General features: G+C 48.8%; 1 protein-coding gene and 1 pseudogene across 2 annotated transcripts; one reads left to right on the top strand and one right to left on the bottom strand.

Annotated features, from left to right (window-relative positions):
- Window positions 1-21526: 21526 nt before the first annotated feature.
- Chmp4b (charged multivesicular body protein 4B) lies at window positions 21527-62090 on the bottom strand. Its single transcript, XM_032904507.1, has 5 exons — window positions 61721-62090; window positions 27169-27346; window positions 25088-25202; window positions 23946-24072; window positions 21527-22381 (listed from the first exon to the last, which is right to left on the bottom strand). The coding sequence occupies exons 1-5, from the start codon at window positions 61908-61910 to the stop codon at window positions 22317-22319; spliced, it is 675 nt and encodes a 224-aa protein (XP_032760398.1). The 5' UTR covers window positions 61911-62090; the 3' UTR covers window positions 21527-22316.
- On the top strand, window positions 38575-39066 carry LOC116902166 (annotated as a pseudogene). The gene has a single exon (XR_004388049.1). The product of XR_004388049.1 is annotated as a 60S ribosomal protein L27-like (transcript).
- Window positions 62091-71703: the final 9613 nt, after the last annotated feature.

The following is a 71703-nucleotide window of genomic DNA, read 5'->3' as shown; positions in this document are numbered from 1 at the left end:
AGGAGGAGGAGGAGGAGGAGGAGGAGGAGGAGGAGGAAGAAGAAGAAGAAGAAGAAGAAGAAGAAGAAGAAGAAGAGAGAGAGAGAGAGAGAGAGAGAGAGAGAGAGAGAGAGAGAGAGAGAGAGAGAGAGAATATGGACTTGGTATGGTTGAATGGGTTCAGTGTCCCAGCACCAGCACCCCCCACCTGAGATGGTATATGGCTCCCTGCTCCTTACCAGGTTCCTGGCCTAGAACACTTCCCACACTTCCCACCTAGGAAATGTGACCTGTGGTCATGTAGCCCAGGACAAAGTTCTCCAGGCTAATGAGGTATCTAGAGGCCCTCGGGGTTTAGCCAATAAGCTTCCCTTCCCAGACATTCCTCCCTGTTTAATCTCTGGTCCACCATTTTCCATGATGGACAATCAATAAACAGTTTGGAACATCAAGCACCACCATGGGGAACATGGAGAACTTTGCCTGCAGAGCCGCTGCCTAAGCCTCCCCCAGAAGGCCCCTCTGTGATCCCAGACACCCACCAAGCTAAGGACTTGGCCTTTCGCCAATGAGCTAAGACAACTTTTGCTGATGACCTAGGCCAGAGCGCCCCCCTCCCAACACACACCTCACACCTCCACACTCCCGCCCCACACTCATCCTCAGCCTGCAGGCATCCTCTGTTCTCTATTCCTCCACGACCTCCAGCGGCATCTGGATGTCCAGGAGTCTGAGAACCCCTGGGCCTCAGGCTTCTCCTCATGGGCCCATGGACTCCCAACCCTTCATTCCCAACTCCATGTGGTTTCCAGCCGTGACTGGCTGCCCGGGAGCTTGGGAACTCCAGATTCGGTCTCCCACATCCAAGGCTGCGTTTTCCCTACTCCGAGTGGTGTATCTGTGCTTCCCTTGAGCCCAGCACCTGACAGCAGCAGCCTAAACAAAGTCTAGCATCTCCACTTTCCGTCTGCCTAGTGGTGTTTCCCGCACTCCAGCAGTGGGGTGAAATGTGGAACAGAGAGACGGGGGAGAGGAGCGCAGACAGACAGACAGACAGACAGACAGACAGACACAGGGTCTCAGATAGCCCAGGCTGGCTTTGAGGATGCCCTTGAACTTTGAATCCTCTGCCTCCACCTCCCCAGAGCTGGGATCACAGACAGGGGCAACCACACCCAGCTTATTTGGTGTCAGGGATCAAACGTGTTGGTAATGGGAGCTAGGGGAGAGAATGAGGGATGAGGCTTGCTTCACGGTGTGTGTGCCTGTTGGAGTCTTCGTTGCTGTTTCTGCAGAGCTAGGATAGGACGGGCAGCATGATCTGTCACTCGGCTATGTCTCCAGCTCCTAGGATTTGATTACAGAAACCTGGAATTATATAACTCATCCAAGAGAGGGGACAAAACGCTGGTGGCAGAGCAGAAGACGGTGAGTGAGCTCCGAGGCCGCAGAGCTCGGGTGGCTGTCTCAGAGCGCGGTGGGGTTTGTGTCACAGCTCCGAGGTTAATGACAGCCATAAAGCCCACTCAAGCATCTTGCAGGCTGACACTTTGTGTCACTTCGTGTGCTGCATCCCGACCCTGGGATTTTCAGGAAGCAAGGCCAGGTCAGTACAGATGTGAATTTCATAAACCTTAAAACATGCGAAGTCCAAGCAAGGCCCTGGGTTCGGGTCCCCAGCTCAAAAAAAGAACCAAAAAAAAAAAAAAAAAAAAAAAAAACATGCGAGTCCTGACAAGAAGAGCTCACCCCTTTAATGAACAGGCCCCAGACTGAAGTGGGGGTGGGGCCGGGGGAGGCAGAAGCCTCGGCTGAGAACTGCCTCCAAGTGGACCTTCTTCTGCTCTGTGGGCAAATATTTAAAAATGACCCCAGGCCAATAAGATCTCCACCTGGATGCCATGACTCAAGGGCAAGTAGACAGGGCCAGTTCACTGCACGGAAATGCATCAAGACAAGAGGACACACAGACAGACTGACAGAGTTCCTGCTCTCCCTCCTCCTTCTGCATATGAGTCAGACTCAACAGGAGAAAAGGCTGATCTCCCGGGCAGCGAGAATGTCCACAGTTGTTAACTAACCTCATCGACATCCCCTTCACAGCAACCCCGAACTGGAATTGGTTGGGTCACCAGGCGCTGTGATTGACCAGCATCAGTCTCTGCCCTTCTGTCCACCCCAACCCAGGAGTGAACCACAGGCAGGTGAGCCACAACCAGCCTTCCCATCAGTCAGCTTGTCACCTAGAACCCAGTGCCACCAGCGGGCAATCTGGAAAAGCATGTCACCCCCTTTAAACTAAACTTCATCTTCATTACTCCTGGTGGCTACTGGGGGCCAGGCACCTGACGCCATTCTCCTTCAATCCTTCGACGATTCAATCGATTGATCAACAACCCTGGGAGGGCCAGGGAGCAGAAGAAACTTGTTCAAAGATTTGAGGCTCTGGAGCTGGGGATACGGTTCCGTTGGTAAAATGCTTGCTTGTTCGTTTTGGTTTCTTGATTTTTAGGCTGGGTTTCTCTGTGTAGCCCTGGCTATCCTGGAACTTGCTCTGTACACCAAGTTGGCTTCAAACTCATAGATCTGCCTGTCTCTGCCTCCCAAGTGCTTGAAAATGGTGTGCGCTATCATCCATGCCTGGCAATGACACAAGCCCAGAACCCACTGTAAAAGGTGGCATTCACCTGGTGCTTGCTTTCTTGCTTGTTTTAGATTTATTTAATGCTATTTTATTTTGACAAATTTTAACCTTTATTTTTATTTCATGTGTTTGGGTGTTTTGTCTGCATATATATCTGTGTACTAACTGTGTACAGGGCCTGAAGAGGCCAGAAGAGAGCATTGGATCCCCTGGGACTGGAGCAGCAGATGTCTGTGAACCACTGTGTGGTTGTTGGGAATTGAACCCAGGTCCTCTGGAAGAGCAGTCAGTGATCTTAACCACTGAGCCATCTCCCCAGCTTTCTATAGTTTTTGTTTTATTGTTTTTTGGTTTTTTTTGGAGGGGTGTTGTTTGTTTGTTTGTTTGTTTGTTTTTAAGACAGGGCCTCTCTACATAGCCTAAGCTGTTGTAGAACTCATCACACCCAGCAAACCTATGGTATTTTTTAAAGATTGATGTTTTGTGTGTGTGTGTGTGTGTGTGTGTGTGTGTGTGTGTGTGTGTGTGTGTGAATGCTGGGGTGGGGTACCCAGAGAAACCAGAGAGGGGGTTGGATCCCTTGGATCTGGAGTAACAGCTGTGAACTGTTTGGTGTGGCTCTTGGGAACTAACCAGGGTCCCGGGGAAGAGCAGGCAGCCAGTGCTAGCTGCAGAGCCATCACTCCGGAATGAACTTCTAATCCCAGTTCTTGGACTGCCAAGAGGAAAGATCCCTGGGGCTCTGTGGCCAGTCAGCCTGACCAAATTAATCAATAAGTTGTGGGCCAGCAAGAGACCCAGTCTCAGAAAACAAGGTGAATAGAGTATTATCGAGTTTGAGACCACCGTGGAGAGATAACCAGACTCAATTCAGATTATAATTAGTCAAATTTATTAAAACTGCTAGTAAGGCCACAGTCTCTAACCCAAATCAGAGACTCACCATGCAGAAGCAGATTCGGGAAGGCAAAGCCCCCAAGAACTGCTCTGCTCTGCCAAGATTACAGGGTCAGGGTGACCTCAGAACACTCCTTGAATGACTGCATAAGCAGATTACAGAAGCCAAACGCAGTCAGTCGTATCAACAAGCACAGCTCTACATTCTTGGGGAGGGGTCATGGGGCTAAAGTTGCTGGGAGCTTATCTCCAGGGACTTCGGTTGGAGACAAATATCGATTGGGTACCAGGATGCATGAATAGCACAAAATGGATTTTGTTTTGTTTTCTGGAACAGGGTCTTTCTGAGTAGCCCTCTCTGGTCTAGAACTAGCTCTCTAGACCACATTGGCCTCAAACTTAAAGAGATCCGCCTGCCTCTGCCTCCCACGTGCTGGGATTAAAGGCGTGCACCACCACTGCCCAGCAAAGTTCGTTGGCCGTTACAAATGGTGTCCTGAGAAAGGACACCCATGGGTGACCTCTGACCTCCATAAGCACGCACACACTCGCTCATACTCATACCAATAAATTTAAAGAGTTGAGACACTAATATTTCAGCCCAGGTCTGTGAAGTGGGAACTTCTAGTTCTCTGGAACATTAGTTATGTCAAAGGATGTTTTGCTGGGGCACACAGGTAGAAGGATGCCTTGCTAAAGCAGACATCACGTGATGAGGTCGTGTAACTATGACCCCACAGACAGTGGCAGACAAGCACTGAGCCTTGGTTTGCTCCGCCTCACTATCCCTTGCTAACGGTACGCATGTATTGGTTCATCTGACGTAGTGTCGTTGAGCTCAGCTTGTGGTAAGGCCGCCATTGAGAGGTTCTTTTGGTACCTTGCCATTTCTGTGCCCTCCCCTTAGGCTGGTTGGTGAGCCTGGCGGTTTCCTCAGGATTGAGCTACAGCTGCCTGGTGTCTGCCCGCCTAGAGGACTGGACTGAAGCTGCTGATTTGGTGTTTGCTATGGAACTAAACTGCTACCAAAGAAGATCCAGCTCGCCCCCAAAGAACTGTTGCTACAGAAGTCCCTTCCCCCATATCCTAATAACTTTTCTCTTCCACTACCTCTGCTGGGTAGTGGGCTAGAGGAGAAGTTGAACCCTTATTAAAAATAGGTTGCAAAAAAATGTATGCTTACAGATCTGCTTGAAGTCAGAGACCACACTGCCTCTCACAGGCTTGGAAAATAAGAAGATTCAGGGTTCTTTATGGTTTGGGCCAGACCAGCGATGCTGCCTGCTTCTGAGGGTTGGGGTCTGGCTGTGGAAATGCCGTTGGGAAGGGGAAGTGGCTTTAGTCCTTTCTCTGCTCCTTCCTCAGTCTGTGAGCTGCAGGCCACAGCTCCTGCAGCAGGGCTGCCCAGAACTTCCCACTTAATTAAAAAATAAAATCAAAGAAAGACAACTTTTTATTACACTTCCCTAATAGTGGAAAATAGTTTCGGGCATAAAAAAGGCATTCAGCTGGCTACTTCCCAGGCGTCGAAAATTAACAGCCACTACATTTTATTCTGAGGAATTAATGGAAATTTTTACACGGTGGTGTAAAATGCAGGACGAAATGAAGGGCATGATTCTTCAGTGCAGAGCTCAGCCCCTCGTTTGGGGCTGGATTTGGCTATCTGCCCTGAGCTAGCATCTCGGGCTCCCAGGTAGGCTGTGGGAGCCGGAGGAAAGATCTAAGGGAGGATTCTGGGCAGCTTTGGGATGAGGGGAGCACAGCGTCGGCCCCTCGAGCTAGCATCTTCCGTACGCATCTTTTCTCTGGGTTAATGGCTGACGGTAGCGGCTTCACAAATAACAATTTTCACCAGCTTGTATGTTCTCTAAGGGAAAGAAGCATGTTTTGGGCTGGAGAGATGGCTCAGCAGTTAAGAGCACTGTCTGCTCTTTCAGAGGTCCTGAGTTCAAATCCCAGCAAACACATGGTGGCTCACAGCCATCTGTAATGAGATCTGATGCCCTCTTCTGGCCTGCAGGTGTACATGCAGCAGAGCACTCACACATGAAAGGAAGACAGACTTCATTCTCTGCTCAGGAGGAGTGGATGCTGTACCAAACCCTCTGTGGCCAGGCTAAGGCGAGAGACAGTTTATCACCCCCAGCCAACCATCAGAGCCCACTTTAAAGCCAATGCTACAACCCCCTCTGGAAAATGGGAACTGCAGGGAACAGGAGACTTTGTAACGTACAAGTATTGGGGAGGGCGGTGCCCACTCCACTGTTACATTCTTGTCTATGCTTTTTCCTAAAACATGTTTCTGAACCCAAATTTTAAAAGTTTAATTCTATTCTTAAAAATATATTATTATGGGCTGGAGAGATGGCTCAGTGGTTAAGAGCAGTGACTGTTCTTCCAGAGGTCCTGAGTTCAAATCCCAGCAACCACATGGTGGCTCACAACCATCTGTAATGAGATCTGGTGCCCTCTTCTGGTGTGCATGAAGATAGCTACAGTGTACTCACATACATGAAATAAATAAATAAATATTTAAAAAAAAAAGAAAAAAATTATTATTTGGAGGGGAAGCTGCAACTGTCACAGAATTCGGTGGAGAAAGCAACTTTGTGCTGTCATTTTCTCCTGCTGCCTGTCTGCAGAGAGAATTCAGATCCCCGTGTTGGTACACAGATCCACGGTGCCATGTCTCCAACTCTAAATCTTTTCAAATATGGATAATTTTAATCATGTGACAATGAACTTGTCAGAGGGCCTACGCTGGAGTCCCATTCTCCCAGGACTTCTGTCACTTACAGTTTCAGTGTCCCCCTTGCTCCTCTCTTCCAAGGCTTCTGTCCGCTCAAAACAGCCATGGCGGCTCCTTGCCAGACTGCCCGTGCTATTTCTGCAGCCCAGTCTTTCCCCAGACCACTGAGTCTGCAGCTTCTAGATTGTTCCCTGATGCCTTGCCTCTCACTGGGCCTGACATCAACCATAGCTATTCCCGCCTTTTGCTGCCTCCAGCAACCCAGCGGTCTGTGAATCAGTGCTCCCCCACTCCCACCCTTACCTCCCCCTCCCCCACGTGCCTCTGGCACCTTGCTCAGGTCTGCCCCCTGCTGTCCAAGTCTGTCCTCTCCACCTTAATTCAGCCACTCTGGCCTGGTACTCAACAGGGTGCAGAGGCTGCCTCCCAGGTGCTGAGATCGCTCCTGAGGAAGACACCTGACATTGTCCTTCACGTGCATAAGAGCACCCACACAAACACACGCAAACACACTCACGCAACGCATACACACCAAAAGGTAATGAGACCTAATTTGTGCTGGAGACTCACTGCTAAGTTCCCATAGCCCTCCTGGTTCCCCCTCATGCCTTGTCCCCGAACGTGGCCCCCACCAATCTCCTCCAGGGTCTGACAACGCCTCTCTGCTGCCCACTCATGGCTTCCGGACCAGGAACACAGGGCAGAGGCCAGGCAACTGCCTAAGAATCCCCGACATGGCTCGGGGCCCCGGCCCTTCTAGACATCCCTATCTCTGTAAGTGTTCCCTCTGAAGTCCGTCCCCCTGCCCCCCGCCCCCCCCCCGTAAAGGGTGGGTAGTAAATGCTTCCCTCCCAGACCAACGAGCTATGATTCAATGACCCTCATGGTCTCTGGCTGTTTTATGCTGATGGAGCCGGGAAAGGTCATGCAGCCAGGAGAGTGGCTGGGAACAGAGAGTGTGTCTCTGCCTTTTGTTAGCTTTGCAGGCTATTCCTTGCCACAATTTAACTATGCTCTTTAGAATATATGGTGCAGGGGTTGGGGATTTAGCTCAGTGGTAGAGCGCTTGCCTAGGAAGCGCAAGGCCCTGGGTTCGGGTCCCCAGCTCCGGAAAAAAAAAAGAACCAAAAAAAAAAAAAAAAAAAAAAAAAAAAAAAAGAATATATGGTGCATGTGCCTGGCCACAGTCGCCATTTCTGAGGCATCGTGGCACTTCATACTGCTGGTAAGTATGGGGGGGGGGGAGGCTTGAACCTGAAAAAGAACAGGCACACATCTGTAACCCTAGCACTTGCAGGGGCAGAGGCAGAGGCAGGCAAGTCTCTGGGAGTTCAAGGACAAAGTGGTTTACAAAGTAAGTTCGAGGCCAGCTAGGACCACATAGTGAGATCCTGTCTCCCCCACCCTCCTAAAACAAAGAATCAGCACCACAGCTGACTGTTCAATGTTATACCCCAGCCCCTAAAGTGGTACCTCGCAGACAGCGGGTACTCAGGAAACGTGGGGAAAGGAAGGAGAGAGGAGGAAAGAAAAAACCACTTTGAGTGGTTCTTCCGGAAGAGCAGGAAGCAACCCAGGTTCCATTCAGCAGAGCAGGAGACGATGCATGGGAGGGGTCGGGGAGGCTGCTCATTTCAACACTTCCATCAAGTGACGTCAGAACTCAATTCCATCCTGAGCGGTTTTCTCCTCTCATTTCCATCCCCTGCCATCTTTTTTTTAACGTTCTCCGTTGAATTTCGTGTTGGGAAAGGCTGATTGAATTGTGGCTCCAGGGACTTGCAACAGTCACTTTAGATACTTAAGAGTTCCAATCATGCTGCCGCCACCCAACCTCCCACCACCTGAGTGCCGGAGAAGCCATCTCTTGTGAGAGCTGATTATGTCTTTGCAGCCCGGAACGTCACATTCTAAAATGGGGCAGTAAAAATCAGAATTTGCCATGACTAACACAAGTCATAGAAAAGGCACCAAAATGCCTGTTTGACGAGACATAGGCTGGTGGGGTTTGCAGCTGATATCATGGATGGGGCCAAGGCTAGGGAGGGCTGTGAGGTGGCTCCCGCATGCGTCAAACTGTCCAGTCTCTAGACAAGCGAGTGCCCGAGGTTCTCCCTCCACAGTAACTGAAGGAGCCGTTGGCTCAAGGAGAAAGTATGCAGGCTGATTAAACAGCATCCCTGTGGCAGACGCAATCTTAAAAAAATCCTAAAAGCCGTTTCCACCCCTTTCTGGGTTGGAGGGGCTTCCCACGGGGCTTTGAAGAATGAATGGGAATGATGGGAAATGGAAAGAGAACAGCATATGCACAGTGCAGAGACAATAGGAATGCGTAGCTTGCAATGGCCGCACCTTTCAATGCCAATGGGAATAGGTGAGGATGAGGTTGGAGGTAACAGAGGACAGTCCCAAAGAGTTTTAAAGACCTTGCCACAAGCCAGAAGCCAGGGAGGCAAGAGTAGGCTGTCACTGGGTCCCAGAGACAGACCACAGTGCCTGGAGAGAAATACCCCAAGAGCAGAGGTAACAGGACTGAGTGGCTGGCGAGATGGCGCAGAGGGAGAGAAAGATGGCGTTCCACGTCCGGTCTCCAGGGGCAGTGGGACCCACAGGAGGTCTGCCTGTAAGACCAGCCCGGCAATGGCTCCTAAAGTCACAGGGCTGACAATGTGCCAGGACAGTGGGCGTAGGTGGTGGCAGGTGGGCAGCCTTAGGCCCCTCCCTACGCACAACTCAATTTGGCCTGTACAAAATCTGTGAGCTCCTTTTCTGAAAGGAAACGGAGGAACAGTGGATCTGGAAAGGAAGTGGGGGGACAGGCGGGAGAGGTGGGAGGGGAGGGTGGGGATGTGTTGTATGAGAGAACAAAGAAAGAGAAAAGAAAAACATTATTTGAGCTCTCTAGCTTGTCTTGGGAAACATGAGCTGGGAAACCCCAGAATAGCCTTCTCTGGCTGGTCACCGCTTGGACAGGATCCGCATTCTGCACCTGTCCTCGTCATCCCCGTAGGCAGAGGCTTCGGGTCAGAGGACACGGTGCTTGCAGGATTTCTACAGCTATACCTCTGTCAGCTTCTGGGAAACTCAGAGAGACCCAATTACTTGTTCCAATCAAAACAGGACAGTAGAGCTCTTCACCAAGACAAGTCCTTGTAAGAGCAATACAAGGCCAACATGGGACCCAACATAGGCTGTCATTCCTGAGACCTGCTCCTGGGGACTCCGGGTTTAAACAAAGACAAGATGTCTTGGTTACTTTAGAATTGCTGTGACCAAATGCCATGACCAAGGCAAGTTCTGAAAGAAGGCGTTTGATTTGGGGCTCACAGTTGCAGAGGGCTACAGTCAGACGATCATGGGGTGGGGGTTGTGTCAGCAGGCGGCATAGCGTTGGAGCAGGATGGAGCCGAGGGTTCACAATCACAAGACAGAGAGAGCTAGGGGTTGGGGATTTAGCTCAGTGGTAGAGCAAGCGCAAGGCCCTGGGTTCGGTCCCCAACTCCGAAAAAAAGAAAAAGAAAGAAAGAAAAAAGAAGACAGAGAGAGCTAACTGGAAATGCCATAGCTGCCCCAGTGACACACCTCCTCCAACGAGGCCACACCCCCTAAGCCTTCCCAAACGGTTCTACCAACTGGTGACCAAGCATTCAAATAGATCACCTATGGGGGCCACTCTCATTCCAACTAAGAGAAGGACACACAGAGAAGAGAGATGAGAGGACAGTGACAGGGGAGGTGGCCAGGGAGGGAGCACAGAGTTGTCCACTGCTGCCAAGAAGTTAAAGTGTGTGTGTGTGTGTGTGTGTGTGTGTGTGTGTGTGTGTGTGTGTGTTGGGGGCTGTGACATGTAAGCACCCTCTAGGCCATGGGTGAATCCACACAGAGAAGTGTAGACATGTGTGTACATGTACTAGGCATATATACAAGTCCACATACGGCCCTGTAGACTTATGCCCTGGCATGCACACACACACACACACACACACACACACACACACACACACACACACACACACGTATATATATTTAAGCATATATTTAAGCCAACTTATGGTCCTGTGCACACAAGCTCTTTCATACACAGAGGTATATATGTGCACACTCAGAGAAGACAGAAACACAGGGGTGTGCAAGCATAAGTAGTCACACAAACACACGCACATGGACTCAGACACTAGGTTTGCATGTTTGACAGACACACACACACATGTGCACACAGACGTTAGGTTTGCATGTCTGACAGACTGATACACACATGTGTACACGGCCTGTGGTCCCACCTCTAGGGATCCCCGCTCAGTCCTCATGAAACCCTGCCAGTAACAATCCAAAACCTCGTAACTAAATAAAAATGACAAATAGCCCCTCCAGATGGCTCCACACGCACGCCCACTCCTTGTGCTGGAGGGATGGCACACTCTGTGCCAATAAATCCTCCTGTTTGAAAACATTTGCCTTCTTAATTGGCCTGTTTATGAGTAAAATATGTTTGGGGAGAGTGCTTTGCCAGAGAGGGCCCCTGGGCCCAGGACTGATGCACGGGACAAAAGCCTTCCTTACCCAGGGCCCAGCCTGACCTACGTCCTCAAGTGTCAACAGAGGGGGTGTCACTGCCGCCAGTGTCGTCCTTGAAATGTCCTCTGGACTCACTTCAGTACAGCCTTGGGTAGGTGATCTCTCAGAGCCTGTGTCCCCACCAGACCCTGTGAATGTGACATTCCTGAATAAAGGCTCTTTATAGATGGGCTTGAGTCAGGTTGTAAGGTGACATCATTCAGCATGTCACTCTGATGCCAACGACAAGTGTCTTCATGAAGATGAGAGAAGATAGTGGCGGCTCTGATGTGAGGACATGCCAAAGATGTCATGGGGCCAGAGAGGACCAAGGGCTGCCCAGAGTCCCTAGGAGGGACTCCCCACCACCTCAACTTCAGACAACAAAGGGCCTCTTGAAGACAGTTTGAATTATGAGGCAGTTTGTCTCCTCACGACTGCAGTAAGCCAGTGTCTGGTGATGTTCGGGCGGCCTGGGGGAAACAGACCCACTTGCCTGTTTCCACTTGTCTACACAGAAAGGGACCTGATGGCCCCCAGCCAGCTGGAAATTGCCTTTGCAAGGTACCCTGAAGCCTCAGCCTGGAGAGGACCTGAACCAGCTGACCTTACCTAGTCACTTCCTCAGACGAGCTGAGTGGGGTGGTCTACACAGCTCAGAACAGCCCGGCACATGCACCACAGGAATCCGTTCTGGAATTCACTGGGGCAGGACAGGAAAGAGTCCCCATAGGACTCTGTCTGTTTCACTCTCCAACGGGCCCAGGGTCACCTTCTCCTCACACACCCACCCCACCCAGATATGTGGGTGCTGACACCCCTCCGCCCCACGTGCGCTAGGCTGGATAGTAAGGCTGGGAAGCCATCCTCCTGCGGAGACCGCAGCTCCTGCCTGCCTGTGTCTGACCTGCACAGCCATCCTGCCTCCAGGAGAGACAGGGCTGCTCCCGAGTTGTAAGACACACCAGGCCACAGCATCGGCTCAGGTACTGGTTCTGCTTCTCCTAGTCCTAAGAGCTGGTCTGTGGCCCTGGGCCCCAGGACACTCAGGGCGGGTGAGTGGGAAGTCGGCACCGCACGTTGTTAAGTCTGGTCGTTCCTCAGAGACTCTTGTCTCATCTGAACAGTGACGGGCACCATGATGGTCCCTGAGGGTCACGTGAGAGAGCCCTCCGTATCGTGCTGGGCACCCAGGTATACCTAGTACATGCTGCCTGCTGTTAGAGGGAGTGGAGAGGCCGGAAAAGGGTCGTCCGGGACAATCACAGTGTGACAGCAGACTGTCTGACAGATGGGACTGAGCCCGGCACTGGGCTCTCCACAGGACACCAAATCCTCTACATGACTCAGCCTGGCCACTGTCCTCAAAGGCCAGGGTGACCAAGGATGATCCGCGCACAGGCATGGGTGGAGGGGGAGGGAACAGGAAGGACATATGGATTTACAACCAACGTGATAGCTGAAATGACAATCTGCCTTACAGGAACATAAACCGATCATTAACACAAGCCAGGGGCAGGGGCTAAGGTCAAACGTCTTTGTGACAATGACGTCCCCTTTCACAGTTCTCAGAGTCACTGTATGGGATCCAGAGTCAGAGCTGAGGTTCCTTGCCCCTCCCTTGACCCCGTGGCAGGCTGAACAGATACAGGGTTTTACATCACGAAGATACCATTTATCTAAATGATCCTGTTACCAAAACCTACTGTCACCGGCCAGCTGTCAGTTTTAGTTAGTTCAGTTCAGCAGTACAAAGTGCTCGTAGAAATGCCAAGCACAACAATACGGCTGTTGCTCTCCGTGAATTTACGGTCCAGTAGGAGAGACAGGCATTGAAAAGGGAAGTGTGAAGTTTCCACAGTGCAGTGCTGAGCCGCCAGGCCAGGACGTATGAGCGGAGAGTTAGCCAAATACAGAGCGGGAGGGGCCAGAGCCAGGCTGAAAGGCCTAGTCCCGGCTGGGGTATGTGTGTGTCTGCACACACGTCTGTGTGTCCATGTTCCAGTGTACACATGCATGTGGAGGTCAGACGTCAGCTCCGAGTGTTATTCCTGAGGAGCCTTCCACAGCCATTTTTGATGTAGGGTCTCTCTCTGGAATCTAGTGCTGAGTGAGCGTGGAGTTCCTCCTATCTCAGATGCTTTTGATTGGACGCTGGGGATTAAACTCGGGCCTTCAGGCATGTACGGCAAGCAGTTTACAGACGGAGCCGTCTCCTCAGCTCCGTCTTAGCTTGTAAGGACAAGAGTCAGGTGGAAAAGTGACAAGACCTGCTGGATGCTAAAACGCTTCCCTAACTGCCCGTTGGAGGCTGATGTGCAGGGAGGCGGTAGGCAGATAGCAGGAGGTCATGGCTGGCAAAGATGGCGGTGGGCTGGACTAGGGAGGTTAAGTACCACAGTTGTTCAGTCCTCACAGCTACATAGAGCTCTTACTCTGCGTGATGGTTTGTCTATGCTGGGCCCAGGGAGTGGCACTGTTAGGAGGTGTGTCCCTGTTGGAGTAGCTGTGTCACTGTGGGCTTGAGCCTTAAGACCCTCATCCTAGCTGCCTGGAAGTCAGTCTTCTCCTAGAGGCCTTCAGATGAAGATGTAGAACTCTCAGCTCCTCCTGTACCATGCCCGCCTGGATGCTGCCATGTTCCTGCCTTGATGGTAATGGACTGAACCTCTGAACCTGTGAGCCAGCCCCAATTACATGTTGTCCTTATACGACTTGCCTTGATCGTGGTGTCTGTTCAGGGCGGTAAAACCCTAAGATACTTTGCAGCACCCACTTCTAGTTAGGACTTACTGTCTTGAGAGTCTTGTTTAGGTTTGGTTTTTCTTGTGTTGTATCTTGAGACAAGATGTCCTGTATCCCAGACCTGGAACTCAAACTTGCCATGTTTCTGAAGTTGGCCTTGAACTCCTAATCTTCTTGCCTCTACCTTCCAAGGGCTGGGTTTATAAAAGTGTCCCACCATGCCCAGCTTCATGTACTACCTGTCGGAACTGAATTTGATGCGTTGATGGCTTTGATGCAAGCCTTTTCCCAATCGAGCTACATCCCAGGCCTTCTGTGCTTTTCTGTTTCCTTTGTTTGATTTGCTGAGACAGGGTCTCATGTAGGCCAAGCTGACTCAAACTTTGTATATAACTGAGGATGATGTCGAACTTCTCACCTTCCTGCCAAAGTGTGGGCCACCACCCAGATTGTTTTGTTTCTTTGAAGCAGTCTTACACTGTCTGTAGCCCAAGCAGGCAAAACTTTCTAGGTAATCCCAGCAGCCCCTCCTGGGGAGGAGATTTCCTTTCCCTGTAAAATATGCCGGGGAAAGTAAGTCCTGTGACTGTCTCAATGGCCTGCTGGTCCCTCTGAAATCTTCATATCCATCTGCCTCTGGCAGGAAGAGAACACACACATCCTTCCCTCAACTGATGGCGTCATCTCTCTGACAGCAAGCAAAGGTCAGTGAGTGAGTGTGTAAGGACGATGAGATTCCTCTAGGGGTTCAAAGAGAGGAGACTCTCAGTGACACTCCTTCCAACACCTCCTCACACCCAGAGGTCTGCAGGCAGCGCGGGACCAGTGTTACTTCACTGCCTGGGAGATGGCGCCACCTGCGGGCCTCCCGGAGCACCGCTGCCCTCACGCCCGATGCTCCTCGGAGTAGCCAGGTTCCTTTCCTGTCCACATCCCACGGGGTCCTGGCGATTCCCAAAAGGGCTGCGGATCTAAGAGTTTGGAAATGTTCCTTGTACATTTGCTCAGTGTACATCTGCCCCAAGTCTAAGTCTAACTTAACCCTAAACAAAGGGGTTGGGGTGGGGGGGGAGGAGGAGGAGGAGGAGGAGGAGGAGGAGGAGGAGGAGGAGGAGGAGGAGGAGGAGGAGGAGGAGGAGGAGGAGGAGGAGGAGGAGGAGGAGGAGGAGGAGGAGGAGGAGGAGGAGGAGGATGAAAGAGAGACAGAGACACAAAGAGAGGCGAACTCAGCCTGAAACCTGAAAGCTGACCAGGAAGCTTTTTTTTTTTTTTTTTTTCCTCCCTTAAAAGAGAAGATCTGGGCTGGGGATTTAGCTCAGTGGTAGAGCGCCACCTTGGAAGCGCAAGGCCCTGGGTTCGGTCCTCAGCTCCCAGGGAGAAAAAAAAAAAAAGAGAAGATCTTCTCTGCTTCTCAGGCTTCTGTCTCCAAGTGCTGGGATTACAGGTGAAAGCCACCGAGTCTGAGCATGCTAGGCAAGGTGGGCAGCAGGAAGAGCAGTGAGGCAGCTACAGAAGTTCCCAGGGAGAAAAGAAGTGGGCCAGAAATGACGACAGGGTGAGGGGAGACAGCAGGGTAAGGGGAGACAGCAGAGTTCAGAGGTGAATTCTTCACTCAAGTCTTTAGTATACACATATCTTATGTGTCCGCCTTTAAAAACTTTAAGCAGGGGTTGGGGATTTAGCTCAGCGGTAGAGCGCTTGCCTAGGAAGCGCAAGGCCCTGGGTTCGGTCCCCAGCTCCGAAAAAAAAAAGAACCAAAAAAAAAAACAAAAACAAAAACAAAAAACTTTAAGCAGCTATGTGTATATTGCTATAGAATCTAGCACAGTGGCAAATATAGAGTTTATAAATATAGACTATGTATATATTAAAAAATGACATTTTAATACAGGTTCAGAGACCAGATGATTTGTACCTGGAATATACCAAACACTATGTAAAAAGCCAGGGGTATGGCTCAGTAGTAGAGTATTTAACCCTAGCATAGGCAAGGCAGTGGGCTCTACAACCTAGAGAAAGTGGGTTTTCCTGCCCTCCATGCTCTTTTAAAACTAGCCAGGTCCCTGTCAGAGCTGGTCTCTAAGTCCTTACCTCCTGCACTTGGGTGAGTTTACAAGCCAGTGTTTCTGTGTGTTGTCCAAGGCTGGGTCACAAGTGTGCTGCTTACTCTGCTGGTAGGGACAGTCACTCAGAGCTCTGTGCTCCCACTAACAACCCCAGCGAGTCCCAGTGAGGCACGTGGTAATTCTCAGAGCCTGGGACTGAAGGAGATGCAGGAGCCTGCAGCCCAGCTCGTTACTATGTAGATCAGATAGAACGCCTCTGTCTGGGTCTTCTGAATTCCGACCCTTGGGCTCTGAGTGTAACGACGGCTGCTTTTCACAAGCTTCAGGCTTGGTAGATAATTGTGTGCCACACGAGCATGAAAACCTGGATTTGAATCCCCAGAACCCAGGTAAAAAGTTAGGCATGGGGGTTGGGGATTTAGCTCAGTGGTAGAGCGCTTGCCTAGGAAGCGCAAGGCCCTGGGTTCGGTACCCAGCTCCGAAAAAAAAGAATCAAAAAAAAAAAAAAAAAAAAAAAGTTAGGCATGGCATGAAATGAGAAATTGAGACAGGAGAATCCCCAGAAGCTCACGGGCCAGCTAGCCTAGCATATGTAACAGCAAACGACAAAAAGACTCCTCTCAAACAACATGGAAGGCAGGGATCATCACTCAAAGTCATCTAGACATCCATACATGAATCATGAACCATGGCAAGCGTGCACCATGTGCACATGCACACACACACACATACACACGTGTACATACTTTTCCAGTGGCTTTTTTTTCTTTTTCTTTTTCTTTTTCTTTTTTTTCGCATCAATAGAGAAACAGACCACCTTGGTAGCTTTGTCCACTCTTCCTGTGAAGGAGCTGAGTGTCCCCAGAGAGCCATCCAAGGTGAAGAGTGAGAGGAGGAAACATCGATTTCCCGGGAGAAAAGAGAAAAGGTCTCGGGTTGTGGGAGGCTCCCCAACCTAGGCTCCCCATGTTACCAGTCTCTGTGGAAGGGCACTGGAGCCCAATTACTGCATGACTCTGCCCCTCTGCTTCCTGGCTCTCTAGAGCAGCAGTTCTCAACGTTCCTAATGCTGCCCCCCCCCTTTAATACAATGTCTCATGTGGTGGTGACCCCCAACCACAAAATTATTTCACTGCTACTTCATAATTGTAATTTTGCTGGTATGTAATGTAATTATCTGATATGCAGGATTATCCAATATGGAACTCCTATGAGAGTGTCATTCGACCCATAGGTTGATAACATTTTTGGCTCTCAGCAGCTAGCAGAAATGAAAGGGAGCCTTCTCTCTGGGCCCAGCACTTGGTCACATCAGGGCTGGCACCTTCTGGAACAGAGATGTGCTTCTGTGAATGCGCCTCTGCCTCACCATGGTGACAGGTAAGAGTGTGTGAGGAGAGAGGTTGGTTCTTGTGCCTACTTGCTGGATGCTCGACCTTAGACAAATCTCTTTAACCCTTCTGTGCCTGGGCTCCTCCCACTGTAAAACAAGCCCCAGGTGGTCTGTGTGGGTTGAAGGCAATGATGGCTTTACAGTGCTCTGAGCTCGCTGCTCCTTCAGAGCCGCTGGTCTAACGGAAAGAGTGACTGCCTGTGATGCTCTGGGCCAGAGAAGACACTTCTGGAAAGAGAACAGCAAGGCTAGTATGCAACTTGGCAGGGGAGGGAGGGAGGGGGAGGGGAGGGTGGGAGGAGGGAGGGAGGGGTGGAGGGGGGAGGGAGGGAGGGAGGGGGAGGGAGGAGGGAGGGAGGGGTGGAGGGGGGAGGGAGTGAGGAAGCCATTTTTGTTATGTGGATGCAGGAGGCATACCAAATGAGGCCTGGGTGGGCAGAAGGGCACTTCGACCATGTCTTAGTGCTGGCCAAGGCTTAACACACCCTGCTGCCTCAGTTTTCTTTATCTATAATTCATCTCATAAATATTTAACGCAGGTATATTGGCACTGTCATCGCTCAGAAGCAGGGCAACACCAGACCTCTGCTCAGGCTTCAAGGTGGGCTTGACAGGAGTCTTTGACTTCCCACTTCCCCCAAGTTCTCCTTACCCCTCACTGTGGTTGATGGTGCTTCTTCCCACCAGTGCTCCTGGGGCTGGAGCGGCGAGGGTCTTTCCAGTGTGTTTGACCACACCAGAAGGGAAGTGACAGCAACCGCCTTCCTCAACTTCCTGTCAAACTACAGTTTCATGAGGGATGGCAGAGACAAGCAAAATACTACATTTGTAAGGTTGGGCTTATAGTGGGCCAGGAAGGTGCTAGGCTCTGATCTCAGCAGCAACACACACACACACACACACACACACACACACACACACACACACACACACACACACACACACACTCACACACACACACACACACACACACACACACACACACACACTCACACACTCACACACGCCCTGGAGAGGGACAGGAGAGAGAAGAGGCTGTGTCCAGGAGCGGAAGCCAAGGCCAAGGGGCTACTAGAACTCACGTTCTGAGAATTCTGGGTAACAGTAGCTGAGTGATGAGTGGGACCAGGTAATGGAGCAGCCACATATGCTTTTCTGGGGACATATGTCTCCTGGCTTTAAGGGTAGGCCCCTAGAGTTACCAAGAACTTTGTTAAACTGGATCCTCACATCTCCACCCTATTTTGGGGTTTTTGACAGGGTCTCACTCAGTCCTGGCTGACCTGGAACCCTACAGACAAGGGTGGCCTGGCCTCAAACTGAGATCCCTCCACCTCTATTATCATCAAGGTGGGATCATGGTGGCATCCAGGTAGGCATGGTGCAGGAGGAGCTGAGAGTTCTACATCTTCATCTGAAGGCCACTAGCAGAATACTGGCTTCCAAGTACCTAGGACTAGGGTATTAAAGTCCACACCCATAGCGACACACCTACTCCAACAAGGCCACACCCCCTCCAGCAAGACCACAACCCCTAATAGTGCCCCTTCCTAGCCCAAGCAAATACAAACCATCATATTCCACTCCCTGGCCCCAATAGGCTTATTCAAATGTATGAGTCTATGAGGCCACACCTAAACATAGCATAATGCAAAATATATTTAGTCCAACTTCCAAAGTTCCTCATAGTCTATAGACATCTCAACAATGTTAAAAATCAAAATGGGATTTATCCGATAACTTTACTGTAATCCCCAAAGCAAGACAGGAAACCAGCTGGGCAAACTCCAAACTCTGCATCTTCATGGCTGATGTCAAAGCAGTCTTCAGACCTCCAACTCCTTTTTCATCTTTGTTGACTGCAACAAACTTCTTTCTCTCTCCTGGGCTGGTTCCACTCCCTGTTAGCAGCTTTCCTCAGCAGATAGCCCATGGCTCTGGCAACTCAAACATCTTGGGGTCTCCAAGTCAGCTTCAATATTACGGCTTCTTGTTTCAATGTCTGGGATCCACACATGATCTTCTGGGCTCCTCCAAAGGGCTAGCGTCACTTCTCCATCCCTGCTGAGTTCTGCTGTTCGCTGGCGCTGGAACACGCCCTCCTTGTTCTATTACATTTTTACCAGCTTTCTGTTTTCCAACTCTTTCACTGCCTAGGCTTGGCTGTCCTGGATCTTGCTCTGTAGACTGACCTTGAAATCAGATCTGCATGGGTCTGTCTTCTGTAAGTCACAGCCCATGAGACACAGAGATAATCTGTGTGTAATCTTATGCGATCTGTTAACACAGGCGGAAGTGAAAGCAAGGCCAGATGTTCACCCCACTGCTTGCTCTGGGAGTAGAGTGTGACCCAGGGTAGCTCGTGGAGCAGAGGCAGCAGTGTAAAGAAAAGCCCACGTGCCTAGGCTGAGTGGCAGGCAAAGCAGTTGTTTTGTTTTGAAGCAGGGTCTCTCTGTGCAGCCCTGGCTGGCCTGAAACTCAAGAGATCCTCCTCCTTCTACTTCCTGAGTGCTGGTATTGAAGGCATGTGCCATGCCTGGCTGTTTTCACTGTATTTAAGACAGTCTCACTACCACACACAACTGACTAGCCTTGACTTTGTTGTCATTAGTTATGCACTACCACAGTGGCAAGAGCTTTGTTCTTGAGAACACAGCGGAGATGTGGAACCCTAACACTTCCATCAAGACTTCCTGTCGGGCTGGAGAGATGGCTCAGTGGTTCAGAGCATGGACTGCTCTTCCAGAGGTCCTGAGTTCAAATCCCAGCAACCACATGGTGGCTCACAACCATCTGTAAAGAGATCTGATGCCCTCTTCTGGTGTATCTGAAGACAGCTACAGTGTATAATAAATAAATAAATCTTAAAAAAAGACTTCCTGTCCTGAGATCAACCTGCAAGACACCCCAAGGGCAGGCGCTCTGTTACATGTAAACCCAGTTCCTGCACAGAATAGGTGCTCAAAAAAAAACAAAAACAAAAAAACAACACCTGAATAAGCTTAAAATAAGTGTCATGTCTGTGTGTTGGCTGTCTTCTTCTGTTGCTTGTACCCAAAATATCTGGAATGGCAACATCTCTTCAGGCCTGAGAACTTCCTAAGCACAAAAACCTTTGGGTTGGGGATTTAGCTCAGTGGTAGAGCGCTTGCCTAGGAAGCGCAAGGCCCTGGGTTCGGTCCCCAGCTCCGAAAAAAAGAACCAAAAAAAAAAAAAAAAACAAAAACCTTCTAGACACTGGTGAGCACTATGCCCCCCGACCCAGGCACAAAGTATGTATGTATGTATGTATGTATGTATGTATGTATGTATATATGTATGTATGTAGGTAGAAATAAACACCTTTTTCTTGGAGGGAGCCCAGACACTGCCCCTGGACTAGCCTCTGTGCCTGTCAGAGCTGAGGGGGATCTAGAAGCTCTACTCACACAGACCTAGGGAGAGAAGTCCTAGGCAGCTGGAAAGACTCAGGAAAGGCTGCTCTGGCTTTCCCACATTAAAGGATGCTTGGGAACCACAATCCTGTTGGCAGAGAGACCCTGGCAAGTAGAGCTTGTGACATTAGCCAAACCCAATTCCTCCCAAACCAGGACATTTCAACTCCGCCATGGAGTCTGACCGAGTGTGGCAGCCGGGAAGGGGAGCAGGCTCTGAGCTGCTTCACACACACAGACCTCCAGGCCGGGGGAGCCGTGGGGTTTGGATGGGAATGCCTCCCATCAGCTCATGTCTTTGAATGCCTAGTCCCTCGCTGGAACTGTCTGGGGAGAGATGAGGAGATGCGGCCTCGTTGGAGGAGGTATTCCACTGGGGGCAGGCTCTGAGGTTCCAAAAGGTCACACCGGGCCCAGTCTCTGCCTCTAAATTGTAGATTAAGTTCTCAGCTACTGCTCGAGCACCATGCCTGCCTCCTGCCACGCTCCCTACCATGATGGTCAAGTTCTGAAACTGTAAGCAAGTCCCCAATCAAATGTTTAAGAAGCTGTCATGTGTCTCTTCAAGCGAACAGAACACTGACTAAGACAGGAGAGTGGTAGCTTGATCTGGGCACACTGAGAATAACAATATTCCATTGTGAGCTCAGACCAGTTTTAATCTCTTGAGAAGCTAGGGGAGAGGGGGTGGCTTCTCAATCCTGAACTTGACATCCAGGAGAAGGAACGTGTTAAGATCTACTTGGCTGAAGAAGAGAGTCCCAAGCATCTTGGCACCATGGTTTCCACCAGACAGAGGCTCCCACAGGCATCGCCCTGGGTGCTGGCAGACAAAGAGGGAAGATTCTGGGGCTGTACAAGAACCAACTCTCTGAAAGGGGACCTCGACAGTCCCAGGCTAAGTGGGGCCACAGCTCTGAGGCCTCCAGGATCTTGAGATTTCTGGAAAAGAGATCTGCCGTTTCATAGCCCTTCATGTTTCCCCAGATGACCCTGGACTAGTGCTGGCCTAGGAGTCAGCTCCCAAGGAAGGTGAGAGATTGACTGAACACAACAGCAATATGAAAATTAAATCAAGATATTTAATAGACAGTGCAAACCATAATTTCATCTGAATATAAATGTATGCACATGTTTCCAATGAGTTATGTACCAATTATCACAAACAGCAATGAGGACCTTAGAGCTATGTTAGAAAACTGGATAGCTGGAGCTTAATTCTAACAATCTCATCTGCTCGCAAGAGAGCACACCCACTTCAGATCCGTGTCACAGACTCCAAAAGACTGGGGGGCAGGAGTGACAAGGGCAGGGAGGTACACATGGGGCCAGTACACAGGTGACAGACAGAAACACAGCTCTTGAGGAATCAAACCAGGTATGTTATTACAGCTAAGAACAAGGAAAAGCCTATCTATGGCTTTAAAAATGACTCTCCTGCCAGTACCGTACACGTCCTACAGAGAAATGTGAGACAAGTCAGCTGACTTAAAGGACACGGGCTATATTCTCCGGGTCGTTTCAACTGCAAATGGCCGACCCTCTCCACAGAGGCCTCAGCAGTGGGGTTAGCGTAGTCCAGAAGCTCAGTGTTGGATTTGCAAATACAGTTTATTTTACAGAAATTCAACATTATAAACAGCAGGCACCTCCCACCCGCCCACCCCTCCCCCCACCCGCCCTGGGCACAGGCCGCGCTATGTGAGAGTGAGCAGGGATGCGGCCTACTGCTTTGGGTGAGAGCTGAGCGATGGAGGAGCCTGCACCGCGTCCTGCCTGCCCTGCGCACGCACACACCTGCCCGGTGCACAGGCCACCAGAGTCCGCCTGGGCCCAGCCTCTGCTGGGACAGTTACATGGATCCCGCCCAGTTCTCCAACTCCTTCATGTCGTCGTCCTCCTCCTCCTTCTTCTTGGCTGCGAACACAGAAAAGATGCTTTTTGATGCCTGGCTGGGAACTGAGTCATGCCCCACTATGTACACACACACACACACACACACACACACACACACACACACACCACACCACACACACACCACACATCACACACACACACACCACACACACACACCACACCACCCACTCACACCACACCCCCACACACACCCACACACCCACACCACACACACACATACACACCACACCACACACACACACACACACACACACACACACACCACACACACACACACACACACACACACACACACACACACACACACCACACACACACACACACACACACACACCACACACCACACCACCACACACACACACACACACCACACCACACACACACACACACACCACACACACACATATACACACACACACACACACATCATATACACACCACACACACACACACCACACACACACCACCACACACACACACACACACACACACACCACACCACACCACACACCACACACACACACAAACACCACACACACACAGCCCTGTCCTGTAGCCAGACCTACAAGCTGTATGCAAATTCAGGAAGCCAGCACATCTTCCACAGCAACTCCCTTCAGCCCTCAGCAGGGGGAGCCACACCAGGGTCCCTCAGCTCTGAAGCACCCAGGGTTGAGGAGACAGACAGGAGCGTCCCTGCCGTCTTTGCCAAGCCAACTCCACTCGGACCTGCTGGAGCCGGCTTTGCTAGACTGCCTTGACAGATGAACTGAAGAGCTGGGGCTTCCTCCTTACCACAGCAGGGGTGGGGAGGGGGGAGGGGAAGGGGGAGAGGAAGCCCCCCGCTGACAGCCCCTCCACTCTAGAGTGGTAGTTTTGACTCTGGAGCTTTGTGCGGAGCCTTTCAGTGAGGAGTGAACACGCAGGGAGGGGAGAGGGAGGAAATGATGGTTTTACAGAAGCATAACCAGCTAGAGCTGTTTCCCTCCCTGAGAGCAAACCGCATGGGGTCCTAGCTAGGGCAAGACTCAAGTTCTCAGAGGACTGCACGGTGCCCAGAACATGCCTATATATGGTGGTAAGAAAAGCCATTCTAGAACAGAGGTTCTTTTTTTTTTCTTTTTCAAATTTTTTAAAATTAAAAAACAATTACATCGGTCCCCCCCATCCCTCCTCTCTCTAATCCTTTTAACCTCCCTCACTAGGACGGAGTGTCTTAATTCCCACTCCCAACTCCACAGGGGACATGTAGTGACGCCTGGAGTCACTGTAGCTGTGTCTCTGTGACCTCTGTGTGGCAGTGGCTGCTACTAGCATCTGGTGGGAAGCCAGTGGTTATGCTGCATCGTAGCCCCACTGCTACCCCTAGAATTAGCTGGCTATGTCACCGGTGCTGAGGTCAGGAAATCCTGTTCTGGAGAAAACCAGGGAAAGTCATACAACACTGGCATTGTGGCAATCACAACCATGCTGTTTGGCTCAGACCCCAAACCAAAGTCAACTGACCATGAGATCACCCACTTCCCATGGCGCCAGGGTGTGTCCCGACTCTGGGCATACTCACCGGGTTTGGATGGTAGGGCTACAGAGGGGACATTTGGTAGAGGGACTGTTTCGGGCCCACTGATCTCCAACAAATTCTTGTCTAGCTCCTCTTGTTCGAGTTCCTCCAGCTCTGCCATGAGCTCATCCTGCAAAAGGAAGTGTGCTGAGAGTCTCCCGTAGCCATGCCTCCCCTCGATGCCCACTGAGCCTTCTGAGGGGATCACTGGTGTGCATGTACACCTGGGTTCCCGGTAGGAGCTTCTCAGGAGGACGGACTGCATTTTTTCTTTCATTCCTTTCCAAGAGAAGTCAGTGCTGAACCTGGGACCATGCGTATGTGAGGCAAGTGTTTACCACTGGGCTATGCTCTCAGCCTGTTTGCCTTTTGAACATTTTGAGGGAGGTTCTGTAACCTGCCCAAGCCAGCCTTACACTCACTCGCTCTGTGGTTCAGGCCTGCTGTTCTCCTGCCCCAGGCTCCTGAGTTGCTAGATTAGAAGCCTGGACCTGACCTGATGAAGCATCAGCCTAGCACCATTCTTTCTTTCTTTCTTGTTTGTAAGACTTTTAAGTGTCTGGATGCTTTGCATGCAGTGCCCTCAACAGAAGGCATCAGACCCCATAGGACTGGAGTTACAGAGAGTTCCTGGCCACCAAGTGGGCCTCTTTTAGCCTCCAAGGCATGCAAATTGTGTACAGATATACAGGCAGGCAAAATAGCTATAAACATAAAATTAAAAACACCTGTTTTGTTTCTTTCTTTTTTTAAAGGCAGGGTCTCACTGTCACTCTGAATGCCCTGGAACTCTCTATGAAGACCACTTTGGCCTCTGCCTCCTGAGTGCTAGGATTACATGCATGTGCCAGTATGCCAAGCATAAAATACATTAAAAACTTTTTATGTTAAAGTCCAGAATCTGGCCAGGCGGTGGCGGCATATGCCTTTAGCCCCTAGCACCTGGAAGGCAGAGGCAGGCAGATGTCTGTGAGTGAGAGGCCAGCCTGGTCTACAGAATGAGTTCTAGGACAGCCAGGGCTACACAGAGAAACCTTGGATCAAAAAAACCTAAACAAACAAATCCAAGAACCCGAGATGTGTACACTGTGCCCTGTTGGTGTCTGAGCACCAGAGACTCAGGTGACCTTCCTAGAGCCACTCACCTCGTCAAACTCTTCTCCAAAGCCCACAGGTTTGGAGATAGCTGTGGAAATCTCTTCTGCAAGTTCTTGCTGGTCAGCAATGTCCTGCATTAACTCATCCACTTTATCAATGTCCCTTAAAATCAAACGAACAAGTTATCATATACCTAGGATGGGTCTGAGTCCAGAGCAAACCCCGCTGCGTACCATCTGTCTCTCAGCACATAGTCGCAAGTCTCCTCTAGAAATGGCCTGTTATTACCGCCTTCCTCCTTCCCTTTAAAACTGGGACTCAAGAGCTGGTGAGACAGCTCAGTCAGTTATGTGGTTGCTGTGCAAGCATGGTGACCAGTTCTTACTCCAGGACTCACATAAAGGTGGAAGGAAAGAACTGACCCCACACAGCCGTCCTCTGATCCCCACCCCTACACCCACACAGGTATGGGCGCACACACTCAAAATAAAAGTAAAATTGAGAATCAAAGACTCAAGCAGATGAAGTGTCCTTAAGCCATTACTTAGTCCAACATCCAAGGAAGCCAGGCTTAGCAGCCAGGTGGAGTCACACACACCCCACCCATACCCCCACACACCCACCCACACCCCCACACACCCACCCACACCCCCACACACCCACCCACACCACACACACCACCCACCCCCACACACACCCCCCTCATACACACATACCCCACACCACACCCACCACACACCCACCCCACCCCCACACACCCACACCCACACCCCCCACACACACCCCACACACACACACACACCACCACCCACACACCCACCCACACCCCACCCACACACCCCCCACACACCCCCCCACACCACCACCCCCCCCACCCACACACACCCACCCACACCCCCCACACATCCACGCACACCCCCACACACACCAGGATTTGTAAACACATCAGATAAGACCACAGGATTTTTTTTTTCTGTGTATAAATATCAGAGTTCTCAGTCAGACTTGAAAACACTTTTGAATAAGTCCTTGGCAATCTCTAAATTGTTTTTGGTGACCTTAATAACCCTTTGATCAAAACTGAGGTGAGAGGGACATATAAAAAAGTCACCTTTAAGACCACAGGATTTTTAACTCCTGCACCAAGACCTCTTCTTCAACCCCCAAAGCAACTCTGAACAGGGGGGCAACCAGAAAACACAGCTGAGTCAGCTAACAGCACCTCTATTAGGTCCCAAAGGCAAGGCAACTGTGCGATGTTTATACACTGTGCCGCCCAGTTACTCAGGGTGTCTTATACTTCAGAACACACACTCTCACTAGCCTCTGTGTAAATGTCTGGGAAAACTGAACTAAAGGGATGAGGCCGTGGCCTGAGCAGCACATCCCGCACCTCACTTATGGGGGCAAGCGCATCGGGTTTTCCCAGCCCACTAATGTAAATTAACGGTCCACAGAGGTTGCTAGCAAACACGTGACTCTGCCGTGGAGCAGAGCAGCTCCGGCCAGTCTGTAAACAAAGGCTGTGGGCAGGCCAGGCCGGAGGCTGCACTCTGCAGCTCTCTGTGCAGGACCCCGGCTGAGCAGCCAAAGCAGCAAGCGCCGGCTGCAGCGTCAAAACTAAAGTACAGGTTTCCCATAGAAAGACTCCTGTCATTTACAACCAGAACCAGGCCAGCTGAGTGAGAAGCAACTGTCCACAGGGAAGGAAAGACCATGGAGTACAGGAGCACAGGACAGCCATAGCCCGAGAGTAGGGAGAGGCAAAACGCCATCCTCAGAGTAGACTAAGAACAGATTCAAAGCCCTGGGAGGAAGCGCACATGTCAGAGCCCAGTCCTGTCCACTCTTAGCACACAGCGCAGACAGCTCCCCTCCCTGGGACACAGACCTCCATCTGATGAAGAGGTGGCTGAGAAGACCTAAGGACTTCTCAACTTGAAACTTTGCCTATCACAGTACCTAGAACCAGTGAGACAGCAAACACCTTTCCTTCCTCTCCTAAGCTCTGTGTGGAACTGAAGGTGGCAGACACAGTCCAAAGTTCCAAAGTGGGTGACAACCACAGCCAGGCCATGGCCTAAGCAACATTCCCCTCCAGACACCGCTCCCCAGCAATGGCACATACATGTTGTCGTGGGCAGCCTTCATGGCCTTGGCGGCATAGCCCATGTTCTTGAGCACCTCCGTGTTGGTGTTGGCATTCTCTAGGGCCTCCCGCTGGAACTCGATGGTTGACAGGGTGCCATCAATCTGTGCCAGCTGCTTCTCATACCTCTTCTTGCGCTTCAGAGCCTGCAAGGCCGCTAGAGGGAAGAGAGCAGACTTGAGTGCATGGCATGGCGTGATGTCAGGGAGGACGCAGAGCCCTTCTCCCGAGTGTACTGTAGACACCTCAGCTGTAGTCTCTGTAAGACGGCTGATAACATCTTCTACCCGGGAGTATACAGACCTCACAATACAGACGGGGAAGAAGCATGCCCACAACTTTAAATGCCCTCAGAGTAAGAACATGTTCTGGGGTCAAACTACAGCTCAGACAGAGGTGAGAGGCTTAGTGTCCCTGCTACACTCACTGTGAGGAGTGAATAGGCCTAGCGCATTAGTAGAGCAGGTACGGCATCCCAAGCACCCTGCTAACTCTCACTATGATAAAACACCATCCCATACCCACTAGGGACAAAAATAACAAGCGGCTGTAGCAAATACTGCCTGAGTTTGGGTTACAGTGCTATCTATCCACACAAAAGCCAACGACTCTAAGTAAGATGGCAACAGAGCGCAGCACAAAGCTCAGCACGCTCTGACCAGCAACTGCTGTCTGGAAACTAAGTGACCGAAACCAGAAGGCCACATGCCTAGAGGTGGCCAGTGCACCATCCTCTCTAACAGGAACACACCACAACTGAGGATGGGGCTCTGGGCATGAACAAATCTGGAGTCTGACCACTCGGTCAGATCGATGCTCTCTGCTTTCTTAGCGCCCAGACTGTATAGAAATAGATCATTTGTCTGAGGTCCAGTCAGGACAAGCGATTCAATAAGGCGAATCTCTCTGTGGCAAAGCTAGGGACAAACTGTATCTCCCACCAAACCCAGACTCCTTCCCCTTACAGTCTCAGAAAGGCAGCCCGCCCAGCAGGCTCTAGCAAAAACTGTAGGACTAGGTGGGTCAGGGGAGCTGCATTTATGTGCACTCTTGTAAGCATCTCCCTCATACAGGAGGGGTGCACCAATGCCATCTCCACAGGCTGCAGGTCACAATCACCTGCTCTATCCACAGAAGTGGTTTCTTTGTATGGTACACATATGTTAACACATTCCTTCCACTCAGGTATGAGCCTTACAGCCTGCAGGACACATGCTTCATAGGTAGCTATGAATACCAACACAGAACTATAAAGTCACTTGAAACACTGAAAGGTTATCTATCTATCTATCTATCTATCTATCTATCTATCTATCTATCTATCTATCTATTCATTCTCCACTGAGAGTTTTGTAGATAATAGCGAAGGTTAAAGACACAGACTGTTAGCCTAGGCATCTGTCCTAAGAATCACTTGCTGGGGGCTGGAGAGATGGCTCAGAGGTTAAGAGCACTGAGTTCAATGCCCAGCAACCACATGGTGGCTCACAACCATCTGTAATGGGATCTCATGCCCTCTTCTGGCCTGCAGACATACATGCAGGCAGAACACTATACATAATAAATGAATAAATCTTTAAAAATGTATTAAAAGAGTTAGCATGTGCTTATAAATCTTGAAACATCCCACTTGGGGCACTGGGTACTCAGCACTGTTAAAACCTGTCCAAACTGCTATTAAGTAACAAGTTCTTTAAAGAAAAAAAATCACTTGCCAAGAACAATGGTTTGGCCTCAAAAAAAGAAAAAAACAAAACAAAAACCCACTTGTTTTTTTGTGTTTTGAGACGGTTTTTCATCTGTGCAGCCCTGGCTGCCCTGGAACTCTGCCTTCTGAGTGCTGGGATTGAAGGTGTATGCCATCATGCCCGGCATAATTAGGTCTTTGAAAGAAGAACATCTAAACTGATTAAGACCGAGGGCATAATCCAACGGCAGAGCATGCATGAGGCCCTGGGTTCAACCCTAGCAGAAAAGCCAACTCTCTCAGCCAGAGAGAGGAACAGAAGAGTGAGTGACTCTCAACTTGTCATGATGAGACACCCTGCATCATCAGACATTTACAATTATAACAGTAGCAAAATTTCTTATGAAGCAGCCTCAAAATCATGTTATAGCTGGGTCATCAGGGCATGAGGATCTGCACTAAAGGTCTCAGCATTAGGCAGGTTGAGAGCTTCTGCCCTCAGAGAACTTGAAACAACAAGAAGAGCAACACTCGGCCCTCACTGAAGTTTGGAAAGCTGCTGGATCTGCTCGGAGTAACTGAAAGGGCCGACCCAGCCCTTGTTGAACATTATCATGTGTGTGCTGTCTAAGTGCCTTAGAACTGCAACCTTACAAGGCTTCAGCAGACGAGGAAACAAGTTCAGAGCAGTTCTGCTCCTCAGCCCAGGATCTCCAGGCAGAAATCCCCAGAGAGGAACTTACACGGGGTGTGGGCTCTAAAGCCAATGCTGGGCAGCCTCCTACTTAATTAAAACAGCAGACTCTTGCCCTGGGAGTCATCCAGCCCAGCAAGACCATCCAGGAGAACAAATCCAACCACTTTTGCTTAAAACCTTTCGAAGCTCTCTCTACGCAAACTACAGCTTCTATCTACCCTCAGGGCCCTGCCTAGGAGAGAGATGGACCCTCCTCAAGTCATAGTCCTGGGAACCCTAGTACCTGGCTGGAGCTGCCATCATCAGCAACCATAGCAGCTAGAAGTTACCTTGAGAGAGCCCGCCCTTAAGCATTATGCCTAGGGCTACTTCACTTTGCCAGAAGCCCCCACCCCAGTCATCCAGTGATGCCAAGTCTTCCCTCAGGCCTTCTGAGGCAAGGCCTCACATCCCACAGTGCTCCTTTCTCAGATCCGCCCTCGTAGCTATCCCACCACTCAGATGAGAACAGAACTTATCTACAAAAGGGTCAGGAATGTAGCTCCATGGTTGAGTACCAGTTTAATCTCTAGTACCAAGGGACAGACAGATGAACATAGGGACAGATGGACATGCGTGTGCACTTGCACACAGGGCTACAGAGCATTCTGGTCTCTAAATGACTGTTTGTGTGGCAGTCATTTCCTGTGTCACTCAATCCTCCAGCACCTTGTTGTGGTATAGAAACTCCAGATCTCAGTCTTACAGGAAGAATTGGGGGCCAAAAAGGGGAAATACTCTCCCGGGTCATCTTCTGTTATGAGTGGAGGGGACAGCTCGGCCACTCCCAACTCTTGCCCACTGTTTGCCACAAACTCAAAAGTGACTTCAAGTAACTCCCGGATGGTTCTATCCATCTTTGCAAACCAACAACTAACACAGGACTGGTATGCAGTTATTAATATATGCCAAGTTTAATATTTAATTCCATGTATTTTATTGTGCTTTCATATACAAATGGCCCTATCCTAACACGTAAGGCAGCTGTGTAAGGTATACTAATGTATTTTTTATTTAATACTGTCCACTTACAATGAACTTAGAGTGTAACCAGAGGAACACATATGTTCTATGTAGGCATCTTCAGGTGGGGTAACCTCTCCTCGGTTCATACAAGCAGGATCTCTTGCAAGCCTCTCAATATAAAGTTAAGTATACAAAACTAAGGAAAGGCACCCAGCAAACACCCTCCAGGATCACCCTCCTTCTGCAGGTTTATAAATTTCAGCCCAGAAAGTGGTGGATTCCCTAGGCTGGTATATGGCAGGAGCTGTGGATTTTTTTTCTCCTACCCCATCTAACTTCTGTATTTTTCAATTACCTGACAGCTACCGAAAGAAAGGGTACACTCTTGAGAAACCCCAAATGTTTCACAAATAAAGCAACTCATTTGGTCAGCACTGGCCCTCAAAAACATGTGAGCACAGATGCCACACACTTCACTTCCCATACCTTACAAATGTGGCAAGCTGCAGTGGAGGAGAACCTGCGGGAACCTGATGTTCCTTAAGCCAAAGGACACACTTCTTTCTGAACACTGTCCAAGAAAAACTTCCTTCATTCTGTCTGGGTATCTATTGGAGGGAGGGAATAGGTAGGTGTAGGTCTGAGCCACCATACCCAGCTCTAACCAGATTTCCAACCAGACTTGCTTTTCTAAGTAGTCAAAGTCCATAGAGCCCAAACCCAGTATTTACATAAATAAATGCAAACTGGCTTCTAATGGCTTGCCAACCTCCCCAAATCCTGGATGGTTGGATTAAAGAAACAAGTTGTCGGCTAAGGAACAGCTGTCCATCAAAGCCAAGTCTTCAGAGAGGAAGTATCCACAGAAGTCCCTCTTCTGCTACAGAACTCGGGTCATACACAAACACACTGGCTCTAACGGCTCTAACAGTCTAAACTTAACCCTACAAACAGAAGTTGAAGAAGTTGCTTTTAGATGAGAAAAAAAAGTCTGTGAAATCTCCATATTTAATTATGCCTTTGCCAGTTCCAAGAGAGTAATTACAGCAGCAATTACAGAATCTAATAACTAGCTTTATTGGCTCTGAAAGCTGAGCAAAAGCAACTGCAACCATGTTGAAATAAACACTGGTCTCCAGACGGTTGCTTCATTAGACCCTCCTAACAGCTATTTAGAAGGCAGCATGCAAGAGACACCCTAAGCAGCAGAGCGACTGGTGGAGAAACCTCTTCTACAAGGCGGTGACACCGTGGATGTGTCAGTTCAGTACAACTGGAGAGGACTCCCTTTCTTCTAGGCCAAGGTCAACTACGTTCTCCAGGAAGAAGAGAGGTCTGCCTGGTGATGACTCCACGTTCAATACAGGTGAAACAGCCCACAGCATCTGACAGATGTGGAGAACGAATGCCTACACACTCCCTCCAGGCTGAGTGCCTCAGCATTCAGGGTTCAGAAGCAGCTCTCACAGAATGGACGAAGTGTCTGCGACCTTCCAAAAGTCCTGATCTACACCCAGTGAAGTAAGACGTGGTGCGGAAAGGAGCGATTGCACTTCTTTCCCATCAGCATAAACCACACGGCAAACGCCAGCACACTCCACAGGGGATTTCCCCAGAAACAGTGGGCCAAAAGCAGCAGAGAAGGCTGCTTCATCTACTCTACCCATCTTTCAAGGGTTCTTGCCTCATTATGCTGTGAATGAAGATTTTCAGGGAACCTTGAGCTAGAAGACCACAACTAGGTTTCAAGCCACTGGCCATTTTACTGAAAACAGGGCAGGGGCTCATCTGTCACCTGTCCTATGCATGAGAGCAAGATAAGACACAAAAGTCAAATCAGTTATCCAAAGTCATTCAAAGTCCAACAGCCTCTTCTATTAGCTAAGAGGGTGTGGGATCCCCTGGAGCTAGCGATAAGGTGGTGTGATCTGCCCAGTGTGAGTCAGTACTGGGAACCGAGCTCTAGTCCTCTGCAAGACAGTTCTCTAACCTGTGGGACCAGCCCAGCTCCCTCATCTCATTCCTAAATTTTGCTCCTTGCAAAACTTATTTAAGATTTCTGCTGACCTACAAAGAACTGAAAATGACATGGTTTGCTCCCCTAAGTCCTCCTAAGTTAGAAGAAAAAGAGGCCAGGCATGGTCAAGGAGGCTTACATATGTGATCCCAGGTTAGCCTGGGCAACAGAGTAAGCTCTGTTTTAAGAAAACAAACCAGAAAACACAGAGTCATCACTCGACCAAGGTCAAGGGTGCGCTGTCTGAGTGGATGCTGTAGTCCTGTCAGGCTGGGTCAGATGCACCTCTCATTCTTCTGCCCTGCATGAAGGCAGCAGGGCCAACCTGGGCTTTAGAGTGAACACGAGACTCCTCGGAAGCCAGGTCCAGGGAGAGTGAGATTGGTCAGCAGGCAACAAGCTTGATAAGTCTGAGTGAGACCCCCCAGGATCCACATGGTGGACGGACAGAAATCCTTTCCTACAAGTTACCTCCCTCTCTCTAATAGACGTAATGTGTTTTTCTTTTTTAATTTCAGAAGCCAAGTGTACCTTTAAAGCCTAGGCAGCTGCTTTGTTTCAGACTCACCTGTAGACTGCCAGCTTCACTCTGCAGCAGCCGTGGAATGATATCCTGACATCTCAGTATTTATTCCCACACAGCTGGGAGTTCAGGCCAGAAGCACAGGCACGTTTTCCAAGCAGCCTCATTCTCGTGATGTATCTCCCTGCTCCCCTAATTTGCTCTCCGTGGCCTGGAGCTAATGCACTCCATTTAGAGATGGTAAAGTAAGTACTTGCATAAGATCAGGAAATGGGAGTCCAAAACCCTGCTGACTTCATCAGCAAACACACAGGGAGTACAGTGGTTTCTGCAAAGGAGATTCTAGAGGAAAAAACCACCCATCTGTTTAACACAGACAAAGAGAAAGAAATAGGCCTCACAATTAACAACCTTACAGAGCGCTGAACCGCCCAGACACACTAAACAGCATACGGTGTGTTCTGTGTAAAACTGCATGAGACACTTGCATTGTCTAGCGAACAGGTCTGCTGGGTTACAGCATGTTAAAACAGTGGCTTAGGGAGTCCAGGTGGCCAGCTTCCTAATCCAGCTCCACCATTGTCATACCAAGCCAACTGCTTAACCTCACTAATCCTCACGGTGACAACACCAATCTCAAGAGGTTATTGTGCTGGTCAAAATTAGGTATGTATGTGACATGCTGTACACAGAGTCTGATATGCAGTAAGTGCTCAGAAAATGTCTGTCACTGGTAAATGTAACTGCAGAACATCTGGTCAGAGCCCATTTAACAGGAAAATATAATCATCAGCCCCAAGATTAAAAAAATCAAAACCGTGAACTTGCGCACACCAACCGACACGTCAATACTGGTAAATCACAGCTTGGACCTGAGGAGTTGTGGCGCATGTTTTTAACCCCAACACTTGGGAGGCAGAGGCAGGTGGATCTCTCTGAGTTCAAGGCCAGCCTGGTCTACATAGTGAGTTCCAGGACAGCCAGGGCTACACAGAGAAACCCTGTCTTGAAAAACAAAACACAGATAAACCTTACAGCTTGGGGAAAAAGTGCTTTCTGCATGAGCGCGGCAGTTGGTCTCTGACCCAGCAAGTACATAAGAAGCCAGGTCGGCGCACCAGTAACCCTAGTGCTGGGGCCATGAAGGCAGGGGGACCTTTGGAGATCGTGGCCAGGCAGCGTAGCTGAATCGGTGAGGACCCTGCCTCAAAAATTAAGGCAGAACTTAACTAAGAAAGAAACCTGCCACACCTATACACATATCCACACCCATGCCCACATGTATCACTCTTGCCAGTGCCAGCCTAAGCATTCCTAACCCTTGGCTAAAGCACTAGGAAATAAAGGGATCATGGGGCTTGCAACCGAAAGAATCCTGGCCCTGATGCTGGGCAAGAAGCAGGCTGTTGTTGGACCGCTCTGAGTGTGAGAGTGGTCCTAACACTGCACGGTCGGAGAGGAATACGGGTGGAGGGAGCATTCACTGCAGACTGCTTACTCTTCCTCCTCTCCCTCTTTCCCTGCCTTGCCCAACATCCTCTCCAGGATGACAGGTGCCATAATCGGCACTTTACATGCTTACTGATACTTTTGGGGAGCGAGAGAAGGGGTTGTTGGTCACCTACCATCCTCCCAGTGACCCCATAGGTAGGCATTATTATTGTCTTACATAACAGATTAGGACATTGAGGCACAAAATGTTTATCCCCCATCCAAGGCACACACAGAGGCAGGGATACAGCTCACAGCCTAGTATACACCATGCCCTGGGTTCTATTCCCAGAAGCCCAGAAACCAGGTATGGTGGGACACCCATAATCTGAGCTGGAGTCAGGAGGATTGGAAGTTCGAGGTCATCCTTGGCTACGTTGCTAGTTTGAGGCTTCCTGGGATACCTGACACTTCAATAAAGGTGGGGCAGGGCTGGTGCGATGACTCAGCAGGTGAGGATGCTCACTACCAAGCCTGACTGATGACAGGAGCTGTCTCTGAGACCCAGATGGTAAGAAGACAGCTGTCTCTGACCTCTACCAGCACACACATGCATGGGAGTGCCCATGTGCACAGACACACAAATCAGTGTAATATTTTTAAAAAGTTGCAGGCAGAGGATCAAAATTAGGCTGCCTGTCTCTCTCCATGGAGAGCAGCAGGCAGCTGGCCTGCTTCTGTCTGAGACATCGCTGTGCCTTCTGCACCCAGACTCTGAGAGCTAGTTGTCTAGCACCAAGGCATCAGGGGAGGCTCAGTCTGCCCAAAAACTACCATCTGGCAACCCAAGACAGCAGGCAGTAAAATCCTCTGACTAGACAAAAAAAATTACTTCTCAGTAGATTGGTTAAAAAAAAAATCATATGCTGAAACCCTGCACATTAGCATCTCTCTGTATAGCAGTGATGGATGCCCAACTAAGTTGGGTCTCATCCTTGCCTGTCAATCACTGCCCTCAGTCCTCTCACCCTCCCAAGAGTCTAAACTGACCTCTGCTCTGGGAGGCCAGAGCTCTTGGGAAGAACTCTGTTCTCAAACTGCCACTTGTCCACCCACTTCTCTCCATGTCAGTTCTCACTGGGATTATTCAACTATGACGCCACAAGGCCCAGTGGTTTGTTATTAAGGGACAGTGGGTTTGGCTGTCCTGTGACTATACCTGGAGGGAGGTAGCAAAGACAGTAAAAGGAGACTGCTCTAGATTGTGATAAGCAATGGCCAAAGACACAAGAAAGGAGAGGCAGAGGGAAAGCACCACCAAAGGGAAGGGTTCAGAGGCTAACGTGGCAGGCGCCTCCTCCTCCTGCTAGGGCAGCTAATGTCTTCAATGGCTCTGCTACAACAGGGTATGTCTGGGTAGGAGAAGTAGGGCTTTTTGTTGTTTTGTGTTTGGAGACATGAATGTGCTAGACAAGCATCCTCCACTGAGCCCCATCCTTGACCCAAAGGGGGTTCACCTCCCAAACACAGCAGGTAGGAAGCAGTCTTGGCGATATGATAACTCAGGGCAGGACAGAGAAATGAGATTTTAGGAAAGAAAAGTCGCCTGGCCCCCTTGAGGATCTATCTCAAGCCAGGCTCTCTTCCTAACCAGCCACACTGACTTCCTAGACGGCCCGCAGACATCTAACTGAAACCTAGGGCCCACACTTGGTCTTGGCCATTCCATGTCTTTACTAAAATGTGTCCGAGCCAGATGCAGCGATACGAGACTGCTTTCTCGGCGATCATGAGGCTGAGGGAGGGAGATTTGGACTTGAAGGCCCGTGTGGACTTCAGTCTCAAGAAAGGAAAACAAATTCATAAAAATAAAGAGGCCAGTGCTTGCTATGCAGCACATGCCTGTAATCTCAGCACTTGGAAGGTGGAAGCAGGAAGACCAGACGTTCAAGGTCATCCTCAGCTACACAGTAGGCTCAGCATCAGCTAGGCTTACACAAGACCCTGTCCTAAAAAATAAAATAAAAAACAGTCAAAAGGTCTTAATAAGTAAAGTTACATTTACATATTTTACCCCAAAATGCACGTTTGGGGCTTTCTCTGCAGATGCTAAATATCTGGCAACGTGGAGCCCATCTGCAGCCTGGCATCGATCTGTCAGAGCGAAGTAGCAACCAGCATTTACTTTTCTATCTATCGCTAATTATTTTACAACACGGCCTCACTACACACAAGTTTCTGGCCTTGAATTCTTGACCCCCTTGCCTCGCAGCCTTCTGAACACTGGGATTACAGGTGTGCACTGTCCATGCCCAACTTTAGACGAGGCGCACACTCTCCAGTTCACTACAGCCCATCTCCTGCTGACAGTTCTGAACATGTAGCTCACCTCTGGAGGAAACAGCCTGCCTCCAGGCATTAAGGCTGCCTCCAACTGACAACAAGCTCAGCACCTTGCTAGAGGTCACGGCGCTAAAGGCAACAGACAAGAAGAATCTCGGTACAGTGTTGTGTATGGACAACACTCTCTGATCTCTGATGGACAGCTGGCTCCCAACAGCACCTGCAACACCCACCCTGTGCTCCTGTAAACGGCATCTAGCTCCGACGGTGCCATCACCAAGATGTGTCACAAGTAGGACCCCCTGTCATCTCACGGCCTCGGCCTCCCCAGGAAAGGCACGGGAGTGGAGAGCAGATGTTCTCCCTGAGTCTCCCTCCAACTTAAACAAAATTGGAGCTCACAGAGTTTGAGATTTCCACTAACAGACTAAACAAACACAGAGGCAAATCTCTCCTGATCGACGTGCATCATCCTGAAATGAAATTAACACCCACACACTCCACTTCCTGACTATGTCACATAATCACGTGGGAGCCTCTCGTCTTGACTGGTTTCACAACCTGTGTTGTGATCTGTGGAAAGATCAGAGACTCCAGCTGCCAGAGGAAGTCAGCACACAGATTTAATGCTGGCCACAAGTGACACTCAGGATGGAGTGGCGTGGGATAGGTGACTCCTCACACTTGCAGCGTGGCTGTCCTCTCTAAACCCCTCCCCTGCGCCGGGGTGCTCTAGACACCGCTCTCTTTGCTCCTTTTTCTCCATGTACTGTAACTGCACTCAGTGCCTCATACAGAAACACATGTTCCAGCACCAAGCTATCTCTCTGTATCCCTAGCCATTTCTTTTCAAGTTTAAGGGGTGCTCAGAGAGCCCAGAACAACCTTGAACTCCCCTCTGCTTAACCCCTGAACGCTAGCTTATTGCCATACAAACACCCACGGTGGGGTTTTTACGATAAGTCCTCATCTCAGAGTTCAGGCTGGCCAAACTCACAAGCCGTCCGTCTCAGACTCCTGAGTACTGGCATTACTCATTTGCACAGCCATATCTAACAGACCTTAAAAGGACAGACATGTCCCAAGAAAAGACTTCCATAGGAATACAGAAATACAGTATCCAACAAGGAAAAGGTTACACTTGCGATTCAACCAAAAGTTTCTGATTATGTACAAAAGACTGGGTAATACCCATAATGTACAGAAAGAACAAATTACAAAGTAATGAGCATAAACATAGATGCCAGAATTGGAAGAGATTTTTGTTTTGAGATTGAATATTTTTTTAATTTTTAATTATTTCTTTTATCTTTATGTATTTATGTATGTACTTAAATGCGTGTTTGTTTGTCTGTGTATGTGCACCGTGTGCATGCTGGAGCCTGCGCAGGTCAGAAGAGAGCATCAGGTCCCACAGAATTAGACTACAGACAGGTATGAGTTGCCATATGGGTGCTGAGAATTGAACCTGGGTCCTATGCCAAAGTGTTCTTGACTGCTGAGACATCTCTCCAACCTCTGGGTCTTAGATAGCCCAGGCTACCCTCAAACTCACTGACTAGCTAAGGATAACCTTGAACTTCTGCTCTTCCTGCAGCTACCTCCCGTGTACTAGGATTTCGGGTAGACCTAAGCACTCACATACTCGCACCCCTAGTCTTAAAGCATAAAAAAATAGAAGTGCGCTCTTTCCTTTTTGCTGGGTGCCGGCTGCTCGCTGTCGAAATGGGCAAGTTTATGAAACCCGGGAAAGTGGTGCTGGTCCTGGCTGGACGCTACTCCGGACGCAAAGCCGTCATCATGAAGAACATTATGATGGCACCTCCGACCGCCCTTACAGCCATGCCCTGGTGGCTGGAATTGACCGCTATCCCAGAAAAGTGACAGCTGCCATGGGCAAGAAGAAGATCGCCAAGCGATCCAAGATCAAGTCCTTTGTGAAAGTTTATAACTACAGCCACCTCATGCCCACAAGGTGCTCTGTGGATATCCCCTTGGACAACAGTGTTGTCAACAAGGATGTGTTCAGAGACCCAGCACTGAAACGCAAGGCCAGGCGGGAGGCCAAGGTCAAGTTTGAGGAGCAATACAAGACAGGGAAGAACAAATGGTTTTTCCAGAAGCTTCGCTTTTAGATGTATTTTTGTTTTCGTCATTAAAAAATTAAAAAATAACAAAAAAAAAAAATAGAAGTGCTCAAAACAGAGATAAGAAAACAAAATCTTTAAAGCAGCCAAAGGAAAACAAACATAATTCTGACACAAATTCCTCACAGAAAACAAGTTATAGGTAAGAGGATTTAAAGTAATCAATCTTAGTTCTGACTACAGTGATCAAATACGACGACAACCACAGCAAGGCAAAGCTAAGAAAATGATTTTAAAGAGAGTGTGGTGGCTGGGCCAGGGGGCACACAACTTTAATCCCAGTACTTGGAAGGCAGAGCCAGGTGTAGCTCTCTGAGTTCAAGGCCAGCCTGGTCTACAGAGCAAGTTCTAGGACAGCCAGAGCTACAGGGACTCTCAAAAAAAAAAAAAAAAAAAAAAAAAAAGAAAAGAAAGGAAGAAAAGGAAAGAAGGAAGGCAGCGAGCACGGTGCTCTCCCCTTACGAGCCAGGCCCTGGGCTGGCCGTCCTTAGCCTGGGTGAGACAGAACGAGCTGCCTGCCCGCCGTGGTTCCGTTCCCAGGCTGGGATGTACTGTTTCTCTTCCAACCGGCTTTTCTTCTTCTGCTTCCAGCTGAATCCACGCCAACAGAAGCCCCCTTCTGCCTGAGCAAGCATGAGAGCGCCCTGGAAACCGAGATAACAGAGCGCTGGGGGTTGGGGACGCCTGTGTGGCAGTAGGGAAAGAGGAATGTCAGCAGAAAACGCTGGAATCCAGTCTGTACAACTGTTTAGAAGAGTGGAGTAAGAGACCAAACTAGCCCGTCCTTTCCGAGTCCCCAGTCACCAAGAGAGGGCTACAGAGACGGACTCGTCCTCCTGTCCAAATGGCAGCAGGCGAAGCGGGGGAGGAAAGACTTTCTTCAGGGAAGTCAGCCTGTGCTTGCTTGGTCCATACAAAAATAGGGCAAACCCTCAGAGTCCTGATGCTTGCCTTCCTTTTACTCTGCATGCAGTCTAACTAGAATGTGTACCCTGAGAGGCAGGCAATGTCCCACTCCCTCAGGGTCCTTGGTACACAGCAAGTGCTCAGAGACAAGCACTCGTGCACAGGAAGTTGAAGTCCTGGGCGCAGAGCTCAGCAGATCCTGACTGGTAACCACTGAAGGAGGGGGCCTAGGAGCAGAACCCTGGTCTCCTGCTTCCCCTATAAGCCCTGCTTACAAGGGAGTCAAGAGAATGGTGCTAACTGGCAGAAGAAAGCCCAGCCCCACCCTGCCCTTTCCTGCAGTCACGAGAGTCACTAAACCCTTCTGCTGCGGAGTAACCGATGCCAACACCTGTACCAAGAGCGGCAGTGGCTCTGCTTGTAACCGCAGCACTCAGGGGGTGGAAGCAGAAGCCTCTGACTCAAGGCCACCCTCTGGAAGTTCCAAGTCTGCCTGAGGTAATGAGCCCTATCTCAAGGGAAAACCAAACAACTGCACTTAGCCAGAGGTGGTGCCTGAACTCCACTCAATTCCACTGACTCCAGAACCTTCCACCACTGCATGCCTTTTTGAGAAGCAACTCACCTTAAAAACAGGAAGGACAAACATAAGAACAGTTTTACCTAAGAGTAAACACAGTGGGGTTGGAGAGATGCCTCAACTTGTTAAGATCAATGGCTGCTCTTCCAGCAGACCTGGGTTCAATTCTCAGCACCTACATGGTGGCTGCATCCACCTGTAAGTCCAGTTCCAGAGGACATCCTCTTCTGGCCTGCCTGGCACACATGCATGCATGAAGGCAAAGTATCCACATACATAAAATAAAGTAAAAATTTTCAAAATTTAAAAAAAAAAAGCAAACACAGGGATAGAGAAATGGCTCAGCAGTTAAAAGCACTGACTGGACTCCCAGAGGACCCAAGTCCAATTCCCAGGACCCATACAGCAGTTCACATCTGTTTGGAAGGAAGTTCTAGAGGACCTGACACCCTCACACAAACATACAAGCAGGCAGAATGCCAAAGCACATAAAAAATTTAGAAAATAAAAATAAAGAGTAACCAGAGCAGGTTAAGTGTGAGGGTCACAGAGCTGCACATTTACTACTTGCTAAAATGGTGAGTTTTATCTTCTGTGTTACATACATTTTACCACAGCTACACCACAGAGCCGGTTGGCGGCTGGAGATGTAGTTCAGTTGACAGATTATTCGCCTAGCATTTGCAAAGCTCTGGGTCCCATCCCACCACTTCAAAAATCAGATGTGGTGGCTCATGCTCGTACCCCAAGCCCTTGGGAAAAAGGCAGGAGGATCAGAACCTCACGTTCATGTTAGCTGCATTTCAAGTCTGAGCCTGGAAAGCACTTGATTGGCATGAACAAAGCCCTGGGTTCAATCTCCAGCACTAAAAACAACAGCAGACTAGTCCTGCGCCCACATCCTCGTCACCCCTGGAGACACAGCAGATAAGACATGTCACGTGGGCTGGAGAGATGGCTCAGCGGTTAAGAGCACTGACTGCTCTTCCAGAAGTCCTGAGTTCAATTCCCAGCAACCACATGGTGGCTCACAACCATCTGTAGTGAAATCAGATGCCCTCTTCTGGTGTGTCTGAAGACAGCTACAGTGTACTCATATAATAAATAAATCTCAAAAAAAAGAGTCCAAGTGCCCTTTTTAGGGGAAAAAAAAAATCATGTATGTGACATAACAAAACTGGAGAAAAGAGGTCAAAGTGCACAGAGTTATCAAAACCTGAAATATTAGATGAAAATAGTCTCTGCTCCCTTGAGTAAGTCACAACAGTGTAGGCCACAGTCCAGCAGTGCAGGAAAGAACGCAGGGTAGGAAGTTGATGGAGCACAACACATTGCTCCTACAATCTCAGCTCTTAGGAGGCAAAGACAGGAGTTCACCATGGGCTCTAGGCCAGCTGAGCTAGGCAGGATCATGTCTCAGATACAAACAGGAGTGCTGAAGATGTAGCTGTTAGAGTGCTTGTTTAGACAATCAAATGCTGGGGTCTAGCTCTGGACCACATAAACTGAGCATTGTCTCAAAAACAAGGGGTAGGACATGAGAGGAGATGGCTCTGTGAGTAAAGACTAATGATCTAAGTTCAATTCCCCAGACCTATACAACAGAAGACAGAACTGACCCCAGAGTTGACCTCTGACCTCCACGTATGCAATGTGGTATGTGGCTCTGTACGTATGTACGTACGTACGTACATACATACATACATACATACATACACACACACATGCCAATATAATTGTTAAAAGATTAGGGGACAGAATAAAGATATTTAAAAGGGGGAAAGGTCCTAGGGTGTTGGCTCAGTGGGCAAAGCCCTTGCCAGAAGCATGAAGATGTGAGTTTCAATCCCAGGAATCAATTTTAAAAAGCAGAGGAGGGGGTTGGGGATTTAGCTCAGTGGTAGAGCACTTGCCTAGCAAGAGCAAGGCCCTGGGTTTGGTCCCCAGCGCTGAAAAAAAAAAAAAAAAAAAAAAAAAAAAAAGCAGAGGAGGAGAGGAGGGTGACAACACACCTGTAATCCCAGAGGGAGGTGGAGAAAGGGACTTCCTGGAGTTCCATATATACAAACATTAACACACACATGCCAAAGGAAGGAAGGAAGGAAGGAAGGAGGGAAGGAAGGAAGGAAGGAAGGAGGGAAGGAAGGAAGGAAGGAGGGAAAGAGGGAAAGAGGGAGGGAGGGAAGGAAGGAAGGAAGGAAGGAAGGAAGGAAGGAAGGAAGGACGGAAGGAAGGACAGAGGGGAAGAGGGAGGGAGAGAGGGAGGGAGGGAGGGAGGGAGGGAGGGAAGCAGGTTGCCTGGAGAAAAACATTGCCCCGGACAAAACAAGACCAGAGTAGTTGATCAGAAGTAAAAATGAGTGCTATGGGCCGACCTGCCTCTCCCTGTTTACAAGCTGACGCCCCAATCTCTGGCATGTCAGTATTTGGAGATGGAGCCTTTAAGAGGTCAGCAATTAGGGAAGCTAGAGAGATGGCTAGCAGTCAAGATCCCACCCCAGCACTTCCAATCTCCAGGACTGTGAGAAAGCCACTTTCTGCTAGTACAAGACGAGCCATGGAAATCCTCCAGCCATTGACCATCTTTAATCTCACATGGTATGCCCATGGCTCCCTGGGCCTGCCTCTCAGATAACTGACAGTCCCAGTGTCTTCCTTGCCTGCCCCACCTCTTTAGCACTTGGCTATTCCTGGATTCCAAATTCTAGCAATAGAGGTGTAGTGGTTTGAGTATGTTTGGCCCAGGGAGTGGCACTATTTGGAGGTGTACCTTCAGAGTAGGTGTGTCACTGTGGGCGTGGGCTTTCAGACCCTCTTCCTAGCTGCCCGAAGTTGGTCTTCCTGTTTGCCTTTGAATGAAGATGTAGAACTCTCAGCTGCTGCTGCACCATGCCTACCTGGATGCTGTCACGCTCCTGCCCTGATGATAATGGACTGAACCTCTGAACCTGTAAGCCAGCCCCAGTGAAATGTTGTCCTTATAAAAGTTGCCCTGGTCATGGTGTCTGCTCACAGCAGTAAACCCTAACTAAGACAAGAGGGGAACACCTGCCAAGCTATTCCCCCTCCTCCCAATGCCACTCTCTCCTAACTGGTTCTGGTCACAAGCCTTAGTTCTCTTGTCTGTAAAATGGGACAAGGGATAAACTCAGATAATTGATCCCTGGGCTTTATATTTCCAAGAGCCGGGGACTCATTAGAACCTGAGCAACGCTGCCAGCTGTTTGAGCATCACCCTTCCTCTCTGTCTGCCGCCTACATGTGTGCCTAGATAAGCTCTGGACAGCCCAGGCTGCGGCCTCTCCGCACTGACTCCACCTCAGGAGAAGCCTTTTGAAACATGGTCCCCAGGATTCTAGTTTGGACATATCCTTCTTTACCCCCACCCTGTCAGCAGTTACAACTTCCACTTACTTCAAAAAACTGGATCCGAAAAGCTGCTCTTGGGTCTTTTTTTTTTTTTTAAGGAAAAAGAAAACTTTCTGTTTTAAATTATCCAAAGAAAGGAGAGACATTCAAGCCAAAATTATCTCAGATGTGTGGTCTCACAGTCTGAAGACCCAGAGAGAACAGAAGTCAGCTTGGAAGCCTGGGGCCATAAGAAGAGGGGCAGACTATTGTTGTGCCTACTTGCAGGGGGGAGGTAAGGTGGAGAAGCAATACAGCTCTGAGACAGAGCCAGCGCCTCAGAGAGCAGCACCACAGTGCAAAGAACCAGCCGGCAGGCTGAAGAAACAAATGGCTCAGTGGCTAAGAGCACTGATCCAGGAGACACAAAGCCCTCTTTTGGCCTCCACAGGCACTACATGCACTTGGTGCACAGACGAACATACAGGCAAAATACTCATATCTGTAAAAACAAAAATAAATAAAATAAAATAAAATTATATATACATACATACATACATACATACATACATACATACATACATACATATTTAACGGGAAAAAAGAACCAGCTGGAAGAAGCTGAAATATGAAGGTATCTACAAATAATGAAAGGACGTGTGTGTGTGTGTGTGTTTGTGTAATACCCATGTCTTTGTGTGTGTGTGTGTGTGTGTGTGTGTGTGTGTGTGTGTGTGCTTGGCGTGTGTGTAATACCCATGTCTTAGTAAATTCCTAACTTACTCCTCTCCCAGCAAGAGGTAACCCTTCTTGTAGAATCTCTCAGTCCTTCTGGCTTCCTCCCTTGGACTGTAGTCACAACCCACAGATTAGAAGTCTCAGACATCAGCCATTAATCATTTCTGAGCTCCCTACAAAACCTAGCACAGCCAGCACTGTACAAGTCTGAGAAACACCCAAGTCCCAAGTGGCTGGCTAGGAGGTCAAGACAGTTTTTAGGGGGAAGGAAGTTTACTCTTTGTACTCATCTGCCTTACTGTAAGTAATATACATTTCAATTATAACACACACACACACACACACACACACACACACACACACACACACACACACACACGGTTGGAGAGATAGCTCATAAAGGGCCTGGGTTCAAATTCACAGCACCCACATGGCAGCTCAGAACTGTCTGGTAACTCCTCCTGTTCCAGAGGATCCACGATGCTCATACATACTGGCAAAATATCAACGCACATGAAACTTAAAAAAATTGATCATTTTTAAAATTTAAAAAAGAAAACTGCCATGCCAACTTTTTTTTTTTTTTTTTTTTTTTTTTCTTTTTTTTTGGAGTTGGGGATCGAACCCAGGGCCTTGCGCTTCCTAGGCAAGTGCTCTACCACTGAGCTAAATCCCCAACCCCGCCAACTTTTTTCTTAGGTCTCTAAATCCTCCCAGATCCTACATGAGTTAAAGGGGAGAATTAGTCTGATCCTTTGCATGGGAGGGAGTTGTGACAGGGAAAATCAGAGCCTTCTCAGCCTTGTCACAGAATAGAATGAAGCGGCAGCAGCCCCTGGGTTTGTGGTCCTCTACCCAGGCTGTGCCAGTCCTCCAAACCACCCACAGTCACTTACAACTCCAAAGAAAACAACCCCCAAATAGCAACTGTTCATTTCATCTCTTCTGTCGGCTGACTTTCTGCAGCAACTTTATTTTGAAAACTATCCTGGCAGGGTAGGGAACACAGTGCCACAGTGCTAGTCTGTCTGTCAGAAAACATCAAGGCAGGAGGACTCACTGGGACAAAAAGAGGCACCGAGGGCTCCATTCCTAGTATGCTTGCAGCGAGCTGCCACTGTTAGCAAGTCTGAGCCTCTAGGCCTGGGCTATCCTTGGGTATGATAAGAAGAGTTCAATTCTCTGACTTTCCAAAGCTTCCTAGAAGACAAGAGTGTACTGTTCAAGCTACTAGAGAGCTTCTACAACAGGCACTGTCTGGGACTTGAGGTTTTAGGCTCCCGATTTATAAGGGAAATGTTTTCCATATTAAGAGGCTTAGCTTAACTGCTCACGGTAGGGTCAGGACTTACACTGAACACTGAGGCCTCTGGAGAAGTCTGCATCTCTTCCTGACACTCCCAGCATCCCCAGTAGAGATGGTGGCGTCTCAATCGCCACTCTATAGTAGAGTACATGCAATTAAATACACTCCAGGTAGGCCAACCTTTAACAACTGTACACAGGAGACAAATCCTCCATACCCGATGACCCCACAGATGGATCAGTGAGGAAGTAAAATCCTGTCAAAGACATAAACCTACCGCTTAACTCGTCACTACTGGCTTTCTGTTCAGTAAGACCTGAGGCTGCTCAGACCAAAAGGAAATCTGTGTTTGAATCACCAAATGGCTAGCCTGTTACGGAGCCAGGGGAAATGCCCTACACATCTGTGCGGTTGCCTGGATCCAGGCTCACTCAGGGAGCAGCCGGAAGCCATTATGCGGTCCTGGCCTCTGAAGGAGGGAATGGAATGGAAGGGGCTTCGCACCTGCTATGAGACAGCCTGTGGCTGCACTCACTCTGCAGTGACCCAACCGTCCGCCAACACAACAGCAAAGCTGCTACTCCATCTCTTCACAAGGCCGAAGCTTGGAGCAAACCCTGGCTCTGGATTGCTAATGTGGCTCTTGTCAGTCTGAGAATGGCAGAGCATGGGAGCCTTAGCACCCATCCGTCTCTCTTCCTTTATTGCTGAGTAAAGGCCGGAAGGTGAGAAGACAGCTCACAGACCACACGGAGTCAGGGCCAGAACCTGAGTGCAGTTTCTCGAGGCTCCAAGGCTCTGCCGTCTGTGAGCAGGACAGGGGGCACTCAGGGGCTGGAAACATGGAGGCTAGGATCCCAGACTGTTTGTGAATGAGGTAAAAGTCTGGACTGAGTTGGAAATGTATAGTTTCAGAAATAGGTTATTTCATTCAGAAGAAACCACCTCTGTCTTGGAAAAAAAAAAAAAAAAAAAAAAAAAAACAAGAAAAACTAAGTAATTTTTAAAGGGTGAGAGATGGCTCAATGGCTAGCAGTGCTTGCTGCTCCTGCAGAGGACCCAGACTCAGTTCCCAGCGCCTACGACACAGCTCACACCCACCTGTAACACCAACTCCAGAGGATCCAACACCCCGTTGGCCTCCATGACCACCAAGCACACACGCTCTCCACACAGTTACATTTATATATGTAGACAAGAACACACATGCAAAATAAGATGTATACTTTTTTCCATTTCTTTGAGACAGGGTTTCTCTGTGTAGTCCTGGCTGTCCTGTCCTCGCTCTATAGGCCAGGCTAGCCTCAAGCTCAGAGATCCACCTACTTCTGTCTCCCTGTTGGAATTAAAGGCTTCAACGGCCACTATGCTAGGTCCATTTTTTTGTTTTTATTTACTTACTTATTTAGAGAAAGGATTTCTCCATGTACCCTGGCTGCCCTAGAACTTTCTATGTAAATCAGGCTGGACTCAAAATCACAGATCTGGGGTTGGGGATTTAGCTCAGTGGTAGAGCGCTTGCCTAGGAAGCGCAAGGCCCTGGGTTCGGTCCCCAGCTCCGAAAAAAAGAAAAAGGAAAAAAAAAATCACAGATCTGCCACCAGAACACCTGGCACCTGGCTTTTTTTTATTGTGTGTGTGTGTGTGTGTGTGTGTGTGTGTGTGTGTGTGTGTGTGTGTGTGTTGATGCAGGTGAAAGAGACATTGGAGTCCCCTGGAGATGAAGGTACAGGAGGTTGAAGCCACGAGTTGGGAACTAGGTTTGGATTATCTTGAACACCACCAAGTGCTCTTAAACACTAAGTGACTTCACTGGTGGTGGTGCACACCTTTAATCCCTGTGCTCAGGAGGCAGAAGCTAGTAGATCTCTGAGTTTGAGGTCAGCCTGGTCTACAGAGTTCCAGGACAGCCAGGGCTATATAGTGAAACCCTATTTTGAGAAAAAAACAAGCACCACCACCAAACCAAACCACTAAGTGATTCCTGAGCCCTGAATTAAGTAATTCTGAAGATCACAGTGAACCGGCTGAGTGAGCCAGGCAGCTGAGAGTGAGCCACCGACACATGCCAAGAAGCCATGAGCCTGCTGGTTAAGTGAGGGTGCGTCAAGGCAGTTTAAGTAGCAAGGATTAGCCTGCTTACTTTGCCATGTCGCCTGAAATAGCTTCAGAGTAGGGGGAAAAGCCATTCTGCTTCTGTTCAGCTGCCCAGGATGTGTTGGGCACAAAACCAGGGCAGTCACGAGAGTGGTAATGGCTGGGACTTCCCTTATAGAAAGCAAGCAGCTCCCAGCCTGTCCTCACAGGTAGTGAGGGATAAAAAGCTGCAAGGATAACTGCTGGTCCCCACACACTCTCTGGGTACAGAAGGTCCCTTCAGTATGCACCTCAACACGACACAAATCCAGCACAATTCAAGTGCTTTGACTTAGCACCTACAACTTTCTGAGGCAGGCTGTAGGCTGCCTTTCCCGGCCATAACTCATCAGCCTCCCCCATGTCTTCCAGGGAACACATGGCAGGCATATGCTGATCCCTGCACTCTGGCCTCCACAATCTATCTCTACCTGGACTGGCCCTGTTCTTTAGTTCTTTCTATGCCCCATTCATCTACCAAGGCCCAGCTCAGAAACACCCCAGCAATGCATACTCCCTGGCATGTCGGACTCCTAGTGTGAAGTCTTCCTTCTCCTGCCATACTGTGACTGTGGCTGAATGCCAATGGCAGCGTGCCTTATTTGAGAGATAGCTGGACGCTTCTAGAGGATAACAACTGGGTCCCAGATGGCCCCGTGCAGACAGTTTCGCAGTGTGTTCGGAATGTTTGCAGAACTGGGCGGAACTTTAAACTACCAGCCTCTTTTCTTTGCCATCACCATCTAACAGAAACAAACAACCCACCCTGGACACCATCCAGGAGCCCCAGCTCCTAGTGTTAGGAATGGCTGGCTCTTTTTCTGGGATGATTTGTGTGGCCTGGCCTCTCTGCTTCTTACCTCTCAACGAAGAATAATGGTTCTTGTCAGAGAAGCCGAGTATTTTGAGATGAGCAGCTCTAGAAACAGATTCTCAAGTTCAAGGCCATTATTTCAATCCCCCTTTAGACTCATGTACCATTTACCAACTAATGCTAGGAACTTGAAGCCTATTTGAGCCAAAGGCCTCTTCTTTCATCACAAACACCCTAGTGTGCGCAGTGAGAGAGCTGCACTGAGGACTCTTGGGTAGCCTGTTGACTTTGTATTCCAGAGCGTAGGGATTTCCAGTTCAAGTGTGAAGACAGATCATGGTTTCAGGCCTGCTGTGCTCTCCAGGCTCCTGGTACAAATCACTGGAGCCCACAGGGTTGATTCAGTCAGCACTCCCGTGATCTCACTGTGCTCACAACCACTGCCTACACACTGATAACTGAGTCAACCTTTATACACGCATCTGCCTACCCACTCCCCACTATTAGGTCAGATACATTCCGAAGGATGCTGGGTGGATATTGGCTGGGAAATTCTGTACCTGCATTAACTTAGTATCTATTGGTATTTAAAAGTACAACTGGGGATTGGGGATTTAGCTCAGTGGTAGAGCACAAGGCCCTGGGTTTGGTCCCCAGCTCTGAGAAAAAAAAAAAAAAAGTACAACTGTTTTCACTTGGCTATCCTGATAATTTTAATTTTTAATTTAGAGATGGGCCATCCAACTTTTTTAAAGTGTCCCGGCTGGGGCTGGAGATAGAGTTCAGTGATTAAGAGCACTGCCTGAGACAGTTTCTTCTTCTCCTGCACAATCAGGCTAAAAACACAAACTAGGTTGGGCATAATGGTGCGTAGCTTTAATCCCCGTACTCAGGAGCCAGAGGCAAGCAGATCTCTGAGTTCAAGGCTAGCCTGGCCTATACAGCAGTTTCAAGCCACCCTAGTGATATTGTACAGTAAGATTCTGTCTCAATAAATAGATATAGATATAGATAAATATAAATGGCTGGAGAGATGGCTCAGTGGTTAAGAGCACTGATTGCTCTTCCAGAGATCCTGAGTTCAATTCCCAGCAACCACATGGTGGCTCACAACCACCTGTAATGAGATCTGATGCCCTCTTCTGGAGACAGCTACAGTGTATATAATAAGTAAATAAATCTTTTTAAAAAAATAGAGACAGACAGACAGGTAAAATAAAAATCACAACCTGATGGCTCAGTAGCACAGCATTTACCTAGCATGTGAAAGGCCCTGGGCTCAATACTCTGGGTTTGATCTGCTCTATTTACCTTACATATATGACAGTACTTTGGATGCTGTAAAACACAGTAGTTTCTTGTAGGTGCTCACGCTGTGAAGGGAATATTATAAAAGATTCCTTCCCAATTATATTGATAATTTATGAGTGTCCATGGAGATAAAGTTCTAGTCTTATGAAAACATCAGAGATCAGAGCCACTGTGATACAGTCCACCTCAGAATGCACAAGCCAGGCCTGAGTCAGTAGCAGTAGTTTATATAGCCCAAGTCTCAGCTTTCTCATCTCTAAAATGGGAGACACCACTCAATGTATAGGGTTGTTGAAAAGGCCAAGAGTGACCAAATTTGTAAAGTACTTGCTGTCTTCCCTCTGAGCAACAAACTGAACAGGTAGACAGATAGCAGCTCCTTCCTGAGACATGGCCACAGAAGCAGCACTGGAACTTGATGCCCAGATGGGCTAGCTCCAGACCTGACAAGCAAACAGTGGCAATGGCTACTTGTGTGCAAATTCTAACTCGAGAAGATGCTCAGAGAAGTACAAGCAACAGGTCCCCTGAGAAAAGTAAGACTCCAATACTCCAGAGGCAGGGGCCAGCCTGGTCTACATAGGAAGTTCTAGGACTTATGTAGAGAGACGCCTGTCAGGAAGGAAAGAAAAGAAAGGAGAGGAGAGGAGAGGAGGGGAGAGGAGAAGAGAAGCCGAGAGGAGGGGAGGAGTGGAGGGGAGGGAAGAAGAGGGGAGGGGGGGGGGGGAGGGGAGGGGAGGAGGAGAGAGGGAGGGAGAGAAAAAAGGAAGAAAGGAAAGAAAGAAAATAAATTTGCAATCATTTAGCTTTTAAATGTCAGCCTTGGGGCTGGAGAGATGCTTTAATGGTTATGAGCATTTTCTGCTCCTCCAGAGGAGTACCTGTATCCGGGAGATCACAATGGCCTGTAACTCCTGCTCCAAGGAATCTGACTCCGACTCCCTCCTCTGGCCTCTGGAGGTACCCATTCACATACATGCACGCACGCACACGCACACGCGCGAGCGCACACACACACACACACACACACACACACACACGCACACACACACGCACGCACATACGCACGGGCACACGCATGGGCGCACGGGCACACACCACACCACACAGAGAACAATGTTGTTTCTTTCTTTCTTTACTGTCAGCCTTGTCAGTCATCAAAATGATGAAATGTCTCCCTTTAGTGAAGAAATCTCAAGCAAACATCTTTCAGGTAGCCTTGTTCAAGCCTCTCTGGGTCTGAACAGGGAAGAATGGCAGGGCCATACAGAGACAAATCCTATTTTTGGGTTTACAACTATTAGATCTTATTAGGATTACAAAGAATCCACAGTTCTTGCTTACGCAGATATTAAAGAAACCATTCCTAGGGTTCGTAGATCCTACTTCCTTTTACAGGAAGCGAAAGAACTGTTGTTAACTGATCTAACTGAATTAATGAAGCAAATGTATCATTAGAACAAACAATATCTTAAAATAGATACCAATGTTAATTATTTTGAGTTAAAATTGATCCATTCCTTTTTTTTTTTTTTTTTTTTTTTTTTTTTTTTTCGGAGCTGGGGACCGAATTAGGGCCTTGCGCTTGCTAGGCAAGCGCTCTACCACTGAGCTAAATCCCAACCCCAAAATTGATCCATTCTTATATCATCTATCACTGGGGCATATGATTCAGATACAGCTTTTTAAAAGCATGGCATACACCTCCATGTCTCTTTTTTTAAAAGAATTAATTACTTATTTAATGTATATGAGTACACCGTAGCTGTCTTCAGACACACCAGAAGAGGGCGTCAGATCCCATTACAGATGGTTGTGAGCCACCATGTGGTTGCTGGGAATTGAACTCAGGACCTCTGGAAGAGCAGGCAGTGCTCTTAACTGCAGAGCCATCTCTCCAGCCTCCACGTCTATCTTTTAAAAAAAAAAAACTGTTTTTAACTGGGGCTAGAGAGACGACCCCATAACTGAGTATGCTTGCTGCAGAGGACCTAGGTTCAGTTCCCAGTACCCACGTAACAGCTCACAACCACCTGAAACTCTGGTTCTAGAGGATCCAACAGCCTCTTCTAGCCTCCATGGGTACTGCACACATGCACAGACATATATGCAGTCAAAACATCCAGACATATAAAATAAAACTAAGCTTTTAAAGTATATGTAATAAAGTTCTATTAATTCAAAGTTAATTCAAAAACTTAAATGCTCCTTTCTGACTAAAATCCTATCAGTCTTCATAACTATTTAATAAAACATAAATTAGAAGTTTTCTCCCCTCCCTTCTACTCTTACCCTTGTAAACCAAGTACTTCTGAAGATGCTTCTAGAACAGAGCACACTGCGCCCTGGTTATCTATTTATCACTTCAAGGAGACTTGTGTTCCTCAGGAGCCTGCCGTTGCCTGCAATCTACCTAGCAAGTAAGACAGTGGCTAACACACCTCTCCAACTAAAACACACTTATGCACCAGGTACAGGAACGGAGCCAGTTCCAGACTGTTTTCTTTTTAATGAACACCTGAACAGAACCTGCAATCCTATCGTTTGGGTAGCAGAAGCAAAGTTGAGCCAGGTGTTCAAGGTCAGCAGAGTTGTAAGAGTGCAGTCTCAAAGGAAATGGCAGCATCCAAGTCCCCAATGTATGATCTCCAAATTGGTTCTGAAACCCCTCAAACTTTCCAGACATGGTGGCACAATAAGTAATCCCAGCACTTGGGAGACTAAGGCAGAATTTCCAATTTGAAGTCCGTCTATGCTACAAATGAGACCCTGTCTTAAAATCAAACAACAACAAACTCACAAAGCAAGCAAGATAGTTCATGAGTAAGAAGTGCTCACCACACAAGTCCAGCAACTCAGTTCCAATCCCTAGGACTCACACAAAAAGCCAGATGTGGTAGTAAACATCTGTGATCTCTTAGCAGGTGAAGACAACACGGTAGCCAGAAGCTCGCAAGTCTGTTAGCCTGCAGCATACAAGTACACAGAGCAGCACAGAAAGAGAGATGGAGGAGAGGGAGAGGGACTCCCCAAAGCTGTCCTCTAACCTCCACACAAGTACCATGGTGCACACATGCGCACCTCAAACTTCAAGGAGCATATAAACTACATAGGAAGGTAGCCTCCAAGTCTGCATTTCTAACAACATCCCAGATGTTCCCATAACTACATCAAATACCAAGAATGTATAGAAACACTGTTCTGAATTTTGCAGTTGAAGAAGCCAATGCTCTTAAAGATGAGAAAATTTGGGCAGGATCCCAGACTACCAAAAGGCAGCGGCAGACTTGTGAACTCAGGTCTTGTGATCCCAAACCCAGTCTTTGCCACTAACCCACATCACTAATCTTTTGATCTAAACACCACAACCAGAGAGATGTACAGCCAGCTTTCCTTTGCACTGTGAGGAAGAGGGAGGAGGTAGAACTGGAAATTCCAGCTAAGGAGGAGTCAAGCCAGTCAGGTATTTACCTTAATTTCAATTCTTCAGCTAAGACTCCTTAAAGGCTGGAAGGAGGCTAGGGATTTAGCTCAACATATGCTCAGTACACACCGCCCTGAGTTCTAGTCCCAGGGTGTGTGTGGTGTGTAAATTCTCCCTCTCCCTCTCCCCCTCCCCCTCCTTCCCACCGTCCCTCCCTTTCTCAAATGCATGCACACAAACATGTACACACACAGATAAACAATTGTTTACTGAGCGAAGGAAGATCTGGCTTGGTGATAAGGGAATTATCTGGCCCAAGAGTTTGTACTAACAAATGTGACTCTGCAAACTCAGGGCTATGCTGCTCAGACCTCTGCTGGAAGATTTAGTGGTCCCCACCACTGAATGGTTGGTTGACTGTCCACAGAAGGTAACAGGGAAGGAACAGAAACGTGTCTGTTCTAGAGAAGTGCAGACTTGAAACATAAACACCACTGTTCTCCATCAGCCATGGCATAGAGATTGGACCTGCCCTCTGGGGCTCGAGTCTGGCAAACCTGTGCCAGTTTTCTGGTCCACAGTTGTCTAGTATCAGACCCCAAACTTTGTGACTTCAGCCCAGGCTGCTTCCCTACAGGAGTTACCATCCAACCTGATCCAACAGTGTAGGCCCTGAAGCCAGCTCAGCCAGGTAGAAAATCTTCCAGGCAGAGTTATCCATACCAGGTCAGAGCTCCTACCCCAAATCCGGTTAACACACTGTTAACCACTTGGCAGGAACACTGCAAAGGGGACCTGGGCAGTGGATGGGTGGATGGGTGGGATGAACCAGCCAAGCCCAGAGAAGACTCATCTCTCCTGCTATTTTCCTCTAAGATGTCATCCATATGTTTTCTACGGTTCCCCTTTCATCATGGTTCCTTGAAGCTGAGTGTACTGCCCTTGCCCAGTTATGAATCCCCACGAGGGAGAAGGCAGAACCGTTCTATCTTTACACCCTTACTGAAGACTGTAAGTGGAAAACCATGGAAGGAAACACATCCCTTCCCTGTGCTGGCCCTTCTGCTAGGAACTGCACACACGCTGATTTACTTCTACGAAGAGCCCTGTGAAGGAAGCCAGGGCACTCCCCTTTTACAAAGGCACTGCTGGTCAGAGGGAGGATGCATGCAGACACGGAACTGTCCACCATGTTGACTCCCTCCTGTATAAGGAGCACAATAAATGTCTGCTCACTTGAGCACACCATGTTAGAAGCTGACTAGTACTATACCCAGCTAAGACTGCTGCTTCCTCTTGTGCTCAGATTTCCCTTCCAAATACAATCACCCATCCTCAATGACTAACCTATTAGATCATTCATCCTTAATGACTAACCTATGTGATCACCCATCCTCAATGACTAACCTATATGATCACCCATCCTCAATGACTAACCTATATGATCACCCATCCTCAATGACTAACCTAAAGCAGCTGCTGGTTTTGATTTTGGTTTTTGAGGACAGGACTTTACTATGTAGTACAGGATGATCTAGAACTAGCTATGTAGCCCAGGATTGCTTCAAACTCACGGCAATCCTGTTTCAGCCTCCTGAGTGCTGAGATCAAACATATGTGCTAGCACGCGCACGCACACACACACACACACACAATTACTAAAGTTGCTTATGAATATTCTCTCTGGTTTTGCTTTATTTTTTAGAACAGAGTCTTGCTAAAGCTAGCTGCCTTACCTCCAAGTGCTAGGACTGCAGGTAGAGGCCATTATACTCTGTTCTCTTTCACTCTTTTAGAACAGTCCCTGGTGGCAGGCACACACATCTGACTTAGACTCCCAGCACCTTCACATGCAAAGCTGGCGGTAGTGAAGTTTATCTGTAATTCCATCACTGGAGAGGTAGAAAGAGAAGTACCCTTTAGGCTTACAGGTCAGCCAAGCCTGGTCCAAGTGAAAGACCCTGTCTCATGAAACCAAGTAACCAGCTCCTGAGGAATGACACTCAAGGTTGACCTCTGGCCTCCACATATACAAATATATGGCACACATATGTCATTTGAATCCAAGCACCAGTATGTTTGAACAGTCAACACAGGATCTGACACTCCATCTGACTTAAGAAATAAATAAAACTATGTCTTCAAACAAGAAGCTAAAGTGTCACTAAGGGAAATGCCCACTGCTCAGTTCCTTGGGTGGGTTTCAAGTTTTCCACCAAAAGGCCTCTGGGAGGACAGTCCTTCAGGCACACTCACTGTTAAGATACTGTGGCTTTCAACCTGGTATCTTGATACCGAGGACCAAATGGCCACATTCGCTACCCAGTTAATTCAGTAAGACACCTCCCCATATGCTAATGATCTGGAGTGACTTTACTCAGCGTGAGGATGCTACCTTTGTCTCAGCAATAAGCAGAACTTAATGAAGATATATTTCCCATAAGCTCCTGGCCTCTGCATCGGTCACACATTCTCAGCAGAACTTAACAATAAATGATTTGCTTCCATGAATCTAAAGAAATGTACCAACACAGTGTGTAATCACCCGTCTCCACTGCTCAATCACATATTGTATATAACTAAAATACAAACTCTTTTCTTCTTTACTAAGAAAAAGAAAATCTGAATGACCTACAGCAGCTGCTTCCTTAATTAGTTCCCATCCATAAAAAGAAACTGGGGCAGTAAGACAGCTCCACAGGTAAGAGCGCAGCCTGGGAGCTGACAGTAAGATAGCTCCACAGGTAAGAGCGCAGCCTGGGAGCTGGACGCCCGGGTTCAATCCCCCACCCAGCCCCACTCACGTGGTACAAGGAGAGAACCAATTGTATCAAGCTGCCACATATACACACACACACTAAAAACTAAAGATGTGGTGGTGCAAATCTGTAACTCAGGATCCCTGCACTCAGGAGGCTGAGGCAAGTGGTCACAAGGGTAGCCTGGGCTACACATAGCAAGGCCTACCCTTGCACTGCTCATACTCGCCCTCAAAATAAAATAAAGTAAAACAAGGAGCTACAAGATGGCTCAGCAGGCAAGGAGCTTCATATACGAGTCTGACGACCAGAGTTTGAGCCCCAGAACCCAAAGAAAAGATGAGGCAGAGAACCAACTCTTAAAGGAGGTCTTCTGACCTCTGACACACATGCTATGCCTTGAGTGTCTGAACAACAACAATAACAATGATAAATAATTTGAAATGAAGAGGCGGAGCGATAGCTCTGTGGTTAGAGGTGCTCACTGCTCTTACAGAGGCCCTAACACTCACATCAGGCAGCTCACAACTGCTGTAACTCCAGTTCCAAGCGATCTAGTGCCCTCCCAATCTTCTACAGCACATGCACACGTGTGGTGCACAAACATACAGAGGCACTCATGCATACACATAAATAATAAGTAAATAATCTCTCTCTGTAAGAGGGATAGAAAAAGGGGAGACGACAAGAGAAGCGAACCTTAGACATCTGACCACCTTTCTCAGGAGACTAACAAAGCACTATCTATAAAGGTGCTCAGAAAGGTAGTTCTTGTCCGCAGGGCTGGCCCAAGCTGGCTCCTATTAACAATGGAACGATACATATGTGATCACTGGTACATTATCAGACAAGTGCATACCTTAGGTAATCCTCACTTCAGCCATCTCAAATGAGGATAGACTCCTGGATGGCAAGGTCCCTATCCTGGTCAGGTCTATATTCTTAGCTCTGAGCAGGGGACCAGGACCAGAGAATATAAGAATGGTTGTATAGCTTAAAGGTAAAGGAACTTGGAATAAAACATGTGACCCAAATTTTGCTCTCCTCCTCTAACTGGAGACACGCTGTCTAACCTGGGATACACTGAGAACAATCCAATCTGGCGTCCACGTTTTCCTTTCAAAGGGCAGCGTTCCGTCTTTGTAATGTGTGTACCACCAAGACAGCTTCTGAATTCAGGCACATTCTGACTCAATGTTTCCCTTCTCAGCCCCACACCTTACATACATGGAGGATGCACTAAGTGGAAGGACAGTGCCAGCCATGATGAAGCCCATGGCAATCACAGAAGTAAAAAGAACACAAGATGTGTCGCTGGTCATTTGACCAACCAGTCTCTGAGTTGAGATACAGCACTTCCTAAGTCTCATTTTCCTCCGTCTACACTGGGACAAATAGATAGACCTAACAGATACTTTCTGTGCGTGCCTGTGTGTAGTTGTATGAATACATAAGTGCACATGTATATAAATGCTAGGTCAAGGTGGAAAGGTCTGAGTTGAATAGCTTCTATTAATCACCTTATTTTTGGAGACAGGATCACTCACTGAACCTGGAGCTCTGAAATTCAGAAAAGCTGACTAGCCACTAAGGGCTCTGCCTGTCTCTGCCTTACCCCAGCTGGGCACACTGTTGCCCCTTCTCATGGGTGCTGGAGATCCGAACTCAGATCCTCATGCTGGTGTGGCAGGTACTTCAACTGAGCCAGCTCTCCAGCCCAAGGCTGGTTTTAGTCACACAACACTCATCCGTATCTAAACGCCTACCGAGTATTAACTGTCACCCAGATGGTGCTGGGGATATGGCCGTGAACGTAACGTGTCTGTAAAATCCCACCTCATGGATGCTGGAATACCCATGAGAAAGCATTTTACAAACTTCAAGGGATTCTATAGTATGACCCCAGTTTGATCCGTGCATCACCAGACACCCAGCTGCTCCAGCTAAAAGCCTGAAAATGATCTTCCTCCTGTCTGTCCTGCTCACTCCAATAATCCCCAAAAAATCACCAAGTCTCTTCTAACTCTCCTTTACTAGTCTTGTCCATTTTCCATGTGCTGTGGGCCTTCATTCCCACCGGAGTCACTGCTGTGTGAAGGTGGCGTCCAGCAAGTGCTCATCTTACCACATGGCAAGCTTTGTGCTGACTTTGCACACACAGCGCTCCTTACCTGTACTGCTGATGCCTACAGAGGAGCGAAGGGCACAGAATGCCCTGCCCAAGCACACAGTCAGGCAGTAAGGATGCTACAGTCAGGCCCTGATCTATGTTACTGTTTTCAGTTTACACACCTTTGTTTACACTGCTGCTGCAATGTTCTTTAAAAACCCGAATAGATAGGATTTTCTACCATAAAAGAAGCACCGGGGTTGGGGATTTAGCTCAGTGGTAGAGCGCTTGCCTAGGAAGCGCAAGGCCCTGGGTTCTGGTCCCCAGCTCGAAAAAAAAAAAAAAAGAAAAAAAGAAAAAAAGAAAAAAAAAAAAAAAAAAGAAGCACCAAAGGCTCTTCAACATATAAGGTAAGATCCCAAGGCTAGGCAGCCACTCTCCAAGGTGGCTATCCTGTCCCAGACTCCAGCTGGGAGGCACCAGAGCTGCTCCAGAGCACACGAAACCCTCTATGACCTACCTCAGCCTCCCCCCTCTGCAGAGCCTCCCTCCCTCCCCCCTCCCATCCCCCAAACAAGAACCTCCCCCTGTAACCTCAACCAACTAAACACACTTCACCACTGGCTTCTAAAATTACTCCTGGACCTTCCCACCCCCACATTTCCAATCCTGACTTCTCCCAGGAAGACAGGCAATGTTTTCTCATCCCTGACACTCAAGAGTCCCAGCCAGCAGTAGGTCAGGAAATGAGTCCTGTGCACACAGTGGTGGTAAAACCTCACTCACAGCACCGTCTGAAGAAGTGGTGAGGCCCTAGGACAAGAACACAACTATCAGACCTCGCAACAATAAAAAGAAGGGACGCTTGCAGCAGTTCCTGTCCTCACAGGCAAACTGAAAAAGACACTTTGAACAAAATGTTTACGACTGAGTCACTTCTCCACAGTGTGTCAGCTGCCTCTCTACTAGCGTCTGGAAAGCCAGGTCAGTCACCTCTACAACTCCAGAAACTAAGCTAGCCTGGACAGAGACCTGAGTTACTGATCTCTTACTGTAGGGCAGACAGTGTGCTCGGAATCTGTGAGGCGGGAGAGGATGCACAGTGATGCCCTCCTCCACTCCACGGTGAAGAAATGAGCTTCCAACACGCAGATTGGCAAAGCCAGGACTAATTAGCACTGGTGAAAAGAGGGTCCTGATTAAGGCAGAGTTGTCAGAGAAAAGGGCTGATTAGTGAACACAGGCCTGGTCCCCATCCCCACAGTTCTCACTGGTGTCCAGTCCACAGACAGAGGCCTGCAACTTCCCTGCATTGCCCCTCCCACTCTCCAGACAGCAGCCAGATGCTGAAACTCTCAGGAGGGTAAATCCACTAGAGTTCACAATCCCAGAACCAATTTCCCTGGTAACCTTCTGGGTTAAATACTTGTTTGTATGATTCCTAAACCCCTCCATCTCTGACCTTTGGTCCACTCTCAAGGATGACCAATAATTAGGACTTGCTTCAGAACACCCTTCAAAGCTTTCCAACCACTTAGAATCCAAATTCGGTTAACAATCCAAGGCCTATCCCTCCCTTTGCTTCCCCCTTCCCCATCAACCGCTAGAAAGATACAGAGATCTTTCAATCTCTTAAATCTTGCCAACTTTCCAGCTATTCCTATGCTATCCTCCCAGTCAAGAAAAAGCCCCCAAAGCTTCGTCCTTCAGAAGGCCTTGGCTCAAACTTTGACTTTTCAAAGAGGTTACCCCGACCAACCTAGCAAACTAGCACTGCTCCCTATGAACCAGCAAGTTAGCTGTAATTAGTACTCATCACGAACATCTCCAAAACGGTCAGTTTCTTCACTTACTGTCCCCACCACCCCTACCATCTCTCTCTTAGAAAAGGTGTCTCTCTACCCAGCTGGCCTTGAAATGTCTCTGTAAACAAGGATGACCTTGACACTCTTGCCTCTACCTGCCAGGTCTGGGCTTACAGGCCTTCAGGGACAGGCACAGTAGTAAGTACCTTTTCTTTAAAGTAGACCCTGTTGGAGATCCCTTTATGACTGGATGTCCTGGGAGCTCAGAATACTCAGAATGTTTGCTATTATATTGACAGAGGAGCATCCCTCAAGACAGGCTATCACATTATGAGACAAAATCAAGCAGCAAATGTTTACCATGTTAGTTAAGCCCCTACTATGTACTGGATATTGTAAACACTCTCAGGAGGGTAAATCCACTAGAGTTCACAATCCCGGAACAAATTTCCCTGGTAACCTTCTGGGTTAAAGACTTGTTTGTATGATTCCTAAACCCCTCCATCTCTCACCTTTGGCCCACTCTCAAGGGAAGAACCGTGATGATATGATTCATGCTCACACTGCTGTGAGAAAAACACACAGAGCATTTTGACTTTCTTTACAGCCCACGAAGCATTGTCACACTCATCTCACTTAGGAAAACTACAAGGCACTTCCTAGACAGGAAGCAAAGAAGCCTTCAAGTACCAATCAACAACAGGACAGGGCCAATGGAGGCAGAGTCCTCCCTATTTCTGGTTCAGGAGGAACAGGGAAGTGGTGAGTCACAAGAGGGGAAGGCTTACAACACGGAAGCTCTGAGAATTATAGAGCTATCGACATCTTAGGTCTCACAGAGGGCCAGATCCTAGCTGGTGAATGTGGAACTCAAACTTGTTCAAGTACACTCAACAAGTGAACAGAGCGGGCGGGTACCAGAGGGTCTCCTCACTCCCCAATTCTCTTTTCTCTCCATAAAGGAGGCTTTTCAATTAGACTCCTAAATCGGAGGCAGGAGGCAACTCAGACGTCATCAAGGGCTCAGGAGAGGGCAGAGGTGGACAAGAAACACATAAATGATAGGGTGGGGCAAAGAAATGAACCAAGGTGGGGGTGGACGCAGTGGCTGGGAAAATGGCTGAGGCCAAAGAGAAAATACAATGGAATTGAGTGGAACAGACCGAGCACGGAGTTAAAGTGCTGTGAGATCTGGGTCAGAAGAGGCCTGACATGGTAGGGAGAGTTTGAAGGGAGTCTAATGATGGAAATGAACCCGCTCAAGGAGACAGAGAAGGAGTCAGATGGAAAGGGATTTCGGGCTCGGACAGGCAACGAAAGAAGTCTGGCCGGAGAGTTCCAGAGTCCAAAGGGACCCCGAAACGAGTTAGACAAAGTGAAGTCCAGGCCTGGGGGAGCCTTAGGAAAGCCAGTGAAGAGTGTGATGGGGCCCGGGCCGCCTCACCGCGCTTATTTTTGGTGCCGTGCTTCTTGGCAGCCGTCAGCTCCTGCTCGATCTTCTTCTCCAGGAACTCCTGTTTCTTGCTTAGCATTTCCTCCGTGTCCCGAAGTCGCTGTATGGCCTCCTGGGGGGTCGGGCCGCCCTTGCCCGCCTTACCCCCTCCAGCCCCGAACAGCTTCCCGAACACCGACATGGTTGCTGCTCGCCGCGCCGGCCTCCGGCGCCCACTCCGGCTCGGCTCGGCTCGGCTCCCGCGCCCACTCCCGGCCTGCCGCTCCCCGCAGCCGCAGGCCTCGCCTCCACCTCCGCCCCGCAGCTGGGCCCGGCCGCGCCACCTCCCACAGGCCCCCACGCCCGGGCCCGGCCGGCGTCAGGGCAACGCGCCGCTGACTACAGCTCCCAGAGCACCACGCGCCCGCAGCCCCTCGAGTCTAAGGGAGGATCGCGCACTGCATGCCGGGAGTCTGAGTTTTCGGGCTCCTGGCGTACGGTGGCGCACCTTTTTAGTCTCGCCGAGGTCAAAGGGCGATGTGGCATGCTGGAAAATGTAGTCTCGTTGGAATGTGTTCTGTAGAGGCGAAAGAACAGGAAAAATAACTGTTGCAAAAGGAGGCATTGGTTGTGCTGCTCCGTGATAGAGCCCTGGACCTAATTCACAGCACCCGAAGCAATCGTGATAACAACATCGCTCATATTCTATGATCTCTGGAACATAGTGCTTTACCTGCATAATCACATTTGATTCTCATAAGCAGTTTATGACCAATAATGCCGTTCCTATTCTGTGTGTCTGTTCTGGTGCCAGGCTTTCATGTAGCCTAGGCTGACCTTGAACTTCCTAAGGAGCAGAGACTGGCCTGCCTCTACTTCTGAAGTATTGGGTTTGTGCTGTTCCTGTTTTATACGTAAGTGAATCAAGCCCAGAAAACTGCCTGTCTAGCTTACCTTACCAGCCCAGTCGGTCCTCTCTACTTGTATGATCTGTCATTCTCTTTATTCACCTAAGAGGCCATCTGAGACCTAAGATAGACTAACCACCTTGGCAGTGAAATTCAACAGCAAAGTTTAAAAATCAGCCTTGAATATTGACGATTCACTTAGGCAGTTACTTTCTCTCACTTCCCAAAGCTGTAAACTTGAAATCGGCACAGGTCCTCTTAAAAGCGTTTGTGGGTGAGACAGGAAATACAATGGGTAGGAGCCCAACCGGCTATGGGTGCTCAAACAAAGATGTGTATTTTAATTGTCTTTTCTTGGGGTTGGGGATTTAGCTCAGTGGTAGAGCGCTTGCCTAGCAAGTGCAAGGCCCTGGGTTCGGTCCTAAGCTCCGGAAAAAAAAAAAAAAGAAGAAGAAGAAGTTTAATTGTCTTTTCTTTTCTTTTTTTTTTTTTTTTTCCAGAGCTGGGGACCGAACCCAGAGCCTTGTGCTTGCTAGGCAAGCGCTCTACCACTAAGCCAAATCCCCAACCCCTAAGATGTGTGTTTTAAACAGGTCTTGGCAATTCATGCCTGTAATCTCAGATCTTGAGAGGCTGAGATAAGAGGACTGTCGTGAGTTCAAGTCCTACCTGGGCCAGAGTGAGTTCTAGGTCAGCTTGGGCTAGACATTAGCCACCAGGGGGGGAAAAATCACTCATAAACACTTTGAGGAGGACCTATGACAATTTCTGTTTTGTTGTAAGACAAGATCTTATGTAGGTAGCCCTGGCTAGCCTCAAACATATCCTCTTTCTGCCTCAGCCTCTGTGGTCTTCTGCTCTCCAGGCATACTGATCATCAATTGTTACTGAACCAGAAGAAGGCCGTAGCACTCTGAAAGTCAGCGGAAAGGTGAGGTGTGGGGGCAGGCATGCCTGTATTCTCACCACTTTGAAGCAAAGGCAAGAGGTCTGGAGCCCCAAACCAAGGTCTCTCTTCACAACAGAGCCCCCCAATTCTCTGCTAGATAAGAAGCTCAAAGCTAAGCTGGCATCCATGAAACCCAAACTTTGGCTGAGGGGCAATGTTTCTAGCACCATGTTTCGTAAGTCACTTTTGTATCTGTTCTCTAATGGAAAAATTGTAATGTTTTATCAAAGTGTTTTTTTTTTTTTTTTCCTTTTTTAAAGAAGCCATCTGTGAAGCATCACGATGGCACAAGCCATTTGGATCTAAGCAGTCTGCCCCTTCACCACTTAACCTGAGTCATGCTGCTCTCTGGCACTCAGAGCAGAGCATTTGCCAGTTTGGAACCATGGTCCTCAAAACCTCTGAACAGGCAGGCAGATGCTACAGGCCTCGCTGCCAGGCTAGCACTGCTGGCGAGCTAAACTGGCTGACAGCAGAGTCCTTGTGTCCTAGCAAGTTAGGGTCATCTGAGAGGAGCTTTAGCTGAGAAAAGCCCTCCACAAGATCCAGTTGCAGACAAGCCTGTAGAGCATCTTCTTAATTAGTGATCTGTGGGGGATGGGCCCAGTCTAATGTGGGTGAGGCCACCCCTGGGCGGATGGTCCTGGGGTCTGTAACAAAGCAGGCTGAGCAAGCCAGGGGGAAGCAAGCCAGTAATCCGCACCCCTCTGTGACCTCTGTATCAGCTCCTGCCTCCAGGTTGCTGCCCGTTGGAGTCCTGTCCTGACCTCCTTTCATAATGAACAATGATATGGAGGCATAAGCCAAGTTAACCATTCTCTCCCCAAGTTGCTTTTGGTCGTGGTGCTTCATCACAACATAGTAACCATCACAGTATAGCAAGACACTCTGGGAGTCTAGAAAGTCATATTGGGGGGATTATAGCAGAAAACTTGAATTTAACCTGAGTACTCTTCCAACACAATTGGCATCTGTCTCTGGGGAAGAATTTGATCCTACCCTGGGACTTTTGTTTTTAAAAGGGTGCTAAAAGGACTGGAGAGATGGCTCAGTGGTTGAGAGCACTGACTGCTCTTCCAGAGGTCCTGAGTTCAAATCCCAGCAACCACACGGTGGCACAACCATCTGTAATGGGATCTGATGCCCTCTTCTAGTGTGTCTGAAGACAGTGACAGTGTACTTATGTATAATAAATAAATACATCAAAGAAAGAAAGGAAGAGGGTTGGGGATTTAGCTCAGTGGTAGAGCGCTTGCTACAAGCACAAGGCCCTGGGTTCGGTCCTCAGCTCCGGGAAAAAAAAAAAAAAAATTAAAAGAAAGAAAGGAAGAAAGAGGATGCCAAAAGCCAGGGGCAGTGTCTGTCTATAGTAGATGGCATGGGAGACCACGAGTTTCAGGCTAGTGTGGCCTTCGTAGCAAAATTCTATCTCAGTCTCAAAAAGAAGATGAAGGAGGAGGAGGAAGAGAAGGAGAATTAAAACTGAGACATCCATGCTGACACACGGAGAACCGCCACCTTGCCTGAGGAGGAAACTGCCATGGTGTGCACAGAGTGCGTTGGTTAAATACTGGAGAGGTGCGGCTTCGTTCCTCTGATCTTTGGGTCAAGTGCATGTCCTTTTGAAAGTTTTTCTTAACTTCTAACACCTCCATAAAAGTCAAGTGAAAGCCAGGGCCGGAGCACTGGCTGCTCTCCCAGACTCAGTTCCCAGCACCGGTGTGGTGACTTACACCTGCAGTCCCAGCCCCAGAGATCCAACACCCTCTTCTGACCTCCTCAGACACCAGCTGCACATGTCGTAAAATATATGCATGTGTGCAAAACGCCTATGTAATAAAAGAATTGTTTTTACTTAAAGCGTTTGAAAACAATGAGCACAGCACAGGTTACCCCCGAACGAAAGAACTGGGCAGGGCACAAACTCACAGCAATCTTTCTGCCTTCACCTCTCAAGTGCTGGAATTACAGACATGAACCACCATGCCCAGCAGGGCATCTTTTTTCTTTATTATTTTCAGTGCTAGGGATTGAACCCTACAAAGCTTTTCTCCCACATCCAATAATTTATTTATGCCAGGTTATTTATTTAGCCTACATCCTTAATCTCAGCACTCAGGAGTCAGAGGCAGTCGGGTCTCTGTGAGTGTGAGACTAGCCTGGTCTATAGAATGAGTTCTAGGTCTCACAGGGCTACATAGAGAGACCGTATCTCGTGTGTGTGTGTGTGTGTGTGTGTGTGTGTGTGTGTGTGTGTGTGTGTGTGTGTGTGTGTGTGTGTGTAATGACCTCCCTGGAGAGTCGGGATGGGGACAGGACAGACCTGACCCAGCAGAACCTGAAGGGTGAGAGGGACATGTGTGCTGGAGGAGATCTCTTCTCAAAGCAAGACTGACCCTGGGCTCCAACCTCAGAGGTAGCAATGAATAGCCTAGTAAGAGCACCAGTGGAAGGGGAAGCCCTTGGTCCTGCCAAGACTGAACCCCCAGTGAAGGTGATTGATGTGGGGAGGGTGGTAATGGGGGGAGGATGGGGAGGGGAATACCCATAGAGAAGGGGAGGGGTGGGTTAGGGAGATGTTGGCCTGGAAACGGGGAAAGGGAATAACAATCGAAATGTAAATAAGAAATACTCAAGTTAATAAAAAAAAAAAAAAAAGCAATGCTGGGTTCAACTGAGTCTCTGTAAACCAAGTGACAGCACCCTGGACTGGCCCACAGGCTCCAGGAGATGACCTTTGCCCAGAGAGACACCCTCCCCACTATACTCTGGTGGATGGAAGGCAACATTCTGTGGTCTCAATCCTCAAAGCAACCCAGAGCCCCACCTCTTTGTCGTGCTCTTCACTGCTGTCACTCCACGCCAGGTCACCACCACCTCTTGCTTGGACTCCTGCAGTAGCCCTGTGAGCGTGCCCCACAATAGCTCTACAAAGATGCCTATCCCCAGAAGCCCTCAGAGGGTTTGAGAGGAACAGCAGTCTGGATTATCCAGTTAGGCACCGTGTGATCACAAAGAGGATCGGAATGCACGAGGCTCCTCCTGGCTTTGAAGATGAGGCCAGGCAACCAAGAAATGCTGACTTTAACAATCCAGAAGGGCTGGAGGGACGGCTCAGTGGTTACAGCACTGACTGCTCTTCCAGGGGTCCTGAGTTCAAATCCCAGCGACCACATAGTGGCTCATATCATCTGTAAGGAGATCTGATGCCCTCTTCTGGTGTGTCTGAGGACAGCTACAGTGCACTTACATAGAATAAATAAATAGATCTTTAAAAAAAAAAAAAAGGAAAAACCCGGGTGGTGGTGACACATATCTTTGATTCCAGCACTCAGGAGGCAGAGGCAGGCAGATTTCTGTGAGTTCAAGGCTGGCCTGGTCTACAAAGTGAGTTCCAGGACAGCCAGGGCTACAAAGAGAAACCCTGTCTTGAAAAACCAAAAAAAAAAAAAAAAAAGGGAATTCAGAGATAACTCAGTAGGTAAAGGCACTTTCAGCCAAGCCAGAGGGCCTGAGTTCACACCCACACGAGTAAATAAAACACAGTTTTTGTTTTTAAGACAGAAAAGCAACGGCTAGATTTGCCCTCCGCTCAAGCCCCTGGTATTAACGCAGCCCTTGACTTTAGCTAGAAGCATTATGAACTTCTGACCTACAAAACTATACAAAAAAATGTTACATCCCTGAAGCACCAAGCTTATTGTCACTCGTTAAGGTACCACAGGAGCTGCAGCTGCCCCTTTCCCCAGGCTGTGCCCCTTCATCCGTGCCCCTTGCCTTCTGCACACGGCCACCGAAGAAGGCTTAAAAAGAAAAGCGAAACAAACACTAAGCAGAGTGGTGCTTATTTCTAATCCAAGGCAGGGGGATCAGGAATTCAAACTCACTCGTGTCCATATATCAAGTTCAAGGCCAGCCTGGGGGACACGAACCTTGCCCCCATCTCAATACCAAATCCCTTTTGAGTTTGGGGTGTAGCTCAGTGGCGGCAGAATCATTGCCTGACACGCACAAGGTCCTGGTCGAATCCCCAACAGAGCAAAAACTCCTAAAAGGGGCTGGAGAGGTGGCTCAGAGGGTAGAACATCTGAAGTCCTTGCCTACGACAGAGTTCAGTTCCCGACACCCATGTTTGCCGTGTGAAGAGGCTCACAACCAGCTGTAGTTGCAGTTCCCGGGGATGTGAGGCCATCTTCTGTCCTCCACAGGCACATAGGCACACATATATAAACAAGCAAATTATTCTGTATATGATGTCTGTCTAGGCTGCACCAGAGACTCAGGACTCAGGTACTCTCCTCTCTCTCTCTCTTTCTCTTTGTCACACACACATGCACACACACACACACACACACACACACACCTCTCTCTCTCTCACACACACACACACACACAGACACCTCTCTCTCTCACACACACACACACACACACATACACAGCGAGACACCTCTCCCTCTCTCTCTCTCTCTCCCTCTCTCTCACACACACACACACACACACACACACACACACACACACAGCGTCCTTTGATGATATTGACCACCCTCCCCGCCCTCCCCTTCCAGGCCCCTCCCTCCACACACTCCCCTTTTATTCCTTTCTACTTTACCACTAACCACATAATTGATGTACTTACTGTGTTCATTTTTTACCCCACAAAGGATGACACAGATCACTGTGTTTAGGACTTATCTTCAAAGCTAGGAAACTGCTTGTTAAATGGGTCAATGAAGGGACAGAAGTAACAATGGCCTGGGAGCCTGGTCCCAGGGAGACCTTGGGAGAGACCCCCTTCCCTCTCAGGCACAGTACAGTCTCTTGGTTTCCTGTCTCAGGACTTGAGCTCCTAAATGTACCCCAAACACCCCCAGAGACTGTCAGACCCTTGACTCTGAGTGCAGACCCTGTCACCCTCCATGAACCTCTTAGGCCCCTGAGAACAAGGACAGTCTTGAAGCTGTGGGGGGTTGGGAGCACCTGTGTTGGAGGCCTTCAGAAGGGGTTGGGGGGGGGGGAGGCAAAACTGGTCTGACTTGTTCTCCTAGGCCACCTAAACTTGTGTTGTCAACTGAGACTTGCAAGCTATTGCTTCAGTCATTTTCCCAGACAATCTCTGCTCCACCTTGGGACAATTTTATGCTCCCTGTCCCTCCTGCCTGGAACACCCTGAACTCAGGTCCCTTTGAACTGCCAGCTGTCCTGCTGCTGTGGTTTTCCCACGGGTAGATTATAGAGATGAGCACCCCTCTGGCCTGTTTCTTCTGCAGCTAACTTAGAGGGTGGGATTGAGAAGTTTCCTTTCTCAGACTATGTCTAAGCCCACATAGCACAATCTACCTGGGGAAAGTCACTCTTAGCTGCCCTGTGGTGGGAGCAGAGGACAGGCAGCCTGGGTCTTGTTCTTTTAAAGTGTGTTGTTCGTTCCACAGCTGTCGATGGAAGGATGCCTGGACAGTTCCAGGCACTGTAGATAGGTCTATGAGCAAAGGTCTCTGTCGTGTTAGATTGGGATTGATGAAGGATGTTGTGGGAGGGTGCCTCGGTGGGCCCACGCTGAGGCATCCCTTTTCTCTGAGATACCAGCCGGTATAGAGTAGAATAGAGTTTATTTAGGGATGGGAAGGGCAGTTGAGAGAAAGTAGACAGAGAAAGACAGACATGGAGAGACAGAGATAAGACAAGAGAGAGGAGTGCCTGGCCAGGAACATGTGAGGTGGGGAGGGGGGAGGGGAGAAAGGGAGAACCGGGTCAGGGTGAAGGGGCAGAGAGAGCAGGGAGGGGCTAAACCCTTTTATATCGAGCCAGGCCTACCCGGCTGTTGCCAGGTAACTGTTGGGCGGAGCCTAGAAGGAATGCTAACAGAGGAGACACAGAAATAAAAGAAACGGGAGACCAATCCCTATACAGGACTGCTCTTCAGTCAGAACAACTAACACGGTGGTGAGAATTTGAGGCCAGCGTGGCCTATATAGTGAGATCCAGGAAAACCAGAGCCATGCAGAGAGACTGTCTCAAAACAACAACTTAAAGTTTGTATTTAAACAGATTTTATGTGTCTGAGTGTCTGAGTGTGTGGGTGTGCACCATGTGTGTGTCTGGTGCTCACAGACACCACAAGATGGTGCTGGATCCCCTAGGGCTGGAATTAGTTCTGGAATCTCCTAGAATTGGATAGTTGTGATAGATGTAGGTGCTGAGAACCAAATTGAAGTTTTCAGCTAGAGCCTGGCTCTAGAGTACTGGCTGGTTTTGCCCTTTGACCTTGTTTGGTTTCAGACCCTGGGGCACATATTTTACATACCAAAGCAGACCTGACCTCCAGGTTCTCCCAGCATTCCCCAGTCCCAACCTGGCATCACACTCCCCCCCCACACACACACACCCATCCCGCCTCCAACCCAGAACTTTCCAGCCCAGGGGCTGTACTGCCCTTCCCCCAGAGGCTCCTCCCTACATAATCCAGCCATTTTGGTCTCCTCGAACTCTCCTCCTCTCTTTACTTGCACATTCTCTCTCTTACTCTTACCCCTCTCCTCTCCCCTTCCCCCGGTGACTTCCCTGATTCTTGAGCAGTTTCCCAATAAACCCGTACTTAATATAATCTAATCTAACTTGAATGGGTTCATTGCACCGGGAAGAGAAATAGTTTATCAGACTGACACAAGCTCAAGCCATCAGAGAGGAAGGAGTCTCTACTGAGGAAACGCCTCCAGAGATATAACTGGAAGTCATTTTCTCAGTTAGCTGTCAATGGGGAGGGCCCAGCCCATTGTGGGCGGTGCTATCCCTGCGTTCGCGGTCCTGCGTTATATAAGACATGCTGTAGGCCGAGGCAGGTGGGTCTCTGTGAGTTTGCGGCCAGCCTTGTCTACAAAGTGATTCCAGGACAGCTAGGTGTATATAGAAAAAAAAAAAAATCCTGTCTTGAAAAAAAAAACAAACAAAAAAGCAGGCTGAGTAAGTCACGAGGAGCAAGCCGGTAAGCAGCACCTCCCAGCGTCTCTGCATCAACTTCTGCCTCCGGATTCCAGCCCTGTTTGAATTCCTGTCCTGACCACCTTCGATGATGAACAGCTCTGTGGAAACGTGAGCAGAATAAACTCTTTTCTCCCCAACTCGCTTATGATCTTGGTGTTTCCTTGCAGCACTCCTAAGACAAGCAGCAGGCACTCGTAACCACTCGTCAGCCTCCAAAGTAAAAAAAATCTTGTCGGGGGAAAAAATAAAATCCAGCACCATGTGTGTAAATAAGGTACAAAGCATGTAGCTTGGCATTAAACGGATGCTCAATCCCACCCTCTAAGTTAGCTGCAGAAGAAACAGGCCAGAGGGTGGGGTGCTCATCTCTATAATCCACCCTTGGGGAAACCGCATCAGCAGGACGGCTGGCAGTTCAAAGGGACCTGAGTTCAGGGTGTTCCAGGCAGGAGGGACAGGGAGCATAAAAGGAGAAGGAGAAAAAGAGAAAAGGGGTGAACTGAAACGCAAAGAAACTAGGGGCCATCGAGACTGCTCAGTGGGTAAAAGGACTTCCTGTTAAGCCTGACATCCTAACTTCAATCTCTGGATCGAAGAGGAAGGAGAGAACTGACTCCCAGAAGCCCTCTGACCTCTACACGTGGACCATGGCACACACCACCCACATATGCACACCATGCACAGACACTCGAGTAGCAAAACGAAGTATTTGCAAGACTGTCTTACTATGTATGAGGCTGTCCCGGAACTCACTGTGTAGGCCAGGGTGGCCTCAGGCTCACAGGGATGAGCACACACACTGCCTCTCAAATGCTGAAGCTAATATCTATGATTTAAGAGAGTTAAGTGCCTGGGGCCAGTTTAGAGGCTGGGGCTGATGGGGGCACTGGTAACAAGCTTATGGGTCCTCACAGCAAAATAAATATAAACTGAGCACAGAACGTCAAACACCTGCGTGGGGCGGGGCCACTGTAATCCTAGCAGGCAGAGGAGGAGGCAGGAGAAGCAAAAGGTCAGGTATCTTTGACTACCTGGTGAGCCTGAAGTCAGCCAAGGCGACGGGAGACATTCTGGCGGGAGGGGCTCCGACGGCTCTTTCCGGCCCCCTTGTTCTGTTTTTCATTCTGCCCCCTTTGAGACATGGAAGCTTAGAAATACTT

The sequence above is a fragment of the Rattus rattus genome, chromosome 5 (genome assembly GCF_011064425.1).
Source record: "Rattus rattus isolate New Zealand chromosome 5, Rrattus_CSIRO_v1, whole genome shotgun sequence".
In the NCBI taxonomy this organism is placed as follows: domain Eukaryota; kingdom Metazoa; phylum Chordata; class Mammalia; order Rodentia; family Muridae; genus Rattus; species Rattus rattus.
Note: the sequence above shows the minus strand (reverse complement) of the source record. Positions and strands in the feature narration are given on the sequence as shown.

What these genes read in the sequence shown, in the direction of transcription:
- Chmp4b (XM_032904507.1), bottom strand. Translation starts at nt 61,910, where the DNA reads ATGTCGGTGTTCGGGAAGCTGTTCGGGGCTGGAGGGGGTAAGGCGGGC. An exon ending in CGGCACCAAAAATAAGCGCG is followed by an intron (nt 27,347 to 61,720) that starts GTGAGGCGGCCC and finishes TCTTCCCTCTAG; the next exon opens with CGGCCTTGCAGGCTCTGAAG. An exon ending in TTGGAGAAGAGTTTGACGAG is followed by an intron (nt 24,073 to 25,087) that starts GTGAGTGGCTCT and finishes TTCCTTTTGCAG; the next exon opens with GATGAGCTCATGGCAGAGCT.